This window comes from Anthonomus grandis, chromosome 2 (genome assembly GCF_022605725.1).
Source record: "Anthonomus grandis grandis chromosome 2, icAntGran1.3, whole genome shotgun sequence".
Taxonomy (NCBI): Eukaryota; Metazoa; Arthropoda; class Insecta; order Coleoptera; family Curculionidae; genus Anthonomus; species Anthonomus grandis.
The window spans coordinates 39879535-39951623 of NC_065547.1; the positions used below are offsets into that span (position 1 = coordinate 39879535).

At 32.5% G+C, this 72089-nt stretch overlaps 1 protein-coding gene across 1 annotated transcript; it reads left to right on the forward strand.

Moving 5' to 3' along the window:
- Nucleotides 1–3057: 3057 nt before the first annotated feature.
- LOC126750421 (uncharacterized) lies at nt 3058–49574 on the forward strand. The gene is made up of 4 exons (XM_050460047.1): nt 3058–3382; nt 8690–8938; nt 18417–18619; nt 48878–49574. The coding sequence occupies exons 1-4, from the start codon at nt 3135–3137 to the stop codon at nt 49540–49542; spliced, it is 1365 nt and encodes a 454-aa protein (XP_050316004.1). The 5' UTR covers nt 3058–3134; the 3' UTR covers nt 49543–49574.
- The last annotated feature ends 22515 nt before the right edge of the window (nt 49575–72089 follow it).

Here is a 72089-nt window from a genome sequence, read left to right on the forward strand (position 1 = left end):
ATTTATGAGAACATTAGATGCAATTATAATAACAGAAACTTACAATTGATTTAACTGTAATATTTTCCCTAATTTTAAATATAGCTTGTTCTTGAGCCATTACACATTTATTTTGATTTAAAATGAGATTTACTTTAAATTTTAAGACATGCATACATTTAAAAATAAGATTAAGGTATTCTTATCTTAATGCTGTTACATTAGATTTAAACATAATTGCATTTATTTCAAGATAATTTTTTCAAGACTGGCTTTAGTTTTACATATATAATAGGATTTTTGTGTGTGTAAATGCTGCATCTTCCAGAACTCCTAACCCTGAGAACTTGTCTTATTACATACAAAATGTGAGGGAGGGTGTTGGATACTTCGAGTATCAGTTGGCAATACCAGAAGAAGTGAAGTCAGCTTTATTTTTCGTCAGATGGCGCATGTCGTTAACTGTAGTATCAGAGCGTCAACTTTTCCAGATTCGTGAAACTCTTCATACCTTATACCTACACCAAAAGTTGTTTCACCGAATAAACTATCTGAATGCCCATCAGGAATTTCCTTGCTATTTCAAAAGTACTGGAGAGAGTATGTACTAATTGGCAGATTTTCTTTTTGAAATTTTTTAAACGATTTCAGCATTCCATATTCTCTCTACAGGCGTTAAAAAATGAAATAAAAGGAACTTGCCTATTGTTTGTTATTTTACTGCTAAAATGTTGGCTAGATTGTAATTAAGCCATCTGTGTGATTTACTTAAGGAAGTATATTAAATAGATTACATAACTAAACCAGATCAGCTTACTTCTTATCATCATCTGGAGTTCCTGGAACACGCACTTCTTAGACATCTCAGGCAGACATAGTAGGAATTCTTGAAGATGCCGTCCTTTCGTCAAACGGTTTTGTTCACTCACTTTGTATGTTTTTATGTCACTTGACTTAACTAAATTGCATTTTTTACTTGATATGTATACTAATTAAAATGTAATTGAACTTTAATAAATCCTGTCCTCTTATGTATGTTTCATCTAATAATAATAACTATGAATTTTATAGTCTCGAATTTTAAGTCATTTATTATTATTCCAGCTTAATGTATTTTTGTGTACGAACAGGAAAACCCAATTTCATCGTATCCTTTTTTACGACTCTACCGATTCGTGTTAAGTGTGGACCTGACTTCTGAAAGAGTGGGAGGAGAGGGCCGCTAATTTAGAAGTTAATGGTCCCGAAAATACCATAACTTTTAAATCCATTTGTTTTTTGGGAAGCTGTTCCAGATTCCCGGATTAAAACTGGGGACCGGGATGGTGTCACGCGTCCCGAATAACACTTGAGAACGGTCGTTTTCTTGATTTTTTCGATTAGTACGGGGCCGGAATTAGCTTTTACTAGGGCGGGGTTAATGTCGGATAGATTTACCGATAAAAAGAAAGAAAGAGAGTGAATTGATTTTAATTTGGTTTAGGGAAAATTTACAATTGAAATGCAATTTGTTAAAACCACCAGTAAAATCCAGGAAATTTGCATCTATAAAAACGCTTAATTTTATGAATCACTTTGAAAATAATTGACAAATATACACACATTAAAATGGTCTAGGGGGCAAAGGAGCGGTTTCAAAACATTTTGGAAATACTGCTGAGCATTCATTTATCAAAAACACAAATATTGATCGTAGTATACAGAGGAATTGATTTTCTACGACTATTCAAAGGAGTAAATAATCGACAATTCTAAATCTCTAAATCGAACTTGGAGCAGTATGTCTTTCACACATCATCAGTCTCTTCAAATTTACGGCACAACCTTTCTATAGTAGGGGAGACCGGTGTCGATTGTAGTAGAGGTGTCGATTCTAACATAGCGTATGGGCCAAAGCAAAATGCGGTTCTGCTGACCCGTAATTAATTTGAATACATCTTTCGTGCGTGCCGTTCGTTCTATAGGCAAATTTTAATAAACTGCCGAAAAAGTAAATAAACGTGTCGTCACATTTTTGTTTGTGAATCCCAAAGTGTTAAGATTGACAATATTTTAAGGTAAGGCTTTAATAAAGCTTTTGCTTTATTTTTTAGTGGATAGCGGTTGGCTGTTTTTTCTTAAGTAAACATAAATGTACACTTTACTTTTGAAGGGTATCGATTATATCGGTTATCGATTGTAACACGTACTACGGTGTCAATTGTTACAATTTTTTGACACCGTAGTACGTGTTAAAATCAAAGTTGTTTTTTAACTTTATGCCGATTTTATTAATTTATCTGTTGACTAAATGGTAAAATTATTTGTTGTCTTATTGTTATAAGCCAATACGACAACAAATAATTATTAAGTCTCTTTTAGCATATTTAACGATTTCTTTATAGTCTAGTAGAAAAATTCAATTTAACCTTGAATTTTTGCTACAGTATTAACATACCGGCATCCGAAACACACAGTTTTAGATCAATTTAGTTATAAAATTTACTAAATTGATCTTTATATTAGTTTTATAAAAGTAATCAACAAATTTCAAAAAGATAAAATAATACCAAATGAGAGGTCTGAAACTAATATTAATTTCTAAAGCAAATCAAAATCAATAGACATTTTCAATTTTTGTTAGAGGACAAAATTATATGATTGGTTTTTTATATTTTCCTGCTGAGTTCTCGCCATGGTAACACGAACGCATCTATCCTCGCCAGGTGACAATTCAATTACACGACCAATAGAGGAGTGCAACGGTGATTTAATATCATATGAGAAGTAAATCATTAAATACGAATCAGTTAATTTTAAATAATGTTGCAGTGTATATTTCAAGAAATATCTGTTCCAGAAATCCTCATGTAACCTTTGGATCAACTACCAGTATGCCAGCCGATTGATATTCAGCTGAGATAAGTGTTTTTTGTTTTTTGGCCACATGTAACTATTATTACAAACCTTAAACCAAACTAAAGAAAAACTTCTATCCTGCAATGAGCCGGATGCTTTGAGTTTTGAATTCAAAATGTGTTATGAGAGACACGTTGTTTATTACTAAGAAGAACATACTGATCACACCTTCTTCAAGGTATTTTAGTACGTCAGAGAATTGACTTTTCAGAAACAAATCAAATTTCTAAATTTCGAGTTATAATTTTTATCATATAATGAGGAAAATTCGCATATTAGTGTTCTTTTTATTGTCTCTGTGCTATTGGTGCGATGGCAAACAATCGTTTTTCAACCACATCATGGGACATAATCGTTCTAAAAGAGCGTTCGATTGGTGTAGTCTGAACTGTCCTTCTGAAGAGCACATCGCATGCAAACACAAAGGGAACTGTGTTCCAGATGCGCCATGCGAGTTACGCAAGTTAGACGCGGATGTTGTGCTTGATTCCCATAATAAGCTGAGGTAAGATGTACATATATGGATTTCTTTCATTAAAGGTGTCTCATAAAATAATCAAAAGCTTCGAGGACCAACAAAAATTAGGTATTCAGACAAGACCAAATTGAGACATACAAAAGTGCAACAGCTGCAGACTGAAGTGCAACATGTTAGTTGTTTTGAATCAATTTTTTTTTGTATTCATGTGCGTTTCCGGAAGTAGAAGGAAGATGCAGATTTGTTTCTAGCAACTTGTCGTTTTATAAGTCTCTTATCAGTTAAATAAAGCGAGAATTATTATTTGACTTACGTGAGCATGATATTGAACTAAGGTTTGAGAATTTCAAGTTTTGAAAACTGTTTAGGAATGTTTACCGAAGATTTAAAAAATCTGGTATACTCTCGAGGTCTTGCAATGTTCAAAAAAAAGTATAGAAATACTGTAAATATAACAAACATATTAGTAATAACTATAAGATTTGTAGCAACAGGTAATCCCTGTTGCATTAAAATATACCCGAATTATATTAACGCGATTTACTACGTTTATCAAAACACACACCCTGCGCGCCAAATACGACAGATTCCTTGATCTTAACCAACTAGAAACTTAAGAAAATTGAGACAACAATTTCGCGGAAAGTTATTGGATTTGTCACCATCTTGTCGCGAAACATAAATGTTTCTGTCCTGACATACCACTTACTTACATACCAATTTCTATCTTAATCTTATCATCGTTTTTTTTTTAAAATTGGCATATTTCGGTGCATGAGTAATTTACGACTTAATGATTTTTAATTTTCTTGGGTATATTTAGGAAGCTTACCTTAAATTTCTTTATATAAAAAAATTTAAACTTTTGTTGTATATGGATAATCTTTCTATGCTCCTATGTACTTATTAATGCAGATATTAAACATATAAATTGATACGTATTTGGGAGATTCAAACTAATAACTACACTATTACCAGATAGTATAGCTATCTCATTAGGTTTCATTTCTTAGAAAATATATATTAAGGTTCTAGGTCATTTTATTTAAAGTTTTATTTCGCATTTAATTTGTGGCCCTCTAGGGTATCTTATATTATAAGTAGTGTTTTTCCATTCTTTAAGTGTGAATCAAAAAAAAACGGAAATGATCAACTAATTTATTTACATACTTCACTACCAAAACACGATCACTCACAATTACTAGATATATTTAATTTTACTATATTTATTTAAATCTCCCGCCAATATGTCGAACTTTACTTCAGTGAACTGACAACGGCTCCTTATATACTCGGCCGACTGCTGTTCCGGAAGATTCACGTTAATCTTTGAGACGTCGTGCGGTGTACCACTCGTATCATATTTTTGTATAATTCATCTTAAAATTTAAAAATAAATTCTAGTGCCCTATAAAATATAAATAAAATGAGGCTCCACTGTTTAGTATATTTATATTATTAATATATAATTTTAAAATAACAAAAACTATTAATATTTGTCTGAAAATTTTCTAAATATAATAAAAAACAAAAACATAACTTGGAATTAAAATAAATACCTATATATTTTATGAAGACGAAAAAACGGCATGACATTTTATGTTTTTGTGCGTTTTATTTTAAAACCCTGCTGCAGCATAATGTAATAGTAAAAACAGAATACTACATAAAATATAATTCAAAGCTTAATCGGCCGAAATAATAGTACTGCTTAACCTCTTTTAAAAGAAAAAATTAACAAAATTACGAAAAGATTTTAAGAAATCAACAAACTAATAAATAATAAATAATAATAATTTAAAAAACCTGAGATAACATACACTTGCTTAACTACTCTGAAAGAATTATAAGAAGAAGAATATTTTATATTTTGTAAGTGTTTCGTTGGACTCGAGCTAATTTGTATTAATTCAGTATTTAAATATTTAAAAAAAAACGAGTGGATGTGATGATAAGCTCTAATAAGCTTTCCATGCATGAAAATTAAATAAATTGCCTTGGATTCCTGTTAATCGGGATTTGTAAATTGGGTTAAATGTTTGATAATCTTCGATAAGCCCTCCTATAATAACAGCAGTCCAATCCTATCCAACCAATCCTATAATAAAATTATTCACCAAATCTTGGAAACTTAACAATAGCAGACAATCTAGTTTGCAAATATCTATTTCGCGAGCATGAATGGGCTTTTTTTTATTACATTGCAACTATTCCTTTTACTAGAATGATTGAACAAGCGCAAATCTCCGAAAAAGATATCATGTAGACCAAATGGAATTACTTTATTTTCCAAAGTTTAAAACAAAATTTCCGTATCTTCCTGCTCGATGGCAAGTGACTATATGGCATCTGTAACACTTGATTTTAAGAGTTTTCTGTCCTATATTGCACGCAGAGAAGAATAGCAGAACTCTCATAGGTCTGCATGAAAGGACAGGACCAACAGAGCTGAAGCTGGCTTTTGTGGTAGGCTCCCATATACCAGCATTGAAACTGCAAATGATTGACAATTTGAAATTGCACATGTCGCAACAATAATAATACAAATAGTACATTTTATAAGCTGAGTTCCAAGCTTGTACTGGAATGTATAAAGGTCCTAAAGGAATTGATGAAGAAGGGCTGCATGGTTCAGCTCACCTGTGCCTCTAATGCTGATAACGAGCAAGCAGACTTCTTTACTCTTTAGATCTGCCAACTGCCGGTAGGCCCTAAACCTATAATCAGCATAGTAAAATATACAGTACTGGCTAAGCAACGACCGGTCATAGGATTTACATGTCCCTCCACGTAACTATCGGGCACAAACGACTCTGATTGGGGCAACAAAAACAAGCTACGCCGGCAAGGCGTGGCGGCTTGATTTTGTCTTTGTCGAGTCAAAATCATTTTACTTTCGACCGGTGACTGAGCGTGACGCTGAAGTTAGGTACTAAGTTAAGTCTATTTCGTGTTAATAAACAAAACATGTCTACGTATACTCGGGTAATTTAGCCGCGGATATTGTCGGTAGCGTTTGAAAATCCAAATGAACCCGTGCCGGTGCGTTCTACAATCGCGGCAATCATTGCAAAATTTCCATCATAATGTCGAAGAGCCACCTATTCGACAGTTGGAGCCAGAAAGGGAACTTCGAGAAATTGCTGTTTGCAGTGTGGCTGAGGTTAACTTTCCTTGTAACAGAATTGTAACCGAAATCTCTGATGAGCTTGATATTCGGCCACGAATTGTGCGAGGTATTTTAAAGCGAAGAAATGTTTGATGAGGATCAGGTGAAACGGATGGAATTTTGAGAAGAAATGATGAAAAGGGTGAACATAAATCGTACATTCATAGAAAATATTTTATTTACTGATGAGTCGTCTTTTCTTATTTATGGTCGTCACAATCTATCTGTTGCCATCGGTTGCTCAACAGAAAATAAACCAAAAAGTACGCAGTATCCTCAGAAGGTTAATATATGGACTGGTATTTGAGGAAACCAAATTATAGGATCCTATTTTATTGATGGCAATCTAAATACCGAAAAATACCTTAACCTTCTAAAAGACGAAATTATTCCTACATTTCGCAGGCTAAATATTAATTTCAATAGAACTTGGTATCAACAGGATGGTTGCCCAGCCCATAATGCAAGAGCGGTTTGCGACTTTTTGCAAGAAACTTTTCCAGACAATGTCATTTGCACGCGAGGGTTTATTCGTAGGCCTTCTAGATCGTCAGATTTATCCTTTAATGATTTTTTCCTTTGGGACCATCTATCGTCATAAACATGAACGTGCTAATACTTTGGAAGAGCTTCGTGCAAAAATAGTTCATGCCACAAACAATATTCCAGTCGGAATGTTGGGAAACTCTACAACAGAGTTTTACAATAGACTAGGATATTGTTTGGCTCAATCAGGCGGCCTTTTTGAGTACCTCTAAAAATTAAAAACTTTAGTAGACATTTTTATTTTTTCATTAATAAATAAAATACTTCATGCAGAATGTTTTATGTGACAGAATACGAGTTTAATTTCGCAATTTTTTATCAGCATATCGTAATTTTTCTCCGGTTAAGGAGGCATCGAACTGCACTTCCCCGTTGGTAGCAACCAACTAAACCAAAGCAAAGCACCAACGCCAAAAATGATAAAATGAACGTTCGCTCTGCCATCAGGTTTATGGAGGAGAAGTTACGACTTTACCTCGACGCGGCGTGATCACTCTCCACCACTGATACTTCCATTTATTTAATACGGTATTGAATTGCCTATGACCTGTGCTTAGCCATCCAGACCGGTATAGCTGTTTACATTGGAGTCTCCTTGATAGAAGATCTTCTAAGGATGAGTGGAAGCATCGAGTGTGAGACAGGTCAAAGCTCTATAGATAGGCTCTCTGTCGATCTCATCAGACTGCACTTAAAGGGACGCAAAATTTGGATAGTGACCGGGCTTTTAAGCGAATACTGGCATTAGGACGCCCTCTACACACTTTAGGTATTGCGAACAGAGATCCGTTGGTATTGAGGAGAGGAGCAAATTACAAACCACCTTACCAAAAGTGCCCAGCAATCTGAATAACAATTAGAGTTTGCCCAGCGACATACAATTTCTCAGACCAAGGCACCTTATTGATCTCCTTATTACCTTATAATTGAGGAGCTTAACTAGGATAATTAGACACCAAGGCTCTCATTTTGGATCTGGCCTGCCCATTCTGTTTGAATTTAACTTGACTTTAAATTCTATCGTCATATCTCTGCAACAGGATGTAAATGCTGGTCATCAGTGGTAATTTATAACTGGAATGAATTTCAACATTGATTAGTATTATAAGATTATTAAGAAACATATTAATAAGATTAGGAAACAAATTAACTGTTACCTCCAATTATATTACATTGCGAGTTGGTAAGAATAACATCTAAAAGAGCAAAACAAGTCACTTCTAAGCTAAAAGAATTGAAAATGCTACCTTGCTGGCTGTTTCTGAACACAACAGCGACATTTGTTGCCAACAACCATTATTAGAGCCATCTATATTATGCTGCACGTGCATTTATAAAATAAGTAGGTTTACATTGTCCTTTTAAAAAACTTACGCTTATTTATCTTTTTCTTATAACCTATCCATTTTTCTGAATTACTCTATTTCATTTTCCTTAGAATGGGTAAAAGAAGAACAAGAAACAGTGAACTCATTTATGTACCTTTTCATAGAACAAAATATGGTTTAAATATAATAATCTCAAGGATGATTTGCAAGTTCAAAAAGTGTCTAAATTGTCTTATTTACTAATTTGTAAGTACTACTATTTAACAATATTTTTATTTAATTTTTTCTTAGGCAAACTTTTGCAAATGGTGAAACGAAACAAGCACGTGGATTTACCATCGCCAATATGAACGCCTTAAACTGGGACTGGGATTTGGCCTTTTTAGCCGAATGTAACCTAAAACTCTGCGAAAAGAAAATGAAACACGACCGCTGCCACACTACCCCGATATTTTCTTCAGCCGGTCAAAATTTGGCTTGGTCCAGCGGATACACCGAGTCTTGCGAATATCAAGCCGAGCACATGTTTGTCTCGGACTGGTAAGAGTTTTCCTTTTCAATATTTCTACAGAATTATATGGTCATTGTCATAGTTTATGTTTGTCTCTTCAATAAGTTTTAAACGACCGTCATAGTATAGTCATCTTATATTGCACCTCTGGCAATTCTAAAGTGTTTTTTATAATACATATAGATAAAGTTCCTTTTCAGAATTATAAAAAAGTACAATTGATCTGATAAATTTAGTGAGGGTTTTAATGATAATTGCAGAAAAAGTAATTGAACGTATTTCAGTTCTTGGTATAGACTTAAGTTATCTGAAGAGACTTCAAGAGCGTCTAAACTCCTTTACTTTTCGAGATAACCTTTCTTCAGAAAAAAGTTAATAATTCAGAAAATGCCAAAAGTCAAGAAATATTTAGTCTTACAGTTAAATTAATGAAATCAGTGAAATACCGACTAGTTATATAACTAATCAAATTCATATTTAATATTTATCTTAGAGATAGTAGTGATAAAACGCTGAAGAACTTTTGGGTCGTATCTTAGTCTCTTGAAATTTCAAATAATTCACTATTTTGAGCGTAATAATACATTGTTAGGAAATTTGTGTTTGTATAAAAAAAATATATAAAAATAATTTTTTTTAATTTAGACTTAAAAGAGGTCATGCCTAAATCTTTAATTTCTGCAGGTAGGCCATTGTAAATACAGGCAAAAGTATATATGGAAGAACTTTTCAGAAATTCAGTCTTATGCTGGGGGATTGCCAGTGTGCTTTTATAGCGAACATTTACATTACGTGTATCTCCCCTTTGAATGAGGAATTCTGACAGATATTTTGGTTCATGAAAATTAAGTAATTTATGTACAGTGCAGCTTATACTCAAAAATCTTCTTTGGGTCATATTAAGACTATAGACCTGCTTTACATGCTCACTCACATGTACCCTCCGAGGCAAATTTCTAGTAAATCTTACTAAGCACTAAACTTTCTGTAAGGGTTTTTTTTGTACTAGCAGGCAAAATATCCTTAAATTCATATAATGACTTTAATTTATAATATGACTGTTGACGAATCTTAATTACCAGCGCATTAAATGACATTCGATTATCTATACAAAGGCCCAGGTTTTTTACTTGATCTACCCATTCCAATTCAACACATGTTCTCGCGTACTTTTATTTCTTGAAAACAATATTACCTGTGTTTTACCAGAATTAATAAAAAGTGAGTTTTTGTCAGCCCAATCAGAGATCCGCTGTACGTATTAGCATTAATTAAATCCAAGGCTTCTGGCAGGCAACCAACCAATGATGGCAGATAAATTTGCAAATCATCTGCATACTTGTGATACCTGCAGTAAATGATTTTATGAATGAAGTCAGCCACAAAAATTATAAAGAGAAGTGGACCCAACACTGACCCTTGTGGGACTCTCTGAGTTACATTTCTTCACCCACAAGTTACCACACCCTCGTCATTAGTCAGCTTTACTGCCTGTTGCCTGTTTTGAAGGTAGCTTTTAAACCACCCATTTGCCTAAATATTGTAGGACCTTATTTTTGCCATTAAAAGTTCTATATTGAGAGTATCAAAGGCTTTTGTCATATCTATCAAAACAGAGGGACAACGTTGTCCATTATTCAGAGATAACTTCAGATGAATATCTGTATAATTTGGTCTAAAGCCAGACTGAAATTTTGGGATAATGTTTCTGCTTAATAAATAATCCAGCAATTGACCTTTAACAATTTTCTCAATTAGTTTAGATAAAGTTGGCAAAATACTAATTGGTCTTAGTATCGGTTAGATTGTTCACTTTAGGTACTGAAGTAACAAGGCCTTTTTTCCAGATGTCAAGGACACATCCAGAAGATAAAGAATTATTAATAATATTCACAAGAGGTTTTAGGCAAATATGAATGCAAGCTTTTAACATTTTATGGTTTTATACTGTTTATGGTTTTATAAACTTCATTTTCAGAGACTAGTTTAAAATGAAACGGCTCCTCATCGATTGAGGAATTAAGAAATGTATCCAAATTATCTGGATCAATCTGTAATTGAGGCACACTATCCAGAAAATGATTAATAACAAGTGTTGGCTCTCTTAGATTAGAAGAAATTTCTGCAGGTGCATTGTTATTGACTTTCCAATTAGAGATTTTTTCCAAAAGTCCTTAGTTTTATATGGTCCTCGACACTTGTTAATTTCATGAGAATAATATGCCTTTTTTTCTGCCTTTACTATCACATTTACACAATTTTTAAGATCATCAAGAAAATTGTGAAATTACAACACATTAATATTATTAAAAACCAGTGAATTAAAAAAATAGTAGCAAATACAAGAATAAGTTCATAAAGTTCATTCAGAGCACATATTTATTACATAATTTATAAAAAAACCTAATCCTAATAAATGACTATACCCAAATTTTTTAAATATATCTTTTTAAAATTCAATAAGTTGCTTGCATAAGATAAATAATTTGTACGCTATTAAGTATTTTAAAAATTACATGACGACTAGCAAACAATTTTTCGCAAAACATAAATCAACAAAAATTCATTCAACAGTAAATTTAGTGAACGAAATAAGGGAAATAACTTACAAAATGAAAAATTTTAAAAAAACGAGGAAAATTACAATATCTTAATTATGTTTTTATTTAATTAATTAATCTTTGAAATTGCAAGCAATAAATTATTTAGGATAAATATGAAATTTAATAAGTTCTCCAGGAATCGAAATTAACAAAATGAATAAAGGGAAAATGTTTTTATAATTTAAATTTTAATTAAAAATTCTATTAAAAAATACGTAAAAATTATAAGATCATTTAAAGTAGTAAATGGAAAGACCCGTTAAAATAATATTGGTACACACCTTGGAAATCCCATAATTTATGTAGAACAAATGATCCAGTGTAGGCAGAAAGGGCACAAATCAATATTTTGACAAATTGCCGTTATACCTAAAATGTGTTCTCCTATGGTAGACGCAACAGATTATGCATAAGGGGCACAAGTCCGCATCCCCGATGTCTTAGAAATGTCGGGTAATAATGCTAGCGTTATGCATAAAAGCCACACGTCAGTGACATATGCCGTTTATGCGAAATGTTAGTGTTTCAAATGGTGGGGTCAACATATGTTTATCGTGCGTTTTACGTCATCAGCAAAAATTCGACTTCAGTTAATCTGTTGGTTGTTTCGGGGACAGTTGCACATGGTTTTAGTTTCATTTGACATGGATGACAATTCTGAATTAACACCTAATAAAAGACGAAAAGCAGAGCCTTCTAAGTATGCTCGCAACATACAGAAAAGTTTGTGAGAAAAAAATTAATAATGGAGTCCTTTGCAGGTAGGTTCTTTTATAGTATTCTTGGCACATCGGTTAATTTCATTATTTAGTTGTAGAATGAAATGCTCTGAAAAGTTCTCTGATGCAGATAGATTGGCGATTTTCCAACGATTTTATACTTTAAGCTCTAAAAACGAACAAGACATTTTTCTAACCATGTATTTTGCTACCAGCAGCTTACTGTGTCCGGACCACAGAATAAACGATCTCGTTCGTTTATCTCGTTTATCGATCGTTTATTCTGTATGTTGCGAGCATACTTAGAAGGCTCTGCTTTTCGTCTTTTATTAGGTGTTAATTCAGAATTGTCATCCATGTCAAATGAAACTAAAACCATGTGCAACTGTCCCCGAAGCAACCAACAGATTAACTGAAGTCGAATTTTTGCTGATGACGTAAAACGCACGACAAACATATGTTGATCCCACCATTTGAAACACTAACATTTCGCATAAACGGCATATGTCACTGACGTGTGGCTTTTATGCATAACGCTAGCATTATTACCCGACATTTCTAAGACATCGGGGATGCGGACTTGTGCCCCTTATGCATAATCTGTTGCGTCTACCATAGGAGAACACATTTTAGGTATAACGGCAATTTGTCAAAATATTGACTTGTGCCCTTTCTGCTTACACCGGATCATTTGTTCTACATAAATTATGGGATTTCCAAGGTGTGTACCAATATTATTTTAACGGGTCTTTCCATTTACTACTTTAAATGATCTTATAATTTTTACGTATTTTTTAATAGAATTTTTAATTAAAATTTAAATTATAAAAACATTTTCCCTTTATTCATTTTGTTAATTTAGATTCCTGGAGAACTTATTAAATTTCATAATTATCCTTAATAATTTATTGGTTGCAGTTTCAAGGATTAATTAACTATACTCTATTTCAGAAGTGTATAGAGCAATAAACTGGGGAATTCCGTTCTGTTTGGCTACATTTCGTGGTAGTTCATAGGCGCAGGTACTTATAATATTTATGATTTTAATTTTCACGGATTAAATGCCTTTATTTTGAAAGAGATTAAATACTAAATAAATACTTTTAATCCTTTTGTATAGGTACCTATCTTTTAACGCTTTGTAACATGCAAAAATGGGGTCAGGTAATATATACAGACTATAAATACTTTTAAATCATATTTTAAACGTTAGTAGTCACTGCTACGCTGTAGTGTAATCACAATATTATTATCCCAATATTTAAAAAATGGAGGTATTCAGTCCAACGAAAAGATGTACTAAAAATTCTCCACTATCGCTGAGTGAAAAAGTTATTATTTTAAATGTACATGATTGCATAAAACACGATTACCCTAGTTTTACTGTGCAAGAAATTGTTGAAAAATGTTCTCGAATGAGTGGAATTGGAAAGTACACCATTTTCAAATTGTTGCGGGAAAGAAAAGTAGCAGGTCAAGTGGAATCTCCCAAGCAAAAGCCAGGACGACCTACAAAAGTCCTTGATGAAAATGCTAAATGTATAATTCGAAGAAAAGTTCACTCTTTTTATTTTAAAAAGGACATACCCACCCTAGACAAAATTTTAATGGAGCTTGGCCGAGATGACAGTATTCCGTTGATAAGTAGGAAACTTTTATGGAAAACTTTAAAAAATATGGATTTTGCCTGGGAAAAGCATAACCGCAAAGCACTTTTACTGGAGAGCGACGAAATTGTTTGTTGGAGACGACAATACTTGAGAAGTATCAAGCAGTACCACAGGGAGCAAAAGAAAGTTTTTTATCTTGATGAGACGTGGATTAACGAAGGTTATATAGTCCAAAAAATGTGGCAAGACAAAAATATAACCAGTGCTCGCCAAGCTTTCATAGAAGGCCTGTCTACGGGTATTAAAGTACCTTCGGGAAAAGGAAAAAGACTTATAATCACACATATTGGAAGCGAAGAGGGATTTTTAAAAGAAGGTCTGCTAACCTTTGAGTCGACTCGCACAGGAGATTACCATGAAGAAATGAACTCAGACGTTTTCGAGGACTATTTTGGTGAAATGATAAAATTTCTTCCGGCTAATTCGGTGGTGGTTATGGATAACGCAAGCTATCATTCACGGCGAATAGAGAAGACGCTAACTTCAAGTTGGAGAAAGCAAGAAATTATCGATTGGCTGACTGCAAAAGGTATTGCGTTTGAAGCAAATTTGATAAAAAAAGAACTGCTGGCAATAGCAAACTTACACAAAACTCGTTTCATGAAATACGCCGTGGAAGATATAGCCGAAAAATATAATATAACTGTACTGCGCTTACCGCCATATCATTGCGAACTAAATCCTATAGAACTGATATGGGCGCAGGTAAAAGGATTTGTAGCAAGACAAAACACGACTTTTAAAATGAAAGATGTTAAGCTACTGTTTGATCAAGCCATTACGGAAGCGACACCAGAGAATTGGCGAAAAGCAGTCCAGCATGTAATTAAGCAAGAGGACAAAATGTGGGATCTTGACAACCTCATCGATCAGACAGTCGATCCTTTAATTATAATGTCAAGAGGTGATGACAGTTCGTCAGATGACGAAGAAGACTACAATCTATTATAATTTAAAATTGTTATACACTGTTCAAAAAGTGCCAGATCCAAAAGTGACATTTTCAACTGTTTTACTCTACATATTATGTTTAATAAATTTGTGAAAAAAATATATTATTCCATTTAAACAAAAGTAACTTTCTAAAATAAAATAGCATTTAAGTACATTAATTATAAGGTAAAAAACAAGTCCCAGTTGCACGCCTTTGGTGAACCGTTTTCAATGTTTATCAGTGGGTAACAATGGGCAAAACTCATAAATTGACCCAAAACCGGGTGGCACTACCTGCAATCAACGAAAAGAAAGAATTTTACATTGAAACTAATACCCAACTAAGGTAGTGGCATAAAATATTGGTGGATCACCAGGTACCACTTTTGCATACCTAATGAGGTTTTATTGCTCTACACACTTCTGAAATAGAGTATAAATAAAAACATAATTAAGATATTGTAATTTTCCTCGTTTTTCTTTAATTTTTCATTTTGTAAGTTATTTCCCTTATTTCGTTTACTCAATTTACTGGTGAATGAATTTTTGTTGATTTAGGTTTTGCAAAAAATTGTTTGCTAGTCGTCACGTAATTTTTGAAATACTTAATAGCGTATAAATTTTTCATCTTATTTTAAGCAACTTGTTAAATGTTAAAAAGATATATTTAATAAATGTGGTTAAAAATACTTAACCACATTTATTAAATACTACAGTCATTTATTAGGATTAGGTTTTTTTATTAATTATGAAATAAATATGTGCTTTGAATTTGTTATATATTTTTTCCTTTATTAAACTAGTGCCTTTTTTTCCAGTGGATTTATTAAGTTAAGAGCACTTAAATTTGTATGTTGATGTTTTTTTTTGCTACTATTTTTTTAAATCAGTTTTGATTGATAAACTTTTTGCACAGCTGCCAAGAAATAATGAGATTTGTGGCCTTAAAAACTCTAAATAAACTCAGTCACTTCCTGTTTTGTGTTTTCTAAACGTTTGTGAGATCGTGTGTTATGTCTTCCAAGCATGTTGATGGGCGATTTCCCGGTTAAAACCAAGGTAAAAGCGAATAAAACCCAAAACGAATGTTTATTAAAAAATAATATATTTCCCACGTCGAGAAATAACACTAAATAAGAATAATCAGTTAGGCAGACGTACCTGATTTTCATGCACCATAAATAATACGTCTTCGTGATTAATAAATGGTTGTCCAATAATAATAGGAATCTTCTGTATATTGTTGGGCACAAACAGGGATTTTACGTTCGCCTCTGCTTGGTCCACTTAAAGACTAATATTAACTTCTCCAATTGCCAAACTTTTACCACCTCCGTAACCATTTACAATAGTATTTGTAGGTAACATTTTTAACATTTCATTCATTACATTTTAAATCATTTGCAAATTCCTCCGTGATGGTAATGGCTTCATTGCCACAATCGATGTATCCTTTTGCCAGTACTCCGTTGACATGACAATCGGTATAGTAACTATACTTTGTACTATTTAATGACTTATCATTACAAATCACATTGATAAATGGGCCTGTTTTGTGGTGGCGATTGCATTTGCTTGTTTTATGTCCTAGTCTTTTGCATCGAGAACATTCCAACCGTGGTTTAGGGCACTCTCTGGAGCGGTGTCCTTTCTGTCTACAATTGTAACATTTAATGTCTTGTAATTCCGATGTTCTTATGGAAACAGAAGTATGGGGAGAATATTGGAAGAATTTGAGCGTCTGTCAAAGCTTGTATTGATATTAGCAATTGCTTTTTCCCTCATTAGTTTGACCATACCGTCAGATTTTTCATTAATGGTCGACAGATACTCTTCATAAAGTGCCTCAGGAGTAACTAACCTCCCTGCCTTAGCTCCTGTTTGTAGGGTAGGGTCTGTCAACCCATCAATAATAAGGGAAATGGCCTTTTTACCAGTAATTTCGCAAGCCCGCAAAAGTAACATTTTTGCATAGAATATTGAATCATCGTTTCGTTTGATAACTTTATTCGTGCGATGCATTTTTGTATTATGGTTGCAAAATCTGAATAATCCGGAAAACTTTTGAGTACTAGCGTTTTCCACTCATCCCATTGCAGGGGGTAATTATCCAAATGTTCATACCAATTCTTGGCAATTCCTGCAAATCGAAGTTGCATGACATGTATTTTGTATTCACAATCTTAAGACAAATAAATCCAGGATGTACGTTTACCACGAGGGACAGGCAAAGAAAACAGCTGACGAAATTTGTACGTTTGTTCTCGAATATTTTGATGAATTCAAGGAAAATCAATCGGAGCTTCATCTTTACAGTGATAACTGCTGGGGCCAAAACAAGAATCATACTATGGTCAGGATGCTTTTGGCTCTCACAGAATCTGGTAAATTTGATGTAAAGATGATTTGGCACTTGTTCCCAGTTAGGAACCATTCATTTCTCCCGTGTGACAGGGACTTCGCGTTGGTGAAAAAAAAATTACGGAAACATGATAGAATGTTTCCATGCACCATTCACGAGATCTCCACGATTATTATTACCAGTACAAAAAATAATACAAAATTTTCAGTCAAAGAGGTTGCAACAAGTGACGTATTAGATTTCAAAAACTGGTGGGGATAATTTTATAAAAAAACCTGTGTCTCTGAAGAAACAAAACATTTCCTTGTAACGAAAAGGTCAACTTTCAAATAAGCACCTTTTCATGTTTTAAATACACATCCCAACAAAAAGGCACTGTTCAAGCCTATCCTTTTACTGACGGTTTGGTGTCATATACATTTAATTTATCACAACGTGGAATGGCCTGCCCGTGCCCAACTTTGCCAACGAGCCTTGCGCATCCCTTAGGAAAAGTTCCTATTAAGGCCAACAAAATGGAAATGCACTGCTTTTATTGCAGAAGAACATAGCTTATTCAAAACATTAGATTAGCTTTTCCAAAACATTGTACTCTTCTATTGAAATTAGGTGTTTATTTTTGACTTGTACTGTACATAACTAAAGCTGTATTAAGCACATGTCAATTCTTTCAAAGTCTTCTGGGGGAGCTAAAATGAATTTTTAAATTTAAAATATAAGGAGACAAATCGTGCTATTTAAACTACAAATCAATTATAACAATAAATGTTGTTGTCCCAAAAATGTGTTTTTTTGACATGTGCCTTTTCTGCTTACATCGATTCAAATAGGAGATTTTATAAGCTTTTCAGTATTCTTTAAATCTGCTGATTTAAAATTGAATGAATAAATCCATAGGAAAAATATAAAATGAATAATTTCAAAATTTGTAATTAAATAAATAAAAAAATTTATTACAAAAATAAAAAATTACTTAAAATATAGAGAACAAGATAGAGCGTATCTAGTAAACAAATCCTTGAAGAACCAATAAATAAAATACCTAAAACAAGTTTTGTTTTTGAATTTTGGTCATGTCATTTTTGTCGTCACGAGTGCTTTCGATTGCATGCTCAATGGTTGATTGACTTACGTTTAGATACCGTGGTCTTTACTAGCATTCTGCAAGTATAAAGTAGGCTCTTAAACATTTTTAATTACCTATTGCTTGTTTGTTATAGGTTTAACGAAATCGAGGCGATTAATTTAGATAGAATCAAGAAGTTTGCGAAAGAATTTACCGTGGAGAAGCCCGGTCCCCTGATCGGTCATTTTACTCAAGTAGTTTGGGCAACGACTACCCACGTTGGATGTGCTGTGGTTAAAAGGGGACCGAATTGTACGTTGGCTTGTAATTATGGACCTGCTGGGAATGTTCTTGAAGGTATGTAATAAGAAGATCAAATTGATTTGGGAATGGATTTCTTGAAGTTTTTTTGCAAGAACGGACTATTGAAATCCTAGTATCAAGCTTGGGTAGGCTTCGTACCGATTTGTGTGTAGGCTTAGAACATTGAAAGGCTAGAATTAGCATTGGCGCGGAACTATGGACAGTTTGTTTGCTTGCAACATCTCTGATGCAATAACTCTTTGTAACTCTTAGATCAGTGATTTAACTGTTAGATAAATAAATTAGTTAGTTTTTCTCTAATCTAAGTAATTTTTACGTATAAATTCGCTCATCCTGAAACACACTGTACATTTCTGAAAAACTTTTTATTTAGGTCTATTTCTGTGATCTCCTATTCTATGTTTATGGTGACGGTTCTCTCTTGAAAGGATGTTATGATAGTATCGGCATTTACTGATTTGTATATCTATTTTTATTTTCTATTTTTATTCCAAAACCTAACACCAATAAATAAATTAACATTATTATAAGAGCGTAGCTCTTATAGAGGGCCGCTTCTTTTTGGGAGTTTTCGCACGACCTCGGGACTCGTCGGATAAAAGTGTCTATAACTTTTTTTCTAATTAGGGTGGAGAAAAAATTTTTACCTTTTTATAATCTAGAAATATGAGGCTTTAATTTGATTATTTACAAATTTTCATTTATTTTTTTGTTTAGCACTAGGACGCCTTCAAAGTCAAAAAATTTTTTTTGTCCAATTTTTTCATTGTAGATTCGATACAGGTCGCAACGGTTCTGTGAATGTTATGAAATTTAACGGATCGATTAGAGTTCATGAGCTACTTATCTGTATAGTTTTTGGTTATTCTCAGCACACGGGAAGTATTTTTTTTTAACGCTCAAAGTTTCAGATAAGTGTGATATTCCAGCTCCTCTGACGGTTTAACGGTATCTTTCCGGAAATAATGACTCACAGAAAATGTATGCGCCTCATTGAGAGCTACAATTTTTATTAAGGACTTTTTTTGAAAAAATCTTTTTTTTTGGGAAAAAAATCAAAAAAACCTCAAAAAATTGATTTTTTTTAGTTTTTTTTGTGTAAAATTTTCATTGTGCAAAATTTTAAAAAAATTCATTTGGATTAATTGAACCTGCATCCTTTCCGAATAAAACGGTGTATTAAGTTTAACGCTATTATTTATACAGAGTGAGCAGCGCTCAGTTGAAAATACCCTTTTTCACACTTTTTTTTTTCCAGCCTTAATAACTTTTTAGTGGCGCCACTTAGAGCCAAATAGCTTATAGGCGGTTTGTAGCGTGTGATAAGCAAAATCTTTTCCAATTTCAACCGTACTTCTAAGTAAAACCGTTTTTGAGTTATGAATTTTTTAACATTTTTTGACTTTGAAAATTAATTGTGCACACCCTGTATGTGATAGAAGAACTAAAATCAATCGAGCAGATGCGCCATTCATTTTACTATAACATACTAAAATTTCATTTTTTCACTATTTTTACAAGTACCCTAAAAGTAATTTTTTTTCAAAAAAGTCCCAAGTACGAAAAATCGTTAAAAATCTACCCACACAAGAGGTACATTCGAGTCACCTATGACCGGCGTTTTCGCCGGCGTGCGCATGGCAACGAACACGGCGATTTTCGCCGAAAAAAGATTTTTTTATAATCGAAATTTAACTACTAAAATCGACTGGAATCGGTCCAGAATTGATGTTAAACTGTTCCTAAGGCTTTATACTATTTTTCCATGTACAAATCATAAGGTAAAAACCTTTTTTTATACCCAAAATCATCGTCTGAAAATGGTCGATTTTGACGTCTACGCGCGATTTTAATGCCGACTTTTACGGCTGACTTTTACGTTTTGACAGCATGACGTCAACGTGGATGAATTGGCTCGGACTTGCTTCCTAATTTCATTGATAAAATGCTTAAAATAGCTCAGAACTTCCTGAAATTGGTACAAAATTATTCCAGAGACTCTGGAGAATCCGAATATGTGCATATCTTTTACCAAATCGGGTTCTTCTAGCCGTGATAATTCGGCAACGTTTGACGTTTTAGCATTTTCCGTGTAATATAATATAATATTCATGCGACACAGTGGCTATACAAGGCATTTAGCTAGACAAAAATTACAACACAGTGGGTCCTAATGATAAAAAAAAAATCTAATCGGGATTTAATGGGTATTATTATTTTATATGGTAATTTTTTTTTTTTTTTTTACTTTTTTGGTATTTGCCCGATTTGAATGAAATTTGGTATTTGGGTTTGGTTTAGGGTATAATTATTATTTTTTTACAAATTTTTGAAATATTGAGTTTTAGGGTCACGTGACTACCAAAACTTTTTTCCTATGGGTCCGATTTGATTCAAATTTGGTATTTGGGGTTTATTTAGGAAATAATTATTGATTATTAACAAATTTTTAAAATATTGAGTTTTAGGGTCACGTGACTACCAAACCTTTTTTCCCATGGGTCCGATTTGATTGAAATTTGGTATTTGGGGTTTATTTATGAAATAATTATTGGTTTGTATCAAATTTTTAAAATATTGAGTTTGAGGGTCACGTGACTATCAAAAGGTTTTTCCTATGGGTCCGATTTGATTGATGTTTGGTATCTGGGGTTTATTTAGGAAATAATTATTAATTTTTAACAAATTTTTGATATATTAAGATTAAAGGTCACGCGACTATTAAAACTTTTTTCTATTTGTCCGCTTTGGTTGAAATTTGGTATTTAAGGTTTATTAAGGTTATAAATATTGATAATTAATAAATTTTTAAAATATTAAGTTTCAAGGCCACGTGACAATCAAAACTTTTTTCCTATGGGTCTGATTTGTTTGACATTTGGTATTTGGGGTTTTTATAGGATACAATTATCAATTTTTAGCAAATTTTTGCAATATTAAATTTTAAGGTCACGTGACTATCGGAACTTTTCATATAATTCAATAAAATAAATAAGCATATAAGACACGCAATAAAATAGTTAATAGATACATATATCTATAATATATGTATAGGTTAGAGTGTTAGATATAAGTTTTTAGATTATTAAGTGACACAATGAGTTTTTCAAATTTGTTTGAGATATAGGTAGATGTGATATGAGCCATTATTCATCATAATTACTGTTGTTCTGCTTGAAACTTGTGGGTAAATGTGCTCGGCACAGGGGCAATAGAAAAAAAAGAGTCACGTGACTATAAGTTTTCTTTCTTATTTTATTCATTTGATTGAGAGTTGGCATTCGATTTATTTAGGTTTATATATAAGGAAAATAGTGATTATTATATATTTTTTTATTTATGACAGTCGTAGTTGTAATCGTAAGAAACAGGGTTATTAAGGCTTAAGGTTATTAATAGCTTGAAATTATTTGTAAAGAAAATAAGAGTAATAATTAGTAGTAATAATATTAGTTTATGGGATTTTTTTAAAGTAGGGGTTAAATAGAATATAAATGTGAAACCAGTTGTAGTGTAAAATACGTGCTTCAATTTCTTTTTTTTTTACTTTTTCTGATATGTCAGATTTTATAGCTTCTATTCAGTTCCTTGATGGTTTCCTATTTTTTTTCTTTTAAATTCTTTTTATCTCTTAATATATTTGCCTTTTAAAATAAAAATGGAAAATAGAAATAGTCGACGTGAAAATTCTTTTATCCAATCCCAATACACAGACTATTATACGGTTTAATCTTTTCCTTTTCTATTGTGGCACTCCCATAAATTGTAGAAAATTTTGTCAATAAGCTTTTTTACTATTTTTTGAATGATCTTGAACCAATATGTTCATCTTGAATACAGATTTTCTTCGAGAATTGAAAAATGGAAATAAAGAGGTTTTCAGTTCATTTTAAAGTCAAATCGGTTATAACCTTTTTTAATCCTTGCCTGTCCATTTTCGAACAAAAAAAAATGTTGTTCTTTGGTTTTTTACTAGAAATTATCTGTTTAGGGCTTACTTTAAAATTAATCAATAGCCATTTTAAGACAAAAAGTGATATAGTGGGAAAAAACCAGTTTTGTTTTGGTTTTCCCACATTTTTACTAATATCTCGGGTTTTATAGCTTCGATTCAATTCGTTGATGGTTTCTTTTATTCCTATTTTTCCTTCTGTTAATTCTTTCATATTCTACTACATGTGTCTCTCAAAATAAAAGTGAGAAATTTAAAAAAAATCGATGTAAAAACTCGTTTGCATTTTCCCAATACATAGACTCTTATGGGACCTAATCATTTCCCTTTATATTGTGGCACTCGTATACATCGTGGAAAATTTTGTCATAAAGCTTTTTCTCTTCTTTTTGAATGGTCTTTACCTAGAAAAAAGAAATTTTGAATTCAGAGCATATTTTGAAAAAATGCTCATTTTGGGCCGGATTTTGTTTGAAAATCGAAAAATGCAAATAAATAAGTTTGTGTTCCTTTTATAGTCAAATCGGTAATAACCTTTTTTAATGGTACTCTGAAATATTACATGATAGAGTAATAAAAAATTTAAATTTGTCCATAGGGCTCTTGATAATTTGATATTTTGATTTAATAGTTTTTTCCTATTTTCTCCGATTTTGTGATGGCTAGAATCAATTCGTTTTAACACTCGAATACGTCGTAATATTCCCGAGAACTTTTATTTAAAGCAAAAAGTTGTCAGAGTTATAGTTTATTTAAAAAAAAATAAAAACCATTTTTTCGCAATTTTTTATGGCTATACCCCTTTCGATTTTCGACCAAAAAAAAATTATTTTTTTTATTGGGTTTTTTTACTATATATTGTTAGTGTAGGGCTTACTTTAAAATTTGCCAATAATCATTTTAGGAAAAAAAATTGTACGGTGGAAAAAAACCAGTTTTCTTTTGTTTTTCCCACATTTTTACTTATATCTCAACTCCTATAGCTTTGATTCAATTCGTTTATGATTTCTTTTATTCGTTATTCTCGTTCTGTCAATTCTTTTGATATTTTATTACTATTGGCTCTCAAAAATAAAACTAAAAAATCAAAAAAATCCACGAAAAAACCCGTTTGTCTTATCCCCATACATGAATACTTATGCGACCTGATATTTTCCTTTATATTGTGGCACTCGTATAAATCGTGGAAAATTTTATCATAAAGCTTTTTTACTAGTTTTTGAATGGTCTTTAACCAGAAGAAAAAAATTTTGAATTCGGAGCATATTTTGAAAAAATGTTCATTTTGACCCCGGGTTTTGTTCGAAAATCGAAAAATGCCAAGAAGTAGGTTTTTTGTTCATTTTAGAGTCGAATTGGTAATAACCTCTTTTAAAGGTATTTTGAAGTAGTACAAGATAGAAAAATAAAAAGTTGATGTTTTTCCATAGGGCTCTTGATATTTCGATATTTATGATTACTAGTTTTTTTCAATTTTCTCCAATTCTATAATAGCTAAAACCAATTCGTTTTGACAGACGAATACCTCTTAATATTCCCAAGAACTTTTATTTAATACAAAAAGTTGTCAGAGTTATAGTTTATTTATAAAAAAATAAAAACCATTTTTTCGAAGTTTTTCGTGGGTATACCCCTTTCGATTTTCGGCCAAAAAAAAAAAATTTTTTCTTGGGTTTTTTTACTGGAAATTGTTAGTTTATAATATAAAGGCCAATATAAAATAAAGGATATTAGAAAAGACATATGGCAAAACCAGTTTGGCATATTCCAATGCAGGCTTTTATGATACATGATTTGCTAAAAATGTGTGTTTTATTTTAAAATTATTGAATTTTTACAAAGGGTTGATATATTATGCATAAGTGTGTGCTAGAGTCATATTATTCATTTCAGCATACTTATTTTCATCGCCATAAAAAAACACCTTTATCAGGCGTGACCTAGACCTAAGTCCTCACCAACCTTCATCCTCCTGTATGACTGCATTTGACTCTCAATTCTTTGCTTGAAAAATGCATTAAAGCCTTCGAAATGTATAAGGGATTGGACATAGAATAAGAGGAGATTAGTATGAAATACATCGGTTGGTTTTCAAGGGAACAATTCAGGGGATAGGTGAATAGTGAGAATACAAAACTCATTGCTCTAGGATCAACACAGATGGCTCATCCAAAATCTTCAGGGCAGCTGTTTAACGAGTTGCTTGTTACTTGGATCGGCAATCTTTGAAGGAAGACGGCCGAATGAAAAGAGTAGAGCGGAGCTCTTATCACATCATGATTCTTAGAAGCATGATACCCCAAAAACCGTAAAAACCAGAACTTGTATGACTCACTGCGTTGCCGGGGCAGCACCTGTTAAACAATCTTTTTAATTAGTTTCCTCTGACCAAAAGCTTTTCTACTGGTCCCAACTGATCAAAGTACGAGCGAAGCTCGTACTTGTTTATGTGGTAATATACAATTCGCCCAGGGAATAGTCGTGGACGACGCAAGAGACGCGAGAGGGAAAATTCGTTTGGAATTTTGCCGTGTCATTGGCGTGCATGCTTTTTTTATTAATCTGTTTAAACGCATTATAAAATATTAGTTCATTAAATATCTAGCAAAATATATATGTATGTATGCACAAAAACCTGTATAGAATCTTGAAAAAGAAGAAATTAAACAAAAGTTCAATATTTTTTTTTAACATATTTTTTTAAATAATTTATTTTTCTTTTTGCGAATAAATTAAGATTATGGCCAAATAAATAAATACTTAAATTTTTTTTGTGATGTAAAATGCACTTAATTTTTTTTATAAAATTTAAAAAAAAATTACATTATTTTTTTATTTAAAAAGCTATTATTTAATTTATATTCTATTATTTAAAAAGCTTAATAAATGTTATTCTTATATTATATAATTTTCTTGACATTTTTTTAGCCTATTTTGCAATTTTAAAATTCAAATATTATTATAGCAGTTCATCATGACAATGTACCGGGTGTCCAAATAAGAAAGGACGCCGGCTGTATCTCGGAAACTATTCATCGCACAGCGCTGAAAAAAAAATGTCTTAAGAAAAGTAGCCAAAAAAAATGGCTGGAAAATATTTACAAGTTCCTAAGACTACCACAAGAGGGCGTAAGTGCACAGTAATTTTTAAAAAAATTCAAATTTCGTCTAAAATAGCCAGTATTAGGTACCATTTTGAAAACATCAGAATAATCTTCATTAATTTTGCCCTTATTTGGCTAAAGAATTTTCTTCATATCTCCAATAAGAAGGGTAGGGGAAGATCATAAATAATGCAACTTTTTAATCGCCCTGTACTCAGATTCTTTATTAAAAGTAATTCAAGTTGGTACTCGTTTAAAAGGAAATTCAAAGGGCTTTCAAAATATGCACCTGTCAATGTCACTTTGTTTTCAGTGAAGTCGTCAGAGGGCGTTGTTTAACAGAGACTGGGTTCTTAGAGATTTTCTCTAAAAAGTTAAATGCAATGATATGATTTTTTCACTGCGGTTTCGAAGACTTAAAACATACTAACAAACCAGTGAAAACCGCGTTTCGATATTTCCATTTATTTTCGAGTAATTTTAAAATAACCTATTTTTCAAATTTTAAATATTATTAGCAATATTAGGGTAGTCTTTGTGACAGAATATTATCAAAAATTACTGAAAATTATTTGAAAGCTCATAATCCTATTTCCATTTGAAAATATAATTGGCAATCGAGAATCTCCGAATATGATTTATTAGAGCATTATTTATTAATTCTATTTGAATATTACTATTATATCAAGAGGCCTATGGAAATATAAACAGAAACAAAGGATTGGAAAATGTCATTTAAAGTTACTTAAATTGACAGTTGTCAGTTTTAAGTTATTCTTTATGTGTAAGTGTTTTTTTACTACAAATTAATAAGTTTAAAAATAAAAATTTCAAATGAAGTAGCCTATAATATGCTAGCAGTTTATTTCGAATGCAATCATAACTCAACGGTTGCCTCTCGAATATATGCTATGTGGTATCCAGAACAGAGACATTATACGAAAAGGACATTTGCAAGATTAGCTACTCGGTTGCGAGAAAATGGCAGTATCTATTTACCTCTTAATAGAAGACGTCGCTCTGGACGATCTGAAGAAAATATTGTTAATGTGCTTGCTTATATTGGATTATACCCTCACATAGGAATAAGGAATAATTTCATTGGATTTGGGCATTACGAAATCAACTGTGCATAAACATTTTAAGAGACCACAGGTTTGTTAAAAAGTTGATAATTAAATTTAACTATTACTAGAATCGAATATTAAAAAATATATATTATTTTTATTTTTTACCTAATTTGAATGTTATTTTAGGTTGCATCCATATCATATGGTGCTGCAACAGGAACCGATTTTGATAGACGACATGATTATTGTAACTGGTTTAGCAATATGATGGAAGAAGATCCCCAGTTTGTCTCAAACATTCTATGGACAGACGAGGCAACTTTCACCAGTGTTGGTAGTGTAAATTTACACAATATGCACTATTGGGCTCCCACAAATCCCCACTGGATGAGAGAAGTGCAGTATCAGGGTCGGTGGTCTGTTAATATCTGGTGTGGGATAATAGGGGGAAGAATTATTGGTCCATACATTTTTGAAGAGGTCCTCAATGGACACACCCGCGCATTTTGCGATAAATGTGAAAAATGTTTTAAAATTTAAGGTTTCCTCATAGGTGGATTGGTCGAGCAAGTATATTTCCTTGGCCCCCGCGATCTCCTGATCTGACTTGCCTAGATTTTTATTTGTGGGGCAGACTAAAGGATATCGTTTACCAAACCAGACCTACAACACGAGATGATATGATAGCCAGGATCAGAAATGCGGTAACAACCATATCAGTTGCCGAAGTGGAGGCTGCAGTTCACGTTACTTATCGAAAAGTACGCGACTGTATTAGTAACGATGGTGGACACTTCGAACATCTTGAAAGAAATTGATTTACTTATACGTTTTATTTATTTTATATTTAGTATTAATTTGCGCTATTTGTTATAATTGTTTAGTCAGAAGGATTTTGAAGATTGAATAAGAGGTAAATGGATACTGCCATTTTCTGCTAACCGAGTAGCTAATCTTGCAAATGTCCTTTTCGTATAATGTCTTTGTTCTGGATACCGCATGGCATATATATTATTCTAGAGGCATCCGTTGAGTTCTGATTGCATTTGAAATAAACTGTTATCAAGTCGGGGGAGTTTAATTTTTGTAACGTTTTTTTTTCAGATTGATCGGCGTTGCCATTCGCCTAAAACGTCTAATAGGCCATCTACCGTGAATTACCCTGTATATTAATGCGACTCAATATATGTAAAAAAGCTGAGACAAACTTATTCCGACTTATCTAATCTGTCAATTCCTGCTAATTCTGAATCATTTGTTAAATTAATTATAGGTACTTATATTTAAAATTTGAAAAATAGGTTATTTTAAAATAACTCGAAAACAAATGGAGATATCGAAACGCGGTTTTCACTGGTTTGTTAGTATGTTTTAAGTCTTCAAAACCGCAGTGAAAAAATCATATCATTGCATTTAAATTTTTAAATAAAATCTCTAAAAACTTAGTCTCTGTTAAACAACGCCCTCTGACGACTTCACTGAAAACAAAGTGACATTGACAGGTAGATATTTTGAAAGCCCTTTGAATTTCCTTTTAAACGAGTACCCACTTGAATTACTTTTAATAAAGAATCTGAGTACAGGGCGATTAAAAAGTTGCATTATTTATGATCTTCCCCCCCGCCCCTTCTTATTGGAGTTATGAAGAAAATTCTTTAGCCAAATAAGGGCAAAATTAATGAAGATTATTCTGATGTTTTTAAAATGGTACCTAATACTGACTATTTTAGACGAAATCTGAATTTTTTGAAATCACTGTGCGTCCTCTTGTGGTAGTCTTAGGAACTTGTAAATATTTTCCAGCCATTTTTTTTGGCCACTTTTCTTAGGAATTTTTTTTTTTAGCGCTGTACGATGAATAGTTTCCGAGATACAGCCGGCGTCCTTTCTTATTTGGACACCCGGTATAATAATATGATGTGTTTATACATAATATGATTTAATTGTCTTTGATGTAAAATGCTTGGCTGCTATGGGAGATGAGCCTTATCATTGGCAATGCTACTTTTTTATAATCCGAACTACGCCGTTGTTAAAAATGTGAAAGTTGTCCTCTAGTTTTTAATGTAAAGCGTAATTTTGAAAAAGAAATTATGATTGTGGGACTCTTTTTTTTGTATCTCTGTGACTATTTAAAATTTAAAAAAAGTAAAACACAGTTTTTATATTTTTTTTTGTACAGAACACGGAAATGTTTTATTATTTATGTATCTATTTGATTGTAGTGTTTTAGAATTTTCAGATAAAAAAATAAACTTTGAATTTCCTTTTGAGCAATGTAACACACTGCACGTCAGATAAGTGAGTCTGGTATACTATCCAGTACCTAATAATCTGATGTGCAACACTTTCTATCAGAATTATATGAGAGAAAAAGAATCTCATTTACAAGGAGAGCATCTCTCTTCCTTTTATAAGTTCTTATGGGAAGTACACGAACCTCGGCCATATCTGGCAATCTATCATTTATGCTTGAGTGATCATTAAACAAAGAATTATAATAGTCTATTAGTCTATCTACTAGTGCTAAAATATACATTTTTCTATTTAAAAAAAACACATAATTATATTTTTTTTATCTAAAAATCCTACATACCTACGGATAACATAATCGAGTTCTACAAAAAAAACCAAAAAACCATATTAAGATAAGTTTTACTTTTTAAATATGTTATATAGTAATGGAGATACAATTAAATATAATAACAAGATAGAATATAAATAAATAAAATCACTCTGTAGAATAAAAACTATGACAGCTGTCAAATTCTTGACACTAGCAAATTTCGTTTCATAAAAAAGTAGCAATGCAAAGACTACAATAGGGCTTCGCTATCTCTTATATAGCAACCCACTAACAGCGTGTTCGAATTTGGACACCCTGTAAATAGAAGTAAATATCTAGATATGAAATATCTGATGCACTAAACATTATTAAGAATATTCGTATGTAAATATAATAATTTATTAATACTTGTCATTGTCAAAAAATTCCACAGTAGTGTATATATTAGTGGCCACTGAAATAATTGAAAATACTAACAAAACAATCTCAACAACAAAATATACCATAAGAAAAAAGTAGTAATCAAGTCAATGAAACAAGAAAAATTTAAGCACAACCGAAATATCGAAGCTGACAGTGCCAAAAACTATAAATTATATTGTACGCCTATGATCAAAATGCCAAAATTAAATATTTGATTGCTAATCAATTAAAAAATCGCGTACGTCGAGCGCCGGTAAAGTCCCACCCACTTTGATCCCGAAATTGCATCGTGTAGACCGTTGTTGCCACTTATTAGTCAGAAATACTATATTAAAAAACTATGAAACTAACAATGATATCTAGATATTTTTAGCGAAATGAGTCCTATTCGAAAGACATTTTAAGACATGTTTAATACAAGAAATCATAAATAATAGATAATGAAATACATCTGAAGTCTGACAATCTTGCAAATGCCACAGATTTTTGTTTTCTGCATTTTTTAAATTCTTTCCGTCCACGTCTATTCGCTAACTATATAGCTGAAAATTTCCTCTTTTGAAAATGTATACAAATTTGTTAACAAAGAATCCGTCAATATGTTTCTAAATAAAACAGCCCCTGGGCACATGTTAAACTCAAATAAAGTTATTGGTGACTAATTCTAGTCCTTCAATGTTCTTAGTGCTCAATGTTCAATCTTCTTTCTTATTGTGAAGATTACATGACGATTTTAATTTTTTGAGATAGTCTAATAGTTTTAATAATTTATCAAATTAAGCAACTGAACTATCTACTTTTATGAAATGTGAAATATACTATCTCTATGTGTTTTAAAGTTTTGAACAAAATGCAAAACGATTTTAGATACATTTCATTAAAGAAGTTCATATTTGATGTCTAATAAATAATTGATAAGGAATATGTTTTCTTAAGGGAAGTCTAATGTTCTCAGTTATGTTTTCGGGCGTTTTTAATTATCAAAACTAAGTTTTAAGTCTCACGATGATGAGTTTTAATGGGAATGCATAACTTTTAAAACAAGAGTGGCCTTTATTTTGTAAAGATAGGACTTCTTTCAAGAAAACAACTTCCCTATTTTAGATACAGTTCTACAGATATCATTTAAAAAAAATTTTTTTTGGTAATTTTCCAAAAAAGTTCTTATTTCTTTTTGGGTTAGCCCAATAAGCCATAGTTTCTTTTAGTGCGATTTTTGTCAATTGTTTTAAAACTTGTTTTATTTTCAGGTAAGTATATTACAGAATATATATTTTTTTGCTGCACATCATGTAAGCTATAATATTTATGTCACAAAAAAATATTATAGCTTAATAATATAGAAAGTGCCTTGGTTACACATTCCTCTTTTAACTTTTGAACTGATCTTAATACTTGGGCTATATATCTTATGATATTTCAGTCAAAATCAGCTAAACACCAAAACAATCTGAGCCTCTTCTTTATATTTTTGGAATATTATTAAGTAGCAGTAGAAGACGCATAAAAATAGTTCTGGGTCTACAAGCTGATCTCAATAAACTCCAATCTTACTGCTTAAAAAACTATGTCATTAAATACAGGAAATTAAAATAACATAATTTTTTTTAATGATTACTTAAATTCCTCAATATTAAGAGACAAAGGAAACAATTTAGAAACAATGATACTTTAATTACACTAAAATGCCTATGGTAGCATTGTAAAAGTCGGCGGTCGTTTATAGTTTAGGTGAAGTTACTTGGTCAAGCTCCAAAATTGAGTATGTACAAAATACAATCAACATACTACATATACGCATTGAAATAGACTGCAAAATATATTGCGATATTTAGTGATCGATTCCCGTATATATTTACGGTCGATTCGAGTCTTTCCACAGCCGCCGGCCCGTTCAGCAATCAATATTTGTCAGATAAAGATCGGCAAGTTTGGCGCGGATAACGTGAAACAGACGAAGATACGAGATTCTTTCGATGCTGTTGGGATTGAATTGTGAACGGGCCGGGAATATTAGTCAGAGTCGCGCGGTCAAAAATAGGAAATGCGATTATTTTATACGTTTTATTATTCTTATTTTACATTTTTCTTCAAATAAACGATATACGAATATAAGTAAAATATTAACTTGTATTGCGTTCTATTATTTATAAACGTCATTTTTTACTAGATATTATAAATTATATTTACGTGTTACAAATTCCTAACTCACTATTGGGATCTCGGTATTTTTGGAGAACATGAAGACTCTCAGTGACGACATTAAAACTATTAAGACATCTTTTGCAAGCTCGTTTGATGAACTGAAAACTGATTTGGCTGCGGTAAAATCTTCAATCACTCAGCAGCATCCTCCGCTGTCTGAAGCTTCTCCATACATGCCACCTAGTATGGATACTGTTTTAACTGAAGTCAACGATAGAGCACTGAGGGCTAACAATATTATAGTATACAATGTACCTGAATCCAATTGTAATAAAATTCAAGACAGAATCCAAGATGATCAGCAAAAGGTATCTGAACTTCTGTTATCTATAAACAAGGAATCGGCTGTAGACAAAATGGGCAAGGTGATTAGATTGGGAAAGCAAAGAGATAATTATGTTCGGCCACTTAAGGTAGTGTTTTCCGAGAGCAGGATAGTTAAGGATATACTGTCGGCTGGACGAAAGGTGTTTGGGAATCATACATATAAAATTAAAGATGATTTAACCATGATGCAGAGATAGTGCATCAAACGGGTGGTCACTGAACACAATAGAAGGAAGAATAGTGGTGAAACAAATCTTTCAATTAAATATAAAAATGATGCACCATATATCGCTACGACTACTGATACTTATAAATCTAGAGAATACAAGAAAAAACACTGTTTAGACCCATTACAAGTATTTTGTTTTAATGTTGGTGGTTTGAGGACTAAAATTGAAGAACTCCGTAAACTAGTTTTATGTTGTCAATACAGTGTGTTGGTGTTTGTGGAGAGTTAGCTCTCTGATAGACTCTCTGATGCTGAGTTGGCTATAAAATCATTTAACCTGTTCCGCTGTGATAGATCTCGTGTCACTAGCAGTAAGAACCAAGGTGGGGGAGTATTAATATATATAAGTGATAGAATTAGTTCTAAAAGGATTAAGTTGGCATATGATTCTGTGGAACAATTGTTTATATCATGTAAAGTGGGTAACAATAATCTTATTATTGGAGGGGTTTATATTCTCCCTAATTCTAAAATCAGTTTGTATGAAAACCATTGCCACTCGATAGATATTCTCCGGCAGGAGTATTCTGATTACGATTTTTATGTCTTCGGTGATTTTAATGTACCAAATGCTCGCTGGGGCAGTGATAATCTTGGCGCTCTGGTTGAGTGCAGTCCTAACTCTCCAGGTTTAACTCTAGGTCAGTTTTATGCTTATTTGAATTTTTTTCAAAAAATAACAATACCTAATGATAGATTGGTTTATTTGGATCTGATCTTTACTAATAAAAGTAATCTTGTGGTAACAGAAGCAATCGACTACCTTTTTGATAGATCTTAAAACCACAAAGCGTACAACTTTCAATTAGATTTGTGTGATGAATTCAAGCCAAATGTAGAGTATGTAGAATTTTATTATAATTTTAAGCTTGCAGATTATGATGGCATTAATAATTACTTGTCTGGAATTGACTGGACTACAATACTGAACACGACTGATATTAACATAGCTGTCTCTCAATTCTATCACATTTTAAACATGGCAATAGCCCTTTTTGTTCCTCTCAAAAGATATAAGACATCTGATTTTCCCAAGTGGTTCTCGGGTGAACTTAAATATCTAGTTACACAGAAGAAGATTGATTACAAGAATTACATCAGTACTCGTGATCAATCTGATTATGTCACTTTTTCTAATCTCAGGGCGAGGTGCAAAACTTCTACTACCGTGATTATATTTCAAATTTAGACCAATTAGTGTGTACTGACCCGAAAAGCTTTTGGTATCACCTCAACAGTAGGAAGGCAGTAAATAAAATTTCAAATTCAACGTATTATGGTGATAATGAATTTTCTGGTTGCGAACAGATAGCGGAGGGTTTTGCCCAGTTTTTTTCAACTGTCTACAATACTAATATAAATAAAAATAACAATTATTATATGGGTCAACAGGTGGGAGAAAATATGACAAGTCCTAATCCCCAACTGTCTGTTGGTTTGATTTTTGATAAAATTTTAAAATTAAGGGCCAAAGTTAGTTCAGGTCCTGATAGGATACCAAACTATTTTTTACAAAAATGTGTCTGTACTGTTTCTCGCCCTCTATTCTTCCTTTTTCAGAAATCCTTTGGCTCAGGACTCTTTCTGTCATTATGGAAGCATAGTTTTGTGGTACCAATATTTAAATCAGATGATAATGACCAAATAGGCAACTATAGGGGCGTTTGCATCCAGTGGGCCATTCCAAAACTGTTGGACAGTCTTATCTATGACAAAATTTATTTTTATTGCAAGGAGCTGTTGCTCAATCAGCAGCATGGGTTTAGTTCGGGCAGATCTACGATCACTAACTTGTTGATCTATCAGCAGGATCTGTTGGATGCATTGGAAAGGGGATGTCAGATGGATGTGATTTATACAGACTTCTCCAACGCTTTTGATAGAGTCGATCACAGAATCTTGCAGGAGAAACTTAGAGTATTTGGTGTCTCCAATCATATAGTTGCCTGGTTCACAAGCTTCTTGTCAGGCCGGACTCAGCAATGCCCTTTAACATTTTCATTAATGATATAGCTACATGTTCTGAAAATAGTGCCTTTTTATTGTTTGCAGATGACCTGAAATTTTATAGAGTAATCCAGACTCCCAAAGACCAAATTTTGTTACAGAATGACCTGAATAGGCTAAATGATTGGTGTGTCAACAATATCTTATTCTTAAACATAAAGAAATGTAATTATATTACTTTTCACAAAAGAAGTAAAAAAGTTGTAACATCATACAATATAGAGGGAAGCCCTGTTCAGTATTTTGATCAAGGATCTTGGCATTTATTTTGACGATCATTTAAATTTTAATATACACATAAATAATATAGTGGTTAGGTCCTCCAGGGTTCTGGGTTTTGTTCTGCGTAACTGTAGAGACCTGTAAGAGAGTGTACATGTCCTTGGTGGTTTCTTTATTGGAGTATGGCTCAATGATATTGTCCCCCTATTCATGAACAGCTGTCTGGCCCTTGAAAGGATTCAGAATAAGTTTTTGAGATTTTGTCTATTTAAATTAAATTTGGAAATACCGAACGATCATGTTTATGATGATGCACGGGAAGTGCTGGCTATGACAACATTGAGAGAAAGACGTATTCGTGGTGATTTAACCTTTGTATTTAAGCTTCTTAATGGTCTGATTGTATGCCCCGACCTTTTCGGTAGAATTAGCTTCAATGTCCCCTCAAGACTCTTGAGACGAAACCGACTATTTGCTTTGCCTTTTCACGGTACCAACTATGCCACTCACTCCCCTATCGAAAGAACCTTAAATATTATCAACCATAAGGATATTGAAGTTGTGGGCATTGGCTTGTCTAGTTTTAGGAATAAAATTAGAGAGATTGTGTAAACTCTTCTGTTGATTTTATTTTGGTTTGCCTGTAAAAAACATTTTTCTATTTTAGCTATTTTAAGTTATGGTTAGGTGTAACTATTGAACTTTGTAATATTTTTTTTTGTAATGTGGTTGATCCCGTCTATTAAATAAATAAAACTAAAAAAATAAAAAAAATAAATATAAGTGATACGGAGATGGTTAAATTTAGGGCAAAGTTTCGCACTTTTGAGCCTAAAAATTCTTTGTGCCATTTGAAAATTTGTATAAAAAATATTAAAATTTATATTTCTTGTTGGGGTGCTACTGGACCACCTCTTTTGTACGTGGAAATAACGTTGCGAAGAATCAATCATTTCTTAAGATCCCTGCATTAATATATAGGTCTGTATATGGTAATAATTAAAACAATTTTGAATTTTGTGAGTGTGTTAAAATTAGCATGGTGCAGACTTTGCTCATCCTAAAATCGGTTTCGCGTTTATATTATACTGTAGTTCTTGTTGTTATTCTCTTTGTTATATACTGTTGATGTTTTGTTTTATTTACTTTCGTCTCATGTTTTGAACAATAAAAATGTAATTTTTGCGGCCTTTTGATACTAGTGATAATGAATCGAATAGTTGTGGTAAATATTTTTAGGCACTTCATAATGTGTTAGTTTATGATTGTTTTACCGATCAAATTTTAAGAGAGTATCAATGTCTTAACACGTGTCATTTTTAACCTAAATATATTTTAAACCTGAATTATAATTTTTGTAATAATACAATTTTGTATAATACAATATACATTAAAAAATATCATTAATATTTGCTTAATAAACAAAAATACAGTACGGTTTTTAAGATAAAAATTCAAGGTTAAATTGAATTTTTAACATTAAAATTAACGAGTCACTTATTTTGGGTATTATGTCACTTATATGAAATATAAATTTAGAAAATACTATCTCATACGCTCAACTATTAAAAAGAAGAAGAAAATAGATTAACTCACATATATAAAATATATTTGAACTTAAATTTTGAATGAAACCTTTCGTTATATTTACTTTAAGTCTTAAATATAATAATTAAATTAGAAATAATAGATACCGCAAATTAATCCAATTATAATTCATACCAATGACGAATCCAGTTCTGAAGAGATGGATAGGGATGCTAAATAGGTAAGCATTTTTGGACGTAAAAAAATTTGTGTGCAAAATGATGAATATATTTAACTTCACTTATATTTGATTTCGATAAGACCAAAAAATTCCGGTTATCAATGAAATTTCATTGTTTAGCGGGAATTTTGGGCTTATCGAAACAAATATCAGCGGAGACAAGTATAACAATATTCTATTGCAGCACGGCCACGACATTATTTTATACCTGTGTTACAACAAACCACCCACCTTTTTGAAATTTTATTTAATGATTAAAAAAAAACTGTATAAAAAATGTGTCATTAAATCCAACCACGACTTTGGCGAGACTTGATAAATGTTTATGTTGGTTGTAAAATAATATTTTTACTATATATATTAGAGAAACAAAAATTATATGCACGCCAATATGCACGCCAATGCCTTATAAAAAAAACGCCGCGTGCTAAACGTTTTTAGTTTTTATATTTGTCCAAGTAACTTCACCTAAACTATACCCGCTCAGTTGGAAATCCTGGTTATGATGTATATATTGATAAACTGGAACGCAATCAGAATAAATTCTTAACGTGCATGATTTTTAAAATTTTTTAATTTAACAATGAATTTAAATTGCTGTTAAGCGAACCTAAAGCATCATGGAATCATTAGGGGTATAATATTGATTGTTGCATTTATCGTCAATAATACCACAAAGAATTTTAAGAAATCCTCGTGGTTTTGTGATTCCTGTGGATCATACTAATAGCTCTGCAAATTCACCATTAAACAAGATCTACATACTATGAGGAATTAGGTTTTTATCATGCATCAAAAAATCATCGGTTTTGGATTAGGTATCTTTTTGCTTTTTTTATTTTCCTTTCTTTAATGTAATTAAATAACTTTTCATTCCTACTAATTTAATATGTGCACACATTTCTTAAATAATTGCCTCATTGGGTTCCCAAATTGAAATTAATAAATAAAGGTCATAACTTGCCTTAAGCCTTATTCTGTTCGCATTGCACTTATGGTCCTGGCTAGGTTTTCCCTAATTGATCGAAAAATGTTTATCATTAAGCATCTGCATCTGCAAACATTGAGAGAATTCGAGAAAATATCCAATACAATCCAGCGAAAATATTGACTTTTATTTATTATTTTCGCTGGATTGATTGGTATTGAACCTTCATGTTTACTTATTATTCTCTCTTATTTGACCAACTGTACTTAGCCTACAATGAAGCTAGAAGGCCATTGCGAATGCAAATATTACATAGTGAAAAACGAATAACTTTATTGAAAAGTCCAATAAAAAGTCGATTCTGTCACTAATTAATCTTTCATATCCAGAGATTCGTAAAAGTGGATCTGCCGCCCAAAAGCTCATACTGTTCTTTCCGACTAACACCCATGTTTCATTACCAGAATTAAAAGTTGGCTTTAGAAAATATTCTTCCAACCAGGTCGAAACTCATTGACTAATTGAACAATAAATTTAAAGGAATAATATATTCACCCTTTCCAAGGAAAAAATAAAGGTACAATCAGTGTCATAAAAAAGAGGACATAGCAAAGAATCTATGACAATAAACATTTCAGATTTTTGAATCATAAATTCTTAAGGATTTTTTAATAGTCTAAAGCGGATAAGAAAGATTCAACCAGAAATATATTTTCATTTTCCGTCATATTCAGATTATAATTCTGCACCTCAGCATCCCAAATTAGCACTCTCAGGTATCATGTAAAACACGATAATTATAAATTATTCCATTAAGGTTCGCATAGACCGCGTGCTTATGTTTAGATTTATTCGTATGTCAGTTACTATTTTATACGTTACTTAGTCTAGATTGATGTCGTTTAAGTGGGTTGTTAATTCAATAACTTTGTACCACGAATTACATTACAGCACGTTTTGCTTAGGTAACATCCATTCATTTTAGCGGTTTATCTGAATCCACTTTGTCAAAATCACATAAATCTATTTGGGGTTTTGCCATATGGGTTAGAGTAATTGTGTCTTAAATTTTTAATATAACTGAATTATTATGAATTTCCGGTTCTAATTCTTTTTACAGTTCTGGGTATATTTTTATATCGGTAACGAAATTATGAAAACCCTATTTGATAAGTTGATGCTATAATAAATTGATGCTTAGCCAATAGAGATATTTACGCTTTTCACATATTTTGATAAAATTTGTTTGCTCCATTTCTTGAATAGAAGTGGTAGTAGTGAAGGGGAAACCAGTGAGCAAGCCTAAATATGATCACTATTCTTAAAAGTTTCAATCGATTTTGTGCCTAATTTATTTGAGTTTGCTAGTAAGAAAAGAGACTGTTTCCCCTTATACTAATGAGAATAGGATTATTGGGTGTTGCTCTCATGTTCCTTTAATTCTGGCGTTTAATTTGGCATATACAGGGTGTCCCACAATGAACGTCACACCCAACTTTTTTTTAAATGGCACCAGCATTATTTTTTCTAATGTTTGGAATGCTTGCAAAATTATTAATTCAATTTCATTTTAAAAATCATGTGTTAACATGAAGGCAAGTAATTTTTAAATTTCAAAATTAAAATGTTTCTGTTGCAAAAATTAAAATAGCAAGTTTCTTTTTAAATTCAATTTATTTTTTCTAGAATATTTTAACACCATATGAATCTGTTTTACATAATTTAAATCTCATAATTTAATTGAATGCTCAAATTGAGATCCATCAGCTTCCACTTAAGCTTCATATCTCCGAGAGATTTGTCTTGTGCAAGCTGCAGTAATCATGGGAGCAGTAAATTGTTTGACAGGCTTCACGAATTTGGTTTTTAAGCTCTTCAAGATTATCGGATGGTCGTTAAACAATATCCTTTAAATAACCCCAGACAAAAAAAATCCAATAGGGTCATATCCGGAGACTGGCCACCTAATAAGACTCCTATTTCCAATCCACCTTTGAGGAAGGCTATTATCTAATTCTTCTGTTATTATTTGCGCATTATAGGGTGGAGTGCCATCTTGTTACCAAATCATTAAATTGCGCTCTAAAATAGGCACGTCTTCATAATAAGTTCACACAGTGTATTTTGAAGAAAATTTAATTACCGCTCTGAAGTTAATGTACCTTCATAAGAGTACGGTCCAATAAAATGTCCATTATAAACACTGCCCATAGGTTTATGCCGATTGAAAGCGATTTTCCATCATCTATCGGGGTTTTTAGACCAATAATGTGTATTATGTCTATTAAAACCCAAAGGGATACAATAAACCACCTTCGTGTTTTAATTCGTCATAATTCCGTGTCTTGGTAACAAGTGTGTGTCATTAGTCTTCCGCCGTTCAGGTCTGATGATGCTCAACTCTTTAAGCGAAACATGTAACCGTTGAGAACGAGACTTTATGTTTTTTCGCCTATTTAAAAGAGAAAAACCCAAACAACTCAAATTAGCCCGTAGAAGTTTGTGATCTATTAGGTCGAATGCTTTGCTGTAATCAAGCAGAACTAGTGCTATAGTATTACCTTTATCAAATATTTCATATATGTCAGCTAGGACGCATTATAATATAGAAATTGTATTATAGCCTTCACAAAAGCCTGATTGAGTAGAACTAAATAGGATTAAAGAGATAGAAGCGCTTGAGATAAGTAGCCATTTAGGAATAAATAAATTTTTCCTGGATCTTTGAATACACATGCAACAAACCTACAGGTCCCAGACAAAAAACGTTACTAGTTTAATATTTTTGGCCAAAGGAAGAACCACAGATGATATTTGATGTTTATTGAATTGACATTTACTAAAAAGATGTGTAAGAAAAGAAACTATAACATGGATAACCGAGTTTCATCATTTGGATATTTATGATATCAGACTCACAGACGTACGATTTAATAGTAGATATTGCTTTTGGAACATTAATCTCCTAATAAATGCAAACTGAAAACTAAGTGTCGAATATACTTGATTTTATTTATTTATATTATTACTAGTACTATCAATTTATACAGTAACTTATTTCGCTCTATTTTCATGATTCTTATTACATCCGTAAACCGTGGTGTTTTTGGATTTGTGTTTTGGACTCTTTAAATAGGTGCATGGCAACTAAATAACGTCAATAATTTGTATTTTTTAAACATATGGTTTTTCAAGATCAAAATATTTGAATTTTCGAAATACAACATATTTAGGTTTTCTGCTTAGGTATTCTACACAAAAGATGACACGATATTAGATGCTGATGGTCTGTTGCATATCACGATTTTTTATTTCTCCTCACATACTATTATATACAGGGTGTTTATTTGAAAACTGCCCACCACGGATTTATCGAAAACCACTGTTTAAAAAAAAACGCCGAAATACGTCAAAAGGTTTGTCAAGGGGGACAACTTTCTAACCTAAAATTACTTCACCCCTTTTTACCCATTGCCCCCCAGGGTCATCCCCTTAAAAATTTTAAATGGCAAGGGGTATCGAGTAATAGCTTGCTTAAAAGGTCTTTCGAAGTCTTTTATTTTGATTTTTTTAAATCGGTTGATTCGTTTTCGAGAAAATTAGAAAAATCTTTGTTTATCTTAATTTGTTCAGATAGAAAACAAAAACATGAAAATATCATAAAATCTTAGAAAGAGCAAGTAAAGCGTTATTAAGAGAAAGAATTTAATTTCATAGATATAATAAAAATAATTTAAATATTGAAATACAAAAATTTAAAAATAACTTATTTAATTTAGTTAATTAAAATGATTTCAATCATATATCTTTCTGTATAAATAATTTTCAAAAACAAAAACAAATTCACATAAATAAAATAAATCTACTTTATAATGAAAATAAATGTAAATCAAGAACTTTTTAACACAAATAATAAAGATTTTATAAATAAAACTGTTATTAATTTGTCAGATAGAGTTTTATCTGATACAGAATACTTGTTCTTTCTAGAGGTCTCAATTACTCAATTACTCCAAAAATTCTGCCAAAATTAAATATCATTTCAGCTATAGAAAATGCGACGAAAGACTTACCAAGGGATCAACAAGATGTATTTAGAATTGGGACAATGATAGAAATTGAAAAACCAATTAAAATTAAACAAAATCTAAACTCTTTAGAATTAAAAGCTTTAAAGACACTTTAAATCCGATAATACTATTACCGTTGATTGAATATTTGGGATACCAAATATTCAATCAACGCTATTACAATACTTGATGCTACTGTTCTTTTAAATATTAACACTTATGAAAATAAATTAAATTTAATAATTAATGATGGTGATTATTCTAAATTATCTAAAGATCCTACAGAAAAAATTGAAAGACAAATTTTTAATTTACTTAAAAAGCATAAAAACCAATTTTCTGATATTGATAGATTTAAATTAACTCCACATAATAGTAAATCACCACATTTTTATGGTTTACCAAAAATACATAAAATAAATGTTCCTTTAAGACCTATAGTTAGTAGCATAAATCCACCTACTACTCATCCTCTTGAAAATATCTTTTAAATATCTTAACTCCATACACTAATAATTCTGATTCTTACATTAAAAATTTTCAACACTTTTTAGAAAAACTTTCTACAATTTCTTTTAACCCTCATGATCTATTGGTAAGTTTTGATGGTGTAAGTCCTTTTACTAATGTTCCTGTTGACAAAACTTTAAATATTGTTAAAAATAAATTAGAGAATGATAACAATTTGGCAGAACGTACAACACTAAGGCCGGTTGCACTGTGCCTATACCTTCAAGATAATTCTCTTTTAATTCGGAGAAGAACGGAGTGGGTGCGTGAAATATATTTGAAAAGAGACGAATTCCGTGAATTTCATTATTTTATGGAAGACTTATCTAATGACCAATAATTACTGTATCATGGTTATACACGTATGAAGAAAGAAACTTTTGAATATATTCTGAACATTAACTAAGGCGACTAAATACAGTAACTTTCGCGACACAATATCACCTGAAGAACGATTGATTGTAACTTTGAGGTAAGGAAGTAAAATATAGTTCTTTTATTCATACTTCTTTATTCAAAACATACCTTACATATTATATTAATTACTGGGGTTTGGATTAAATACTGAGGGAAAGCACCTGTTGAGAATTGTGGACAAATATATTCTTGCGATAGTCCTTGTGCTGAATTATTTTGTGACATACTGGGATCAACATTAAACTGGGTCGAGTCACTAGATTGATCAAGCAATACCACAGGAGGTACAGCATTTTATTCGTCTATAAGAACTTGTTGCAATTTTGATCTTACCATTAATTTGCGATGATTGGGGATATCTTTTAAAAAGCAGCAGGCTCATTAGAAATTGGGCATCAGGATTATTTATAGTCTCTTGAAAGCACTTTAACTTTTCCTCTTCAATCTGTAATAGTCTTGTATCGATTTCATCTGCCTGACGTGTTTTAATTTTTCTTCTAATTGGAGATTTAAAAGTCTTCTTTGGAATTTGTTCGCTACTTGGTTCTGAAAATTGACCGGGGGACGGCGAAAGGCTTTTACACATTGTACTTCGAAGAAATAGCAGAAGCTGAAAATATGTCCATTTGGAATCGAGATCTGAAGTACTTTCTTGGCCAGATTTTTTGTTGCTGACTTTTTTGAGCTCCTTCCCAAAAGTATCTTGTAGACCTCGCCATTTCTTTTTTAGCTCATCAACTGAAAAATAAAATAAAATTTGTCTTTTATTACAGGTACCTAGCGACAGGTTCATCTTTCAAGACTCTTGGATATTCATTTAGAATTTCAGACAATACTGTTGGTTGTATTGTATATGAAACTTGTAACGTTATTTGGGAAAATCTTTCCGAAATTCATATGAAGTTTCCATCAAATGAAAATATGGTTAATATATCTAATGATTTTTGAACAAAATGGAGGTTTCCTAATTGTTCTGGGAGCATTGACGGTAAACATATACGGATAAACGCGCCAACGCACTCTGGCAGCATGTTTCGTAATTATAAATCATTTTTCTCAATTGTCTTGCAAGCTGTTGTAGATGCAACCTACAGATTTATTACTATAGATGTGGGAGCCTATGGCACAGTGGCGGCTCGTGACAGTTCAGGGAGGTAGGGCCAAACCTTGATCTAATTTTATCATGACCGAACGAGTGATCGAAATTATTACATTTTATTATCAAAATTAAAACGCAATAAGTTTTCTATTTTTTTTGTAGATAAAAATATACATTTTTAAAAAAATTTGAAATTTAAGGAAATGAACTTACCAAAACTACGTGGAAATGTCAATACTTCAGGCAACATACAGTTTTCCATATTTACAGTAAGGTACACAAATAAGTAATTTTATTGTTTTTAATAACTCAAAAAAATCAGTAACTCAAAAAAAGTATATAATATAATAGTCAATTAAACTGAATTGTTTTACTTAAAGTACACGATATATTGGACTTTATTCTGCGTTCTTTTTTGTTAGCAAATTTGTCGATTACTTTATTATTAAAGTCCTTAATTGAATTAACAAATTGCTTCTCTGCGGATAACATACCTAGCGCACTGAGTCTTTCCTCTTTCATTGTGTTTCTAAGAAAAGTTTTAATTCTTTTTAACATTGAAAAACACCTTTCTGCTTCCGATGTCGTCATAGGCATGGTTGCCAGGGCACTTAATAATTGTATGGTCTCCTCAAAGGTACATTTTAAGCAGTCTTCGTTTAATAACACCAAGAGTGGCACAGCTCCAGATCCTGAAATTGAATTTAGTTCCTCTCTTTCATATAAAACTTGCAATTCTGTTTTAAGCCTATTTTTATTTAAAAAAAAAAAATTCTCTACATGTTTCTTCTAGGTACTTTTCTGGAAAACATTCTCTATACACGGAAAATTGTTCATGGGCAAATAAATTTGTAGCCACTAAGTGTCCAGTGAAATTAAATCTTAATTTTATTTGCATCAAAATTGCATCACAGATTTCTAAAGCTGTTTGCTTCTTAGTATTTTCTACTACAGAGGTACGCAATCTCTTTGATTGTGGTTCTCCTTCACCTTGTGATGTTGTATTTATTTCAATTTCCTGAATAATTTGGTCCATATTATCCCTAATAAGTTGTATTGCTCTTTCAAAGTTGTGTAAGTCTTGTTTTATTTTTACCGAATCCGTACATTCTTTTTGTAACTGATTAAAAATTACTTCTACACGAGGCATAATTTTATGGAAAATTGATAGCCAGAAAACAAAATTTTTACTTTGCAATTTCAACTTATTTCCACTGGCTTGATTAACTGAGGTGTTATCGCGTGATGTTGTTTCGATAATTTCCATTACAGTAATGAAATTTTGTCTATTTTCATAAACAGTATTTATTCCTCTTGATTGGAAATTCCAGCGAGTTTGAGATGAGCGCGGTAATCTTTTCTCAATAACTTCATCCAATATTTTGGTTCTTTGAGGAGAAACAGAAAAAAAGAAACATAACCCAGTCAAGTTTGCAAAAAAAATTCGAGTCTCGGAATTAATGGAAGTCGCACTGGCCATTATTAAATTTACTTGATGTGCATAGCAGTGAATATAATTAGCCAAAGGGTATTTTACTTTAATTTTTGCTTGTACTCCATTCAAACATCCACTCATAACCGATGCTCCATCATAACTTTGCGCAATTAATTTATTGGGGTGATTTTTAAGTAAAGGGTCCAAAACTTGAAGTATGCACTGGGAGATTGATTCAGCGTCATGGTCTTTTGGATTGTAAAAATTCCAGAATCTTTCAACAGGCTTACCAGCATGCAAGTATCTAAAAACAATTACGAGTTGAAACTCACAAGCAACGTCAGTGGTTTCGTCGGCGATAACAGCCACAAATGGAGAGTTCCCTATTTCTTCTGTCACCTCTTCATGATATACATCTAACATACACTCTAGAAGCTCATTTTGTATTATTTTGGATGTCCCTTTAAAAACTGTTGATTTTTGAATATGATCCTTAAGCGTTTTGTTTAATTCTGAGCTAAAATTAATTAATTCCCGAAATATTCCTTTATTTTCGGATGTCTCTTTTTCATTGTGGCCTCTGAGAGCCAACTCAAATGCACCACGAAAACGAATGCAATTTATAATTTGATTTAACACATATCTATTTTTTTCAATTTGTTTATTTTTTTCAATAAGTTGGCTCTGGTATGCCGAGTTTTTATATTAAATTTACCAAGCATAGAAAAATTGAAAATATTGTTCATGTGTACCTTGGATTTTTCATGTGTTTTCATTTTCTCCCATACGTGAACCAGATCATCTGTTCCTCTTCGAGACCAGGATTCCTCTCCTCCAAATAAAACACACATAAAGCAAAATAGCTTATTAGACGTATCACACCCGCACACCCAAATATTTTTGGCATAAATATTCCTAATAAATTTACGCGAACGCACTTTTTGTCCACCTTGAGTTTTTTCTATATTTAAATCGGGCAACGGTCGCCCTAACTCCTTTATTTCTACTTTTTGTTCCAATGAAAAAGTGGAAAATGGATTTGCTTTTAAAAAACTAATTTTATTCATTGTTTTTAACGGAACCGCGAACGCCCGATGAATAATCAAAACAAACAATATCACGCACGCTTCGCTAGAAAAGATTCTATTGGTTTGGAGCCCGGCCCAAAATTATTTAATTTGCCATAGCTTTACCACATTGTTTCAAGGACATTTGCTGTGATTATTCGATGTAACACGCATCGGTACGGGGCCTGGCACGACAACTACGTCTTCGATTTCGCATTAGCGAAATTTGCGGAATCTTGCACTGGCTGCGTTCCAGTATTTTAATTTTCTAATTGGTATTAAATATTAATATACAGATATTTTTTTGGACTGAAGTAAAATTTAAAAAATAAATAATTTTTTTTATTTTCAACGTTTATTAGGTAGAGCCATGGCACTGTGGCTCTACCCCAAAAGCCGCCACTGCGTATGGCAAAGAGAGTGACGGTGAAATATTCTCTCATTCAAATCTCTCAAGACAACTGGAAAATGGTGCTCTCAACGCAAGCCAGGAAAAAGTATTACCAGGCACTAACATAGCTTTGCCTCACTTCTTAGTTGGTGATGAAGCTTACCCGTTAAAGACATATCTCATGCGTCCCTATCCCCAAAGAAATTTGGGACCGGAAGAAAAAATATTTAACAAACGCTTAACAAATGTAAGGCAAGTTGTTGAGTGTGCCTTTGGTATTCTGAGCAGCAAATAGAGATTATTATTAAAAGCAATTGAAGTAAATCCCGATCGTGCTGATGTCATAATAAAATGTATATGTTTACTTCATAACGTTATAATTGATAAGGAAGGTTTTTATGATTTGCCTATGGAAATACCACTGCCACAAAATAAAATTAAAAACAGATTCATGACTGCAGGAGAAAATAGAACCACAACGAAAGCCCACAACATTAGAGATGCACTTAAAAATTATTTTGCTCGTAACACTTAAAGAAAAAATTATAATATAAATAACTAAACTAATATAATTAACTTAATCATTAAAACTGTTAATTTATCTGTTAATTATTAATAGCCGTATTAATAAATTTACTTACCAGATATTTTCATTTCTGTGGATATTTCTAACCATGCCTTGGGCTGAAGATCTCGTAATTGATAACTTGAATCTTTCTGATCCCACAAACATTTGTGATTGTAAACCAAGTTAATTAGTTTTTCTACATCCATGTCTATATATTTTATTTAATTAATGTAATAGAACGGAAGTAGATAACGGTAGTAGATAAAACTACCGAAACGTTGGTTCAAATTAAGTATTTTCTAAAAAGTAGGTCTTCTTGTTGTTTTTATCGTTTTTTTAATTTTAATATTAATAACAAAGTTAGGTAGGATATTGAAAAGAAGAAACGAGCTCAGAGATTAATAGATTGAACCTCAGCTCCTAGGTATATAAAAAATCTATTATACCTCAAGTAAATTATTGTATTTAAAACTTATTGAACTTAAATTAAATTAAGTGGATCGAACGGTATCATTACAGATTTGAGTTCATATTTCTTTTAAATACGTGAAAAAGTCTATTTTCTTGTTCTTTTTAATTTTTGAGCGTGTGAGATAAAAATTTTTAAATTGATTGTTACTATAAGTGACGTACTACCCAATATAATAAGTAACTCATTATGAATTCGTCACAACAATACAGATTTTACTTATATTTTGTTCAGCGACGTTAATATTCTATTTTTTCCCATAATACTGACGACACTTTTAACTGCGGTATTCGTATCGTTGTTTTTGGGAATTTCACATATTACGGCATTTAAAAATCTTAAGTTTAAACTTGACATCGCAGTAGTTTTTTTTTCTTTATAGCTTCCGGCTTCAAGGAAGGTTTTATTGCAAGTGAGTGTCCCTTATGGACCTCACCACTGTGTGGTGAAGTCAAGTCAGGATCTTCTGGTGGAAAAGATAATGGGTGAAGTAAGGATAAACCAAAAGAGGACAAAGAAAAAAATAATACGCCAGTAGAGGATGAAGAACTAAAGGATGAAATAGACAAAAGGGAGCTTAACGATTACGATTCACCAAGTGCCGCCGTCGGACTGTTACTTGAACTGCATTTATTATTTTTGGTTTATTGTAAATTTTTGTTTAAATTATTTTCGCAATATATATATATATATATATGTGTTTTTTATATTTTAATGACTTCCTGTTGAAATTTCTTAGGTATCATTAATAAAACTATACAAGGTAGAGATGTTATCAGATGTTAAAGCAAAGTGCTCCATATATGTTAACTTTTTCTCAACATTATTATTGATTTATTTTTGTATTTTAACATTTTAGTTCCTGCATTCTTGAATGGTCCAATAGCAAGCAATTGTCCTGAAACAGTTCTTCCCCACTACGAGTATACAGCTCTCTGTGGCAGAATTAACCTTGCAGGTTCCCCTGGGATTAACACAGGCAGAGGTCGTGAAGATGATTATAATATGTTGGACTGTTCATCGCGATCAATTTCTTCTGTTTGTTTGGTTATATTGTTTGTAATTTATTTGTTGGGTAATAAATGGTTTGTGGTTAGTTAAACATAGTTTTTATGAACCAAAGCATAACCTTAAGGTGCCTAGTGCTTTAAGTAGCAAATATTTATCCTATATAATTCAATACTCCGCAATCTGACTTCAATTAAAATGAAATTTCAGTGATATACGCCATGTAGTGCGAGACATTTTTGAGACTTTGTAAGTTAACTCTTTGTTTATTTGCAATATTTCTAAAGACAGATTCCTTCAAAGTTAAGAATCTTCATCAATTTATTCTCAAATCAGGAAATATCGTTGTGGTAATCGTTTAAATCCAATTCGGATCGTTGGTAGAAGTAAACAGTAAAATTTTTATATAAAATGGTCAGGCATCACATCTCGTTACACTTTTTTTTAATGTTATAGATTCTACCTTCAAGGAAGGTCCAATAGTAAGCGAATGTCCTCCATCGATCTCACCAAGCAAGAAGTATCCGGCCTTGTGTGGCGAAAGCAAGTCAGCAGGTTCACCTAGTGGACAAGGAAATGGAGGAAAAGAGAATAGTGGACAAGGAAATGGAGGAAAAGAGAATAGTGGACAAGGAAATGGAGGAAAAGAGAATGGTGGACAAGGAAATGGAGGAAAAGAGAATAGTGGACAAGGAAATGGAGGAAAAGAGAATAGTGGACAAGGAAATGGAGGAAAAGAAAATAGTGGACAAGGAAATGGAGGAAAAGAGAATAATGGACAAGGAAATGGAGGAAAAGAGAATAGTGGACAAGGGCATGGAGGAAAAGGAAATGGCGGACAGGGGAATGGAGGACAAAAAGATGATGGACAAAAGGATGGTAGTCAAGGAGAGGGTGGACAAGGGAACGGAGGACAAGAGGTTGGTGGGCAAGAAAATGGCGGACAACAGGATAACGGGATAAAAGGGTGTGATGAAAAATGGGATGAAACATACGCGGGCGATGTACAAGAAAGGGAGGATCAGTATGAACACTATGACTATAATGCTCAAAGTGATGCTGTCAATCTATTTATTGAGCAAAATTTATTCTATTTAGCTTATTGTATGTTTCTTATTTAAATGCTGGTAAAAAATATATGTTTGTGGCCAAATTGCTTTTCTTTACTATTCATCGGGTCTTAAATAGTATAAAAGGCTATTATTTATGGATAGTGTGATCGAATTCTAAAGAAGAGGAGTTCATATCGTTATATTTTTTTGCTTTTCTATCATTTTATGTTTTTATTATATGTTTTGTACCTCTCGCATTTAGAGAGGATCAAATAGCAAATATTCTCTATTTAATTCTTTCTACATCGAACAAAGCAGATGGAAGATTTGTCGTAATGACTAAAGTTATGTTGCGCAAGATGGAACTGATTGGAAAATATAATATTTGTTAAAAATAAATGTTTCCATTTGTTTGCCTTTTTTTATAAGTTTATGTGTTCCACCATAATGACTTGAAATACACACAGTGTTTGAAAGAGAAAATATTTTTGCATATGTCTGTATATCATAAAAAATGTTGTTCTGTTACCTGGCGATTCATATATTTTTTTAGGTGCAAAAGTGTGAAAAAAATTCTAAAGATCAATTTATCAAAATTCCTAATTCCACATAATCAACTTATGGAAAAAGATTATCGATCTCTTCTTGAGGAAGATTATTCCACTCTGTACGTGTTGCCGCAATCAGCTCTTGAACCAATAACCCGGTGGGTTTGGTGTCTTTAATATGGCTTTTGAAAGGTGACCTAACAGGATTCACGTCCGGCGAATTTGCTGGCTAGTTCATTCGCTGGAGTTTGGCATCAGCCAACATATTTTAGATCCTTCTAGTGAAATGTGGACAGGCGTTGTTACCCATAAAAATGAAATTTAGTCCAAATTGAGATAGAACAATTAGCTTTGTAATACTTTCTAGCTAAATGTTTCCTTTTAGCGTTTCCGGTATATGAATAAGTTGAGTGCAATAACCACAGAACATAACTGTCCCTTCTTGGTAAGGAACCACTTCTTTAGAAAAAGCTAAACATGCTGCCCGTCCTGGCTGTCTCTTTACCTTACACCACGGCTTCACTTATCAATCCAAATCAGAACTCATCTAAAAACGGATATTTCTCTCTTCATTAAGGTAAAAGTCAGTGTTGTAAATGCCACATGCTAAACGGCCACCTTTATCTGCTCTAGTTCTAGTACTAGTTAAACTAAATTTTGTACTGCCTAAATTCCACCTTCAGAAAGTACGTCTCTACCTCGATCCGATCCTGTTTGATTGTAGTAGAGAGAGAGTTTATCAAAGAGTTAGTGATATAGAAACTGAAGATATGCAAAACAGTAGAGAACTAAATAAGCCACCTTCAACATTTTCTTTTCGATCAAATAAAAAAATTAAAATTTGTGTTTCCAGAATTTCAAAGCCCGGATACAGAAAAAACTTTATAATGGATACCAGAGTAGTTCGTGTAAGGTTGTATCAAACGCATTTTTCCAATTAACACGTGCCATTGACAATGTTCGCTTATACTGAATTGAATGATGCATTTGTCTATTAGTAAGTTCTCTTTAGATACTACAAATCCTCTTCTTTTCTTACATTCTTTTACCACTAAGAATTCAGTAGTCTTGATCTGTAATTCTTTGATTAAACTAGGTGGCCTTATTTCAGTACCCAAAATGTCATGCAAGACTTTTGCATACGACATGACAGAATGGAATATAGAGAAGTAGGGGGATATAACACAGGCTAAAAACATCATTTCAGAGATTTTTTAAAACAAAGAGACTCTTGATTCGCCTCCTGCTCAGAGCGATAATGTGTAGCCTCCAAGTCGACTTGAAGCCTAGGTTAACCCCCAGGAACTCTACCTTCTCCAGATTCACCGACTCATTCACACCATTTAAATTCCTTATTGAATATACCAGATGCCTAGTTTCAAACCATTCTTTCGTCCTGTCCTGTGCCACCTTAGCAAAGAGAGAGTGTACTTGATATTTTGTCAAAATTTATTTAAATTTATTTATATATATTAAAAAACTAGTGGTCCCAAAGTAGACCTTTGGGGATCTGCAATATTTAAGACTCTCTGAAGCTGACACCTTTAACATGCTCACTTGCGGTACCTGGTTTTCTAAGTAAGATTTTATAAGCATAACACTTTAAGGACTAAAATTATCTTTTAGGAGTTTTTGCAAGACGATATCATGATTAATACAATCAAAAGCTTTGCTCAAATCACACAATAGAACGGAGATGTATTTCATGTCGTGAAATGTCAAGTAACGTGAGATACAAGATCCAAAATCCCCAGGACAAAATTTTTGTTCTTTTTAAAGCAAAATTGGCTTTCTGAGAGACAATTATTATTTTCCTCCAAAAATGTAACAAGAGCAATATATTTCTCACCATTTTTGGACATGACTGACAGTAAAGAAATGGATCTATATTTCTCACACAGCTCTTTATCACCCTTTATATAAATTGAACACACTATGGCTTTTTTGAGGAGAGTTGGAAAAATATTTGCTCTAAGGCATAAAGGCTTTAACAAATTATTGACAGCAATTGTTATTAAGTTTTTTATTGCTTTAATTAATTTTACATTGAGACCAAACATATCTCAACTATCTTTGCTTATAAAATTATTTGTAACATCACGTACTCTATTAGGTGACACTTCCTCAAAGTTGAAATGATCCTACTGATTGTATGAAAAATAGGTGTGACAAGAGCAATGATAGTTGTATTTGGGATGGTTTTAAACAAATTAGAAGCAGTATTTGACATAAGTTATTAAATGTATCTGGATCTATGTTTGGTAAAATTGAACTGTCTTTTATTATTCCTCGATGGCTACTTATTAATTTCCATATTGACTTAGTAGGGCTACTAGAAGACTGGACCATATTGTCATTTGAATTAATTTTTGCCTGCTGTAGAGCGATTTTATAATCTTTGCAAAATTGTAGATAAGCATTATTTATGTGAGAGGTTGCCTGTAATGTTTATGTAATTCAGACAAAAAAGAGAGTTTAAAGGAGAGAACTTGAAGGTCATATATGCTAGTGTGCTTCTAGTTGCTCAAAAAAAAATGTCAAAATTAGCGAATTATTAAAATTTTGTTAGTCCCCATGATATACCCATACGCCATGTTTTCGTGATATATGTAATGAGAACAAGGCGCATTGAAGGTCGATATCTCGGCTCCCTTGGGCTTTGTAGCCATAATTTTAACGGTTTTTTCTTTCTTTTATCATTCAGATTCTAACGAGACTCTCAAAAATCGTAATTCTTTTATTACCAGAGATCTCGCATTTTGGCCAGAGGCCAACTTTGGGCTCAAGAAAACTATTAAAAATGGCATTTTTATAATTTTCAAGGTGTTCTCATTCCTGTAGAACCAATATCTCAACGGGCTGGGTTGGATTGGAAAATGAACCGTATTTATTTACCTTTTATCTTGAAAATATGATATTTCTCTGGACTACCTAGAAAACCAGAGAATGACGTATAACGTCAAAATATGGTAATTTAATGACGTAATCAGCAAAATGCCCTTGTGACGATGAAATAACGTCATTTGAATAATAATTAAAAAGAGAAATTACATTAGCGTTTCTGGAATGTCAATTTTGACATATAAAATAAATAAGTGAGGTTAATATCAAATGAGTTTTATTGTTATTAAATGATTCACTCATTAACAAATAAGTTAAAACCATATTTACATTTCTAAGTAGAGAATCGACCTGTCTTTTACCGGCATGGCGTTCTGTGTTGCCAAATTAGATATTTTCTAGCTAGATCCAGTGGATTTAGTTTCGATTTATGATGATGTGGCGTATAGTAAAATACTAAAAATATTATTTAGCTCTGGACAGGTTAAATTTATGAACGTAATAAATAATTCCTGCAAAAAAATTAGTAGTTTAACTCCATAAGCTATGAAGGTTTGAAATTGATGATAATGAAGTGTTGGCAACACTGCACCTTTGATATTATCGTCATATGCTCTTCTATTTGTGGATGGCGTTCATGATTACCGCCATACTCCTACAGGATTTCCGTTTGACAATTGATAGTTGCTGGATTGGTCTTTCTAGTTTCTTTATAATGCAGGGCTTAATCGTAATAACCTTACTTTGATTGATTTATATGTTTTATTATGTTTCATATTTATGCTTTATATTGATTTTAGCACCTTTTGTATAAATAATAGTTGGAACGACTATTGTATTTAATTTTGTTATAGCATAATATTTTTATGATTTCTTACTTTTTTAACATGTCACCACACTGATCTTTAATAGCAACAGTCATGAAAGTGTTAGTTATTTAACTACTATTGAAATAACTATTTTATTATTAAGAAGTTGAGGTATGAATATTTAAAAAATAATAAAAATGTTTAGAGAGGTTTTTTGCATTTTGATTTTTAGTACCTTAATTTAAATAAAAAAAAACTATCTAACTCTTAAATTTTTTTTATTTAATTAAATTTTGTCTTTCCTGACAAGGGAATCCTGACAAGAAACAAGTTCTCCTGATCGTCCTGTAGAGAATAGTCGCTTATGAGTGAAAATTAAATCATATCATAATGAAAAAGAAAATAGATATAAATACCATTGCGTTTGCCGGATTACAGTTTTAAATTTAGAGGAAAAGAAAATTATATTTTTATTGTAAATGTAAATGACGAGTGAAGTGTTAATGATGAGCCAGCGGATATATATATTTTACCAAATTTGGAAGCTCTGTATAAAAAATTTAGGCTCTTTAGAAACGTAATTAAACATTTACAAAATAGATCAGTAGAAGCCTCACAAAAATGTCGTCAGTAAAGACGTCTTTAAATGATTAGTAATAGACGTCCCATTTACGTCACCTAACTGACGTTATTTTGGTGGTTTTGACTTATTCATTTGATTCTTGTAGTCATTATGACGTCATGTAAAAACATATCATTATAGTCATTTGCTGACGTTTTTGTCACGGTTTTAAGACCTTATTTGGTGGCCTAGGCAATTGAGGTTTAGAGCAAAACTGAATAAATCCACCAAAAATGATTTTTGGAAAAATACAATTTTTCTGTAACGAGAAAGGTAGTTTTTTTTTATTTTTCTTACTAGCAAGCACTATTAGAGAAATCATGATTTTGCTTGGTTTGGTTTTGCTGGAAATAACTGGATTTATTATATTTTGCTCACAACTTTATTAGAAAAAATTAACAAAAGTGTTATTCTTACTACTAATACAAACAGAAACATTATGGCAAAACCAACGGTGCATTTAAATATGAAGTGCAAATTCTTCTTCTAAATAGTCACACTCATTTCTTAGCTCTTCTTCTTCCTAAGTTATATCCGCAGTATGTTCAACTTGTTTATTTTCACATAACAGATTCTTGTATCACAAAATAGTTTCGTCAGTTTTCCACTCCTGTCCAAATTGCTCTTAAATATCTTTTCAAGTCGCCCAAAAACTCTATCTACTGGCATAAAACCGTGGCCTCTTACTGGGTAGGTGATACAAACTTTTGTGATATTTTCAGGAGAATACTTTAACAGCCAAAACATTAACATATGAATCAAATGGGAATTTTTGTTCTAGCCCCCACATCCATTGCAAAACAATATAATCTGGGTTATATTATCCAGTTCCAAAGATAAGGTCAAAGCAGAATGTCAGGGAATTTTCTGGCTCTCGCTTACCAAGCTCGTAAACGGCTTTTGCTCTTCTTTTATGAACTTGATATTCAGTCATATACTTGGTTTTTTCTCTTTGGCTTTTTTCAGATTTAATTAAATGCTTTAGACACGTGCATTGGGTATCAGGTATCATTTGCAGGTATCAGAAGCCGGGGACGAAAATCCAATATTAAATTTTGTTAGAAAAACCTTTCTAAATATGTGGTAGCCAACTTGGTACTTACTTTCAGCCTGTTCATTATACATAGGTTGTAACTTTTTAATGCTTAGATGGACAGGTAAATAAACCCTTTGAGATTTTTTCCGATTATAATGACTGTCAGTGCCACGCAATTTACAAATGAATTCGCGTAGTCCCTCCCTTTTAACCAAACTTTCTGTTGAAATATGGTCACCTCCTCTTCGCTGTTTAGGACAGTCCCCTGAGTCAACAATCTTACATACTGTAAACAACCTGTAGTTTTTAACTGTTGCTGCCATGAAAAAAGTCCTGCAGACTTTAACTGCCTCTGCTAATCCGTTCTTTTTAATTTTTAAAAAGAAGTTTGCAGCCCTTGTTCTTTGTCAAGAGTTATCTTCAACAGACCTCTTCCTTACAGGCCCAGAAACGCCTATCATATGACAAAGTTTTACATCTTGAATACTGTTGTTTGGTACGCTATACAGCTAGCTTCTTACATTTTTAATATCTGATATTTTAACATTTTGCCATCGATATGTTTTATTATCATATAAACAAGGACGCTTAAATTTCTTTAGGTCTGGATCTGGATCTTCGTATCTAAAATAAAATAAATAATGTTAAAACAAATGTAATTGCCTAAGAACTATTTTTTTTTAACTTGTATTTATTTTATTTAAAAACCACTAAAAGAACAGTTCAAACCAGAAATAATATACAGCACGACTACAACTCAACCACATCAATCAAACTACCGCACCCAATGTTTATGTTTACAACACTTACTTTACCGACTAACACATGGTCGCCCTAGTCCATGCGCGCAAACACGCAGAGGCGAATCAACGACCAAATGGCTGACCACGCATGTTCAAATTTTTACGACATCGCTAGTGATAGTGCCATCTATTATTCAAATTATACATTTATATAATAAGTTAAAGTAAAAAATTTGAAATAGAATTAATGTATTTATGAATTTATTCGGGTTTGAACAAAAAGTGGATTTATTTGGTTTTGCATGAAAACATCAATATTGCCATTAAAATTAAGTAGGATTTATTCGGTTTTGTTTCAAACCTCCTCAATTACGTAATGAATGAAACCAACCTATACAATGCAAAATATGCCCATTTATTAGATGCAAAGAAAATGCTTATAAGAAATAAACCATTTCTTGTATTCCATTTTTGGAATGTCTTTGCTGTTTTGTGTTCTTGACTTAATTTAACCTTATCTACAGTCACTTTTGGGTTGTTAGTGACATTGGACCTAAACTTGGTCACTGAAGAAAGAGAGAGCAAAAGAGAATATGAACCCATCTGATATATTAGCGATAATAGAGGAAGTACGCAAAACTCCGGACCAACTTCTCATTGTGACCGGGACTATGACTCCCGACTCAACACACAGTGTTTTTGACAACTCAACTCGACTATGGACTGCAAATCTTGGACCAGTAATTGGCCAACAAGATTCTGGGGAGCAACCTGTATTAGGGTATAAAGAATAAGGGGGAATAGGAAATATTCGTGAGCAACTTCTTACTTTGCACATATGTATTTCATCAAAAAGGGATGTGCAAAAAGGGCGTGGGACCTAAGAGCCTGACAGTTTTATAGGAATTTATGGGTGATACTAAGGGTATAACCCTAAACCGATACTTTTATGACCTGTAGGAAATTTTTAGGGATCTATGTCTGATCTATGTTCTAAATTTGTGACTTAAACCAAATAAAATTAAATATATCTTGATTACAGAAAAGGGTCTTGTTGGGTTATTTCCTAACAAAGTCCTTAAAATGGGACTTGCACATCGATGCCTTATTCAAAAAATTAAGATGTGCATGAGTATATTACACCTGTTCTGCAAACTTTTTTGACAATAATTGAAATTTAATCTTTCAGTTTATTTTGTGGTGTTCTTACGTCACTTACCTACAAATTTAGGTGACCTTATCTCTTAGTTAATGTTTAGAGGTAGGGGAAGAGTGTCTGTGATGGACCCCTTAAGAAATTATTGTTCCAAACCATTTCTTTAGTTTTGTTGTTTCTATTTTTTTTATACAAAAATCAATCAAATATAGGAAAGAGTGAATTTTGTATTAATATATATTTTTTTAAATAATGAACGCCTTTAAAAAAAAATATGAGGGGTCCATGAATGGCACATTATGTGCCCATGTTGGCCCCTGTTGTAAATAAATATTATCTTATCTTATTAACTTCTTTTTTAAGCTTTAATAAAAAAAATAATTTGTGGGGTACAAAAATATACATATAAACTCAAAAAATTAAGTACATAATTCACAAATAAATGATTTGCAACGGTAACTAACACCCGCACACTCAATGTAGCACCACGATTTACATACTTGACAGCGAATCTACTTTTCTTTGCTACGTGAGTGAGAGAATAACTCGTTGCAGTAAATGCAACTGGCATCATATGTGTCTTCTTTACCTTTTTTAAGGAATTCCTCCAAGATAGACTCATCTTCGTCAGAACTGTAATTTTCAACTGTAATGACAAGTTGCCGTTTTACTGCCCTACCTTGTTGTTTTCTTAGTTTCGTTTCCTTTTCAATAACTTTTTCTTTCAGTTCTTGAATTTCTGGAGTGGAATTTAAATGACCAGTTTTTGCACGAGTTTTGCATTTTCTTTTTTCAACGCCCCCAGGTACCGCTTGAGGTGGAGGTAAAATTTCTTTAAGTGACACATTTAAAACTGAAGATGAAGAGGTGTTAAGACCAGAAGTACTTGGTTGATTTTGAATGTCTAACTCGATGGTACTGAGTTGAGCCTCCAATGGAATCTGCCTATCCGTTGCTAAAGCTGGTGCAAACTCCCAATCTTCGAAAATATCGGGATTAAAAGGATGAATTTCCGTCTTTTTAAATGAATTTATTGCGTTAGATGGAATAGCACTCTTCAAAAAGGCTCGATTAAGAAGGCTTGTTATTTTATATTTTGTGACTGCCTTTCCTGGGTTTTGACGCAGCCATAATTGGATTTCCTGGTCAAAATAGGTGTGAAGAGGACGAAAGAATCCGACATCTAATGGTTGAACGTGATGGGAACAGTGCGCCGGAAAAGAAAATACTACAACCCCGTTTTCTTTAGAAAACTGTCTAGAGACAAGGCTTTTATGGCTACTGTGGCCATCTAAAAGTAAAAGAACCTTGTTCTCATTAAATGCTTTTGAATACCTTACAAAGTGCTTTAGCCATTTACAAAAAATTTGTGCTTTCTGCGTATCGTAAAGATATTCGTGGGTTACGTCTTAAAAGTCCCCTAACCCACTTCCAACCTGCCATTTTTGTTTTCCGATTAAAATCATGTTTTATATTATTCCTCCCGGCTACTTCAAATACCATCCGTCGCAAATCTTTAGAAGTTAGTCCAAAAAATCGTTTTTCCATTTCAATAATATGTTCGGCAATCTCCTCTTCGATGGTTTTAGAGAACGTTGCTTTTCGTCCTCCCAAATATACTTTAGAACAGTCTCGCTTAGCCAAACGTCTTTTTAAAGTTGTCTTCGGTAAATTGAAGGTTTTGGCTGCTAACTTAAAGCCCATATTGCTATTTCTTACATTCTCAATAGCCTGCCGCATGTCATCCTCATCCCACTGTTGCCTTTTTTTGGATGCCATATTTGAACCTAAATAGAAAAAATATATCTATAGAATAATTAAAATTGTATATTGTTGCCAATGACGGACCCCTGGTCCATCATAGGCTGTTTAGCACAAATCACATAAAAATAAAAAAAATTAAAAATTATTTGCCATAACCTCAATTTTTTCCCGGTAGTTAAAACGAAACAATTTTCCTAAACAGCAGTGAGAAAAACAGATTCTAGCAAATAATAAAACAAACTTTATCTAACATTAGGTTAACCTACTTTGTTATATCAGTACTTACCAATTTTAACTTTTCTGTTTACTTTCATAAAATCACTTTATGTTTGCACGAGTACATATAAACAACTAAAGAAAAGCTTTAATCAACCTAACCAATGCGACGAAAATGTATTTTGCGCGGTAAATTTAAATATTTAACTAGTGGTCCATCATGGGCAGGGATCCATCATAGGCGTATTTCCCCTAATATTTCTCAAGCATATTTACCAAGCCTCTTTTTTCAGGCTCTCTCCTATCAAAGACTTATATACTATATAACTTATATAACTATTCATCTCATACGTTAATTGAAAATGTCAATTCATATTGGCAAGGCTATTATAGGCAATGTTTCCATTATTATTATAATAGTCTTCATTAGCTGCCTCTTGAACACCAGTTTGGTTGAGCTTAATGAAAGAAAAGAAATGTAATTTACTAGTTTTAATTGGGTTCAAATTTCGATTTACGAAAATTAAATCTCCCGAAGTGAATTTTCCAAAAATATTATGCTCGGATAATACCTCGAAACATTGTCGATCACATAAATCCCACTAAATTAGCAGATGGTAAAATTTAATCCAAAATTTTAACCGATAACTTCAATCCGACATTTCTTAATGTTCGCAATTTCCCACACCAGAAAAAAGTCCAGGAAGTGACAATCTATCGCCGTCAGTCAATCCTCCCTTCAATACTCATCAATAGACAGAAGATCCGATCCATCAAAATATTTACATTAGCCTCCGCTCATACTGAAGCTAGCGCAACCTTGCATAACCATCATTACCATAATCAAACTCAGTAAATATAAAAAAAATCAATGATTCACCATACACATCACTTAATTCAATCGGAAAGCTTTATTGGTGAGACATCATTAGTGAAATAAAATCTTAAATTTGTTGCAATACATGCAGCTACTCTGACTTGCCGTGTTCTGACTGAAACGTCAATGTTGAAAATTTGAATGTCAAACATAACGTGTAAGAAAGTGACAGTGACATGTTTACTTTTTAAAAATCTACAATGTTTATTGTGTTTGTTTTCTCGTAATAAAATATGGGAACTAAATTAACACAATTAGTTCTTATATTTCCTAGAACACTTCCAATCCTAAGGTAAGTACCAAAAGTCTTTTCCCCTAATAAGGATACTAGACAATACTGCTTGGATTGAACAATTGTGGAGATTCAACAATGAAGACATACAACAATATCAACAATAAAGACATGAAATGGTATAGTGCGACAAGTTACCTGTGTACCAAATTAAAAATTTTATTTATTATTTATTCCAGGCTATCACTCTTTTATATTATACAGTGCATTCACTTTGTATACTTTTATTGGATATAATAATAATATTATAAGTTTTGACTAATTAAATGCATTCTAATATTGACCTGTAAATAAATGATGACCCATGTAAAAAAGTAACCGTAACAACTCATATATTTTAAAAATAGTATACCTGATTTTTTGTTCGTTTCACTTAATTTAATTTCAATCCATGACATCGTCTAATGAATAAAACTTTTTTTTACAGTTCGGGAGGAACTTTTCTATGAAGTTGCCCGTTTCTGCATTAAAAAGAAAAACGAGACTCGTCTTGGCTGGAATTCGTAGGTAGCGACAAAAGTTCGTCTTATCTTTTTTTCTCTCTCCCAAAAACTAATTTAAACTGATAGTGGGAGTAATTTCCTTTTTACCTCATCCTTCCAGAGTAAGTTTCACGAATTGAATAAAAATGAAAAATGACTTTAACAATAAACGGCTTCCATATGCAGCAAACAATTCTCGAAGTCGACTTAAGCGGACCTTTTACGATCCCGCAAAACTTCCATCATAAAACAATTTAATCTGATTAAACGCGGATTAGGGGCGCGCAGGGAACTTTTTTAATTCAACTTTGTTTAAGAGGCTTTACAACCAATTTTAACGTCAGGTCTCGGCATTTCGTCGGGTCCAAAAAACCGTTAAGTAGAGATTCGTGTACTGCGTATATGACCCTTTGCTTTCACGAAGATTCCCTTGAGGTCCGTTTAGGGAGGAATTAGCACGAGATAATGCCTTAGTTAAACCAAGATTACGGATTTTAAACTTTTAGATGTTATTAAATCTATTGATAGCTTTTAAGGGAATTGATGATATATATAACTTCTAAGCCTTTGGCGAAGGTTTATTTTAATATTTCTTTAATCAAAACTTTTCAAATTCGAACTCTTTATTCACGCTGATGTTTACATTTATATGCGCCATAATTAACTATAAAAAATAATACTTACAATAAACTAGGAAATATAATTAGAGACAAATAATCAAATCACAAATTAGCACTTAATAGCTCCTTAAATCCCTTTTTGATCTTTGTTGGAATATGATTCCAAAATTTCAGCCGTTTGCCTCCGGCTCCGATCCGATTTCTTTTCATGCCTATTATAAGGCAATACAACTCTGTGTCTCATAAGACATCTGTATATGTCCTATGGAGAATCTCAATATTTGAGTTACTCTTTTTCATATAAAGGAAATTTTCCGAAAAACATACTGACGAAAAGGTAAGTACCCCTAGTAAACGACACCTGGTATGTCTTTATAATTTAATTCTGTTTGCAGCATTATTAAATTTACAAAAAATGGTACAGGTTCGCGTAACAATAACCGAGCTACCCTGCAATTTCAACCAAAATAGGACACAGTGTACAGGACAAAAATTGGTTAACGCGCGAGCTGTGCCGCTCAAATAAAAGACAATAGGTAATCTATCGTAAGCGGCAACAATACAGGTTGGGGAATTGATCACTATCCATAGGGAGCACCTTTAAGTACAAGACTGCTATGTTGTCGTTTTTCAGCACGACGCTATGACTTTAGCAAGCATCTGATTTTGATGATTTTTACTTGCAATAAATATTTGCAAAATACTACTCAAAAGTTCAAGATTTTTTTAAATATTTATTATGCTGTGTATTGTAAATTTATGCATTCTAATAAAAAGAAAATATAAACTTCGGTAGTCATATCAATAAGGCAGATAAAAAAAGCGTTTGTTAGAAACTCTTTTACCATAACGAAATATAACGACTAGCCTCAGAAAATTACATATTTTGGGAGATGACCAATGAATATAAGTATTTGAATTTGGAATGTGCTTAGGTGTCTTAGACCAGAGATACCAACAAGAGCCATGGAGTAGAGAGAGAAATATAACATCGATATCACACTAGTAGAAGGAAATCCGGTGATCCAACAATGGGAATCTCAATATCAGTCAGTCAAACCAATAAACGAACGAATTTGCTTAATATTAATTATTAATTAGCCTATGCCCTGACAGAAGAACTCCTTTTACGATGAGCTAGAGGATACTATTAGTACTAAACCAAAACAAGACATGCTCATCTTAGTAGGAGACTTCAACGCCAAATTGGATAGAGAACCTGTACTCAAACTACATAACGGAGCCTCCAGGTTTTTTCAAATTTCAACGGCTAACGGTTGGCATGAGTAGCAGTGATCAATAATTTAACGGTTGTATCAACGATGTTCGAACATAAAAACATAGATAAAGAGAATGTCACGAATGACCACAAAACACGAAACTATATAGATTATGCGCTGGTCAATGCTAGATGTGCAAAAAATGTCATAGATATGAGAATCCGAAGGGGTGTAGATGCGGATCCTGATTATTTTACATTGATTCCCAGACAAAAATGCGCCTGATAATCAAGAGCATGAAAACAAAAGTTTGATGTTCCTTTGTCACAAACAATCAGACTGAAAAGGAAAACCAACTAGGACAAAACATTTTTGAAATAGGATCATCGTCATATCAACTAAAGTGGTGGTCACGAAAAAAACACTAGAAAAGAAAAGCAGGGCAAAGAAGAGACCATTCGGAATATGAACAAATCTAAAACGAAAAAAATAAGGCCAGATTGCGCATGTTGTAGAATTTTATTTTTCTATTCCTTATGTTCACTAACGCTCCATTGACATTTCATTAATTTCAATAATAACACTGTCAATGACACATTACTACTGTAACGCATCACTCTCCTGGTTTAATTATCCATGCTTTCTGTTGACGGTCCGTCATTTATCTGATTGGTCATAATTAATATTTTCTCTGATTGGCTGATATTGACAGCTCAGGCGGCAAGTGGGGTCGTTATTGATTAAGTCGGTACTCATAGAGTAATTAAAAGTATGAGAGGGTTCAATCCCATAGTGACAAGTAGGCATCATCTTTACCCTAAACTCGATTGCAGCGTACGGTTGCGGTCTAACCGAACTAAAATAATTGACATTTGTCACAGTCGGTAAAATAATCTACTGTAATACCGATCCGTCATAGAAATGAAAGGCAGGCTATTAAAATGGCGCGAAATTTAAAATTATTGACCCATTAAATCAATTTTTAACAGCGTAAAGGCTGTAAATCTCGATCACAAACTCTAAAAAATTATGAAATAGTGCAAGTGTATTAGTTTAATTTTTGAAGAGGCTAAGAGTGATAATGTTTGTAATTTAAGTTTATTTTATACATTTTTTAATTGAATACCTTAGTGTTTTGACATTAAATTCATCAAATTTGCTTTTAAGCTGTTAATGCATTTAGGCCCTTCAAAAAACTAAATTGTTAATTGCACTTTTTCATTGATTTTTAGAGAATGTGAAAAAGATTTTACAGCCCAATACGCTATCAAAAAAAGATTTAATGGGTCAATTATGTAAGACAATATTTTAGAGATTAAGTATAATATATTTAGTCCTATTTTGAGAATTAAATGCTCAATACTAACAATGTTAATTTCACTGTTATCAACAAATTAACAAGGGTAGGGGTAGAATTTAAGTCAATTGTAAAGTAAGTTTATAATTTATTGTCTTTAAAGGGATCCTGATACAATTTGTTTTTGTGCTGCTTTAGCACAACACTGTCCGTGGTAAGTATTTTGCTTTTTACATTTTACATTTTGAGGATATGATACAAAAATTACAATTTATCAAATTTATAAATTAATTATTTATAGACATAAGAACTATATTTCTCAAAAATATGCCCTAAAAATTTTACGTTTACTACCTACTTTTTTGTACAGAGGGTATCCGAAAATGATAGGGGCGTGGTAATATATAAAAACTAACCTAGTAAATTCTACTATTTTCTAAATTCTACTATTTATGTATACCCTAAATTCTAGATGTCATCGGTCCTTTTTCTTAAATATTCAAAGAGAATCCCTGGATCTGACTCCCATCTTATCGAGGTGAGGTACCTCCTTGAGTAGTGACCTGGTAGAATGGAAGTTGTTTCACTTATTATGCTACTTATTATAAATACCAAATTTACTAGCAGCAAAGCACTGATACCTTTCATCAGACCTAGTAAAAAAAGTTTAAAAAAACTATGTTAAAAAAATTACTATATACAATATAGGGTGAATGACCATTGGCCTAGCATAATTATGTTCATTCTGAACATTATATTGAGATTGCTGGATTATGATAGCAGGTAATAAAGTCAATGTATCTTCCCAAGGTACTTGTGCCTCAACGAGTACTGGGGCATTTTGAATAATACTTGGGCCAGCAATTGGGAGAGCACACTTTCTTAAACAAGTATGTATAGTACTAGTAAATGAAATATCATCAAAATGGTCTTGACATAAATAACACCTTGTTGAGATTGGGCTTAAACCAAGTATTTTAAACCATTCGGACCTCCTAATAATGTCACTTTCTAGGAAATTTAAAGAAAATTTTATTTTTGTATGAATCTGCAATAGGACAATAGTATGTATTAGAACAAGTAGGTGCCTTGCATTTAAAAATTAATTTTCCTGGTGATGACATTATTAGGGCAGTTTTAAAATGGTAAACAACAATTTTAGGTGACCTACAACATGGTAAAAACTATATGATAAAAAAATTGCACTTACCCCATCCTAGGGATCTGAAACCACACAATAAAACAACAAAAAAGCTTCTACCTATATGATGAAATTACACTTTAATGACTTTAAGCTACATTTTTAACTATTTTTTATTGAGAAAAAAACAAAAGAACACACCCAATGGACGCCCAAATAAAAAGGAATAAGCAATGGCGATGATCGTTGATGCGAACGTGGGTAATGGCAAGGAACGAAAGAAAATCGATAATCTAATGACAGTTATGACAGAAGTTGGCCCTCCATGCCGTCTAACCGAACTAAATTTCTTAGGTTAAGTTTTAAAACTTGATGATTAGTTTAGGCTACCTTTCAAACACTCTTTTAATATTCATTTCTCTATGGTCGGTACTGCGTCCATTTTTCGACGACTTGTTCCCGTGTTGCAGGTAAAAGCGCACGTAAAAGGCCCGTTTTTTTTTTAATTTCCGAAGTTTGTGAAGCAGGAAGTGGCCAATATGGTTTATAATTTATGATCCTTAATCTTGTTCCTTTAGGGAACCGGTTATTTCATAATTCTGGTGCAGGATGCCCAAGATTTTGATGAATAGATAATGAATCCTAGCAAGGCTGGAGCTAGGGTTAGAGCTAGTATTAGAGATTCTCAGTCCGGATAGCTGAGCTACAAATAGCATACATCCACAAACTCGGTTTTGAAGGCTAGCCGTTGATTTCTTGGAGGAATATACAGGCCAGTTTATTCCATTTATTTAAACATTACTAACCATAGATTTGTCTCATTTATTTAAATTTTTATTATTGTACCTTTTATTTCAATTTAATGTTACAAATATTTAATCAATGTCATATTCAACGTCAATTTCTTATCTATAATCTTAATTATTTTTTGTTCAGTATTTTTCAGTACCCTTCTTGGTAGTTCAGTAGATATAACACGGTTAAGGCTGATATGCCTTAGGTAAAAAAAATTCATTTCCCTGCATAATACCAATATATACTAAAAACTTTAATATTTGCAATTAAATATTTAAGTGGTGAAATCTATCTAGTAGCGAAATCATAAGTTAAATGTTACTCTTATCAAACATATTTTATTCATATCAATATTATTCATATTTTAATTTATAGCAAATTATTAACATTTATCAGATTAGAAGATGAGGTGTGTACATATCTTTGATGTAAATATAATTTAGTTGTATTGTTGAGATTTTTTTTGCCTCTTTAAATCTACCTTATCCAGGGTCATTTAATTGTTAATTGAAACCTATATACCAAGTCTTTTTCTTAGTTCTCTTTCATTAAAAAAAAAAACTAAGTGGCGCCCTCTTATAATCAAGTTTAGATTTTTCAATAGCCAGTCATAAGTGAACTTTCCAACAATCCCAAGCCTACAATTATTCTGAGCTACCGTCTGCAAACTCTTGGCAAAATAGTAACACTATAATGTTACAAGAAAATAATAGCGCCAACATAGAGAAATTTAAAACACACAGAAAAGGAAATAAACTTATAAGGAACTTATTAAAGAGCGGCCCAGAATAGGGTACTACATCAACTGCAGGAAAATGCCAAAAGCAACAATAGCAGGGAAGGATGTTAACCTGTAGCAAGCAGTATCCTAAAAAACAACACAGACGAACTAATAACAGACATGGCAGAAATATTCAGAACATGCAAAGAGCATTTCAAGAGTACTTAATTAAAATAACGGCAGAAAACGGTGATGCCAAAAAGGTGTTGCCATATGAGCCTTCATGCAGGACAGACAGTCTCACTGAGGGTGTACCAGGCTGTAATCAAATGGACCAACTGCTTGAAAGAGCTTCTACTTATGCGGGCTGAAAGAAAAATCCTGAGAAGCATATTTGGCCCCGTCAAGGATCTTAATTCAAAGTAATATCCCAGGCCGAATGCAGAACTTCACGACCTATACCGAAACCCGAATATAGCAAAAACCACAGAATGTTAGTCTGTGGAAGGAGGTCATGATAGACCAGGATCGATAAAGGCAAATCGCGAACGCAGCCAAGACCCACCAAGGGTTGTAGTGCTATCAAGAAGAAAAAAATGTCACCCAAGCATTCAACTTTGGAAGATGTTGAGTGAATGAATTATGTTTCTTATGTAATGGAAAAGAAGATTCATATAAGAAAGTAGAATATTTAGTAAAAAATTCCCATTTTAATTTGCTTTTTCCATCATAGTTTCACAAACTTCCATTTTTCGTCACTGGTTTTGCAACAATGCGAACTTTGCAATAATGCGATATATATACAGGGTGTCAATTTTAAAATTTTCAATGTAAATATCTCTGAAACTAAAAAGTTAGAAAAGCGAAGTTTGGTACAAAAGTTATTCAGGTAGGGGGAACTAAATCATCATATTTTGGTTATGGGGTGAGTCAGCCCTTGAGCTTGATGCATCCCAATCCCGAAAATTTTATATGGCACCACCCTTTCTGTGATACCTTAAATTATAGGTCTTTTGGAGTAGTATTCACCTACACAAGAATTTTTCCTAAATTTTTTACAGGGTCAAAAAAAGTTATAAGTTAAATAAAATAAACTCCGTTTTTAGAAAGTATTATTTTACTTAATTAGATGCTCATAACGCATTCCATTTTGCGCGAAACAAAACTATAATTAATTTTCAAAGTCATTCCTCATATTTTCAAACATTTCTCCTGCAATAGATGCACATTCTGTAATAAACCGATGCTAAAGATCATCGCGTGAAATTGGTTGCGTTTTAAATGACCCTAGAGAAAAAGTCGAGATCTGCTAGATCTGGTGATATTGCCGGTCATTCCATCGGACCTGTTCTCCCAACTGATCTGGAAACACATCATATAAATATTACCTCATAGGAAGAACATAGTGGGGGTAGCATTCCATATTGCATTGAAAAGGTAATAAATCTTCATTTAGGCTCTTACGCCCCATGAATATCCAACTTATTTTCTATTTCTTCAATAATTTTAGGTTAAATAGTGGTTTACAACATTTCCAAGCAAGTTTCGCGTGCCGTCCCCGGTAGCACCGTAAGCAAAGCGTTCACGATGCAATTGTGTGGTCTCGGGTTCGAATCCCGGTATGGGCATGGTTGTTTGTGTTTGTCTTATAAAAAGCAAAAAAAAACATTGTGGTTTGGAACCCACATTAAACTGTAGGTCCAGAAACAACAATATTGGGCGGCCGTCGAAATACGATGCGAGTCCTTGTATTTGAGGAAGAAGAAGAAGAAGTAAGTTTCGCCATTAAGGTTGCCTTTAATACGTAGAGGCCCCAAGGTAGTATTACCCAACATTCTCTCCCACACATTGATTTTTTCTGAATCCTGTGTGTGTTCTTTCCTGAAAACCTGATTTGTTATGGATGGAAATGACTTAATTTAAGTACCTGACGTATAGATTCATGACAAATTCCCGTTATCGCTGATGCTGGGCATAGAGACAACGTAGGATTCATAGCAAAATATGTCTGAATAGTCCTACTTTGCCCCTTCATCAAGTACTCTACGCTGAACGCTTTTTTTTTGCTTTTCACCGATCTTGTTTCTTCAAGTTAAAGAATTAGTTGCCTCACCTAAGTATGACTTACATTTTTTCCAGGATTTCTTTGGTTAAATAACGCAGCAGTCCTTAAAGCACAACGATAAATTATTTCAATTTATTCAGCCATACTATAAACCACTGGGTAAAGTATTTGGGTCAGTGAAAAGTCACAAGACAATATAGAATATAAAATATTTTTTTAAACCAGGCCCAAACATTTACTTTCTGGTAAGACCTAAGGATTGCATTCTGATCTGATGATCTGCATTTGACTTATTTGACTGTAAACTACAATCTGACACACTTGACTAAAATTGGATATTGATCAGTAGCAAACAAGAAAAAACAGTTCAGCGTTATATACTTGATTATCTTTGGCAACGGATTTAATACAAAGTGTGCATATATTCTAAGGGAATGGTTTCAAAATATTAGAAATGAGTTTAAAAAATATTATAATTTTGCTTTAGGCCAAATCGGAAAGCATTTTGACCATCTAATTAAGTAAAATAGAACTTTATAAAACAGGGTTTAATTTATTAAACTTATACCGGACAAATTCTTATGCAGGTGCCTATGCTATACGCCAAACGTATCAGAAAAGGGATGGTCCTTTTTAAAATTTGAGAGGTGAGTTACCCTATAATCAAATTATGGTCGTTGTAGATCCCTATACCTGTATAATATTTGTAGCAAATTGCGCTTTTCTAACTTTTTTAAATGCAGAGATATTTGCATTAAAAGTATTCAAATTGACACCTTGAATGAATATATGGGATATGCGATGCAGTAGAAAAAATCATTCTTTTCCCTTCATCCATTAATCCTCCACTACGAGATCAAGTACCTCGTTAACCTTAATAACAGCCTGTATATTTTTAACAGTTATAACGAAGGCAAATTTAATTAGATAAAAAGGATAAATCACCAAAAATATCACCTTCATCTCTCGCAAAACATAACCCTCTTCAAGAAAACTGCCATTACAAACCGGATTTTGGGATTCCGAAGGTGAGCCCTTAAATCGTCAGCCCTTTGACTTTTTCGACGGATAACATCATTTTCGAGATGTTGAATTAAACAGAGGGAGCGCTTTTAAGGTTATGCCCGCGATTAAGGATAATTGAAATTTTGAAGTGTTTTAATTCGTTTTTTGGGACCCAAACGATTTACATCTTAAATAAGAAACGGCCCGAACGGATACGTTTGTTTGTTAAAGCGTTACGGATTCTCTTATACGCCCAAAGCCGGGACGAAATAGCCAAGAAAATCCCGTAATGGCGGACGAGAGAAAAAATAAAATTTCGTTTGCTCTTTTCTCCGAGAACTCATTTGCCTTTTCATCGAATGGAAACGGACAGGAAATTTAAATCTACAAAGTGATGAAATTACTTTAAATTCAATTTTAAGAGTTCAAGAAGTTTTTCGGTATTTTTTTTTTAAAGAGAAAAAGAGAGCGAGCAACTTTTGTTTTTTGTTGATTTATTTTGAGAGAGAGCAAATTCAAACGCTTATGTGAAAATTTCTGGAATGAGATAAAAAAATTAATTTAGGAAGGCGCGGGGCCTAAATTATTAATGGTTTATTATTTCATTTACAGATGTTAGGGAAAGGCCCTATAGATTTCCTCCGAGGTTAGGATAAAATTGGGACTTTTGAGAATATTGGGTACTGTGGTACATAGCCTCATATCTATTTTTAACAATAAGCTTTTCACTAATTTAGTACAGCCAGTATAGATTCTTTAGTTGGCTAAGCATGTTTAGTAGTCCAATCTTTTTCAAATCAATCCAATTTTTTTTAAAGATTTTTTTTCTAGTTTGATTGTTTTTGGAAAATATATTTGTATTTAATTTCTGGACAAGATTATAAAAAATGGAAAACTTCTCACCTATCTTATTGTAAACTCAACTGTATATACTAAAAATCTATAGACTACTGGAACATTGACCAGAAAGCGAATTATAAAATTGCGCCTTAGTTGATTCTGAGAATAATCGCCTTATAGTTTTGAAATTGTAGGTTCAGTTGAGCTTCTTGTGTTTAAATTTAATTTTCATGATAAAACAAGGTTATCAGAAAATCCCGTACTTATGGATATAAATTTGTTATAATGACAATGGTTAGTAAAAATATAATTAATTACGGATCTAGACGCGTAATTAGATTATTGGTGAGGTATATTACATAAGTCAATAGTCAGTCAAGCCTCCGTCAACAAACAGGTAATTAGCTATTTTTATTGCATCTAGTAAAATGGCATCGAGTTTAACAAGGAACAAGTTAGGACTCTCATTAGAATGTCTGGTCGCACGATATAATGTTAGGAATAAAGCCACACATCTCGTGAGAGTAAAACTCATACAAGCCTATAGATGATGTTAAAGATAGCACTTTTAGGAATAAGCTCGTTTAAAGTGAATCTGACTACAGCTCCTCCGCATATATAATGTTGACAATAACAACTAGTGAGGTAATAACTATTTATGTATTGGATAGAACTTAAATTTTTGTTGAGTTAGCCAATGTTCACATATACCAAGGGGCTTTAACGATTACAAGAGTATCACTTTACAGTACAACGTAAGAAAGGCGAAGATCGTGAAAAAGCCGATGATTTATTCGAACCACCTTGCATTAAAACATGTCAACATAATCTTGAAAAGGAATCAAAACAACATCCAGAGATATTTACTTGTCATTGTAGTGGCCTTAACAAACCTGAGTCGAACGCGGCTATTTTAATCCAGCATCAGTGTGATGATCTAGTATTTGGTCTTATTTATGAACTGAAGTCTCAATAAATTACAAAGCTAGAAGAGAAAGATATTTTTGAGAAATCTTCAAAAACTTACTCCAGAACTCTTTAAGGCTTACTGACGTCTCAATGGAATTCGCGAGCAGTGTTCGTCAAGCAAGGGCTCAAGAACCGGAACATAGGAAAAATGATGCAGTATCTTTTTGGTGCATACTTTAAACGAATTGCCATAGACTTGGCAGGAGCCTTTACTACTAGCAGCTCCAACAATCGATATTATTTTTTTGCTTGAAGAAACTTTGACTCGCGAATATTTCAAACAAACAAATATGCGAGTCGCTGGGAATCAATAAGACCTGCAACCCCTCACAACCTGCTTACACCTCAAGTCTGATGGAATGGTTAAAAGATTTATCATCGTAAACTCTAAAGCAGATCAAATGTATCGTTATTCTATCGCCAAGTACTGAAAAAAAACCCAGCAAAAGTTGTTTTCAATGATGAACATTATTTTACTTTGAACATTGAAACTTTGAACAAAACTTTAACTTACTGGCACATGTAGTAATCATTTGTGTCAATTATTGTCCTATAAG

Coding starts and splice junctions, on each gene's coding strand:
- LOC126750421 (XM_050460047.1), top strand. CDS start 3,135: ATGAGGAAAATTCGCATATTAGTGTTCTTTTTATTGTCTCTGTGCTAT. Junction 3,383..8,689: donor GATTCCCATAATAAGCTGAG/GTAAGATGTACA, acceptor ATTTTTTCTTAG/GCAAACTTTTGCAAATGGTG. Junction 18,620..48,877: donor TGCTGGGAATGTTCTTGAAG/GTATGTAATAAG, acceptor TTAATGTTATAG/ATTCTACCTTCAAGGAAGGT.